Source organism: Hirundo rustica, chromosome Z, assembly GCF_015227805.2.
Source record: "Hirundo rustica isolate bHirRus1 chromosome Z, bHirRus1.pri.v3, whole genome shotgun sequence".
NCBI classification, from domain to species: Eukaryota; Metazoa; Chordata; class Aves; order Passeriformes; family Hirundinidae; genus Hirundo; species Hirundo rustica.
The window spans coordinates 73,118,932-73,189,101 of NC_053488.1; the positions used below are offsets into that span (position 1 = coordinate 73,118,932).

Genomic DNA, 70,170 nt, shown 5'->3' on the forward strand with positions numbered 1-70,170 from the left:
TGTGAACATCAATAAAAACAAAGATACAATCAGCATTTTTACTTACCAGAATGTCCTTCAGCAACAAATTCTGATGGGGGAAAAAAAAAAACCAACAAGTTTTTCTTTTTTTGAACACGTTTTGATGTCTTTAGCAGGTCTGCAGGTGAGAAAGAACCAAAATAACTGGACTACAGAAGAAACACAGGCAGAAGGTGAAGTGGAAAGGTACTGCAAACAGCTGATGTCATTGCTCCTCCCTGTTTGTTCCCCAAAGGTTCAATAGGTAAGCCTGATCTGTGTGGCTTTTACAATGCACTGCTACAGAGACTTCTTTCCTAGGACTCCAGTGTGGGTAACCTCCTAAACCATGCAGAAATGTATCATTATGAAAGAAATGTGAACAGAGCTAATCCAAAGTTCAGTGCTCTTGTAGACTTCCATGTGCCTCTATTCTTACTCTTTATTCTAAGTGCTAACTAAAGAGCATTTTAAGATATTAACACAGAACACAGATTTTATTTGAAATTGTAGGGGTAAATGATGTTTTCAAGTAGGCATAATATCCATATATTTTACTCAGCTGCAGCAGCGAACTGTCCAGTATCTTTTATGTGAGAACAAATGTTCATAACAGCTCCAGGTGGAAGAACTTCTCTCTCCTTCCACAATACTGCGGCTAAGACAGGAGCTGTAGAGCAATAAAACAGCATGCTCTGTAGAAGTAGGGATGAAGACAGTGGGTTTGTTACAAGTTCATTACCTTGAATTCTGAAACTGAAAGCTATAGCCTAGCTCAATAAATTTCTGATTTGTTAAGGGTCAAGCTCTCACAATTCATTTTAAAGACTCATACTTTTTGCCTCACTGGATAGACACTAGTAGGAAGCAGATAGACTGAAGTATCTAAGTTAAGCAAGGAAGTGCTGCCCACTTGGAAGCACTGTTTCTCTTTCCCTTTCAGAACACAGGGCAACAACACACCAGAGCACTTGAATACAGCAATGTCAAAAAACTGCCTAGGAGTTACAACAGTAGTGTATGGTCTTAAAAACCCTTTTCGTTCTGCATCACGAGTGTGGGGTGATCCCTGTGACCCCAGTGCCGGTTTGGCTGGGTTGTATGGGGCTAATAAATGAGATGAGTACGATGGATAGCTCAGAGATGTGGTTTAATGCATCTGACTGCAGGCTGCATCCAAAGACAAGGGGTATGGGTAGCCTGGCATTTAATAGCGTTTTACCTGGGGGTAGGTGTCCAAACTTGGTTACAGGGCAGGGGCTTGATCTTATAAGTCTAACGGGGCTTACTCTATTAGCATCTTCCTAATGTCCCATCTCCCAAGGTCTCAGATTTATTCCCTCCATGTAGGGAACCTGGGCTAAGCTTTGATCTGTCCCAGGCTTCCACATTTTTGAGCAGCTCTACACTGCTGCTATATATCATGATGAGCTCAGCTTCTCTAAATAATTTGTCATTTCTAAACATGTTGCTCCAAAACCAAAGCATGTTAAACAGCAGCAAGAGTGGTACTGAAATGCAGATACAACTTCACTGACAACAGAAGGATTTATAACTTTCTATCATGAGTAAACTACATTCCTTACCAGGCCACCAGCAAACATCTCACAAGAGACGTGTGTTCATTCTGAAGTCTTTAGTGCTACAAAGAGGCACAACTTCACTTCAGGAGATTTCCCAGTATTACATGAGGTAATAAAATCAGTAATGAAGGCAGAGCACTTAAACAAATGAGACAAAGACAATCCTCAAAAAATTATATCTCAGCTGCAATGACTGGAGAAGGTAGAGCCTAACCATGGTAATGTAAGTGATAGCTAGTGAGCTGCCATAGACCAGTCACTAACAGTGAAAACCACCCCTATGGAAAGTGATCTGTGAACAGGACTTAGTCGAAGGAAAAAGACCACCTTTTTTTGTTTTGTCTTGCCTTTTTATTTTTCTTTAAATGCTAGAAAGAAAAGTTTTCAGCACATAACACCAAGAAACACAAGTTCTCCAGAGAACAATGATTGTTTAAGTGTTTGTGGAGAAGAGCAATGAAGAGCAAGACTTCAAATCAAGTTAAAAATTATCACACATGCCCTGAAATCCATTAGCTATTTCACTCTCTTTCTTTTGTTCCAGAATTTATTATGATACAGTAGAAAATATAATAGCTATACAGACATTTGTGTGCCTGGAAATATTTCAATTCAGTGTAAAAAATACGCATTGAGCTCAAGTTACATCTTGACATAAAACACTGCATACAAAGCATGGGAAAATATTCAAATTAATAATTTCAGTCTCCTCCATCAGGAATTCATGTTATGCTGCACTCTAAAATTCTTGTGCTTTACTTTATTCCATGTGAAAAGGTGATGGAATGGCTCATCCTGAAGGATACCTTTATCCTAGTGGATGATATGAAGATGATCAGGAGTAATCAGCATGGATTCACTACAGGAAAATCATGCTTGACCAACCTAATTGCTTCTTACTATAACACAACAACCTGGATGGACGAGAGCAGTAGATACTGTCTACCATGGCTTCAGCAAGAATTTCAACACTCTCTCATGATATGCTCATAAGTAAGCTCAGGAAATGGAAGCTAGATGAATGGAGGGTGAAGTGGATGGTGACCTGGCTGAATGGCAGATCCCATAGGGTTTTTAGTCGGTGGCACAGGGTCTGGTTGGAGGCCTGTCACTGGTGGGGTTCTCCAAGGTTCTATACTGGGCCCAGTGTTACTTAACGTCTTGGTAAGTACTTAACTACTTGTTCACTTGGATAAAAGTGAAGCTGCTTCCTCAGCAAGTTCCCTGATGACACAAAGTTCAGACGAGTGCCCAGTACCCCAGAGGGATGTGCAGCCCTTCAGAAGGACATTGACAAGCTGGAGGAATCAGCAGAGAGGAACTCTCTGAAGTTCAACAAAACTGGATGCAGGGTCCTGCACTTGGGAAGGAAAAACTGGGGTACCAGTTGGGTACCAGTGGGGTACTAGTAGCCAAGCTGGGGCTGAGCTGCCCCAGCAGCTCTGTGGAGAAGGACCTGGGGGTCCTGGTGGACAACAAGCTGTCCATGAGCCAGCAGTGTCTCCTGGGGGCCAAGGAGGCCAGTGGGATCCTGGGGTGCATCAGGAAGAGCATTGCCTGCAGGTGTTCCTGCCCCTCTACTCAGCCCTGGTGAGGCACACCTGGAGTGCTGTGTCCAGTTCTGGGCTGCTCAGGGGAAGAGAGACAGGGAGCTCCTGGATCAGGTTGAGTGGAGGGCGACAGAGATGATGAACTGGAGGACTGGAGCATCTCTCTTAAAAGGAAAGGTTGAGGGACCTTAGCCTGTTCAGCCTGCAGAAGTGAAGAATCAGAGGGGATCTTACCATTGCATAGAAATATCTGAAGGGAACATGTTAGAGGATGGATCCAGTCTCTTCTTCGTGTTGAGCAATAGGACAAGATGCAATGGGCAGAAAGTGATGCACAGAAGATTCCACTTGAACACGATCAAGAACTTCTCTGCTGTGCAGGTAACTGTGCGCTGGAACAGGTTGTACATAGAGCCTGTGAATTCTCCTTCTCTGGAGATATTCACAAGCCATTTGGACACAATTCGGAGTAATGTACTCTAGAGGACCCTGCTGGAGCAGAGAAGTTGGACTAGGTATCCTCCAGTGATCCCTTCCAACCTTACCTATTCTGTGATTGTGTCTTACAAAATATTCTCATTCAACAAATACTCCTTGGTAGAGTATACTCTAATTCCAACCTTGAATGTAAAAGAAAAAAAAAAAAAAAAAAAAAAAAAAAAAAAAAAAAAAAAAAAAAAAAAAGAAGAAGAAGAAGAAGAATATATATATATATATATATATATATATACACACAAAGAAAAGTCATTTTTTCTGAGTACTGCATCAAGATCATAGAAATATGGCAGAAGATGAACCCTTTGGCATTCCAGCTGGTCCTGGGACATCAGAGGGGCTGGATGCATCTGGGCTTCATTTCTGATAGTAAACTACTAGGCACTCTAAGTCTGGTCATGTTCAGTGAGGTCCTGGGTCCAGAGATAGTGGAGTCACAACAGAAATCTGGCCACATTAGATTCACAAATGGTTCATGAATTCAATGTTGGAAGCCTGCTTTGCTCAATAAGAACTTTCACAAACACAGATGAAGCAATACTGTGTTTTATAGAAAAAATGGTGTCCTGGTTCCAGCCCAGATCAGCAGGAGAGGGCATGGCCAAGAACTTGGTACCACCTTAGGTCACAGTGGGGGAAAGGGACTTTCGCATGGATTCCAGGAAGAAGGGCATCTGTTTCTGGTGGAACAAAAAGTGTCACACCTTATTCATTGTTCATGTGGTAAGCATTTTTGCATGTGAATTACCTCTTTTTTTTTATACTTTTGTTTTTACCATTGCTGATGTGAGTATTCATTATCATACCTTATCTTGTTGCTGTTTCCAGCAAATTAGTCTTGTCTCAAATTTTCACCTTTTGTGCCTTCAATTTTCAACTCCATTCCCAGAGGGGGGAAAGGGAGGGAAAGCCAAGCCAACTGCACATGGTTTGGAAGAGTCTAGGTGGGGGAACTGAGTTGGGGGGTGCCATTTCTAGACCACAACAAACAGGTTGTAGATTCCTGTTAGGTTGCTGGTGATAAAGGCAGTAGACCTAGAAAATATAAATGTATAGTGCTACGTACAATTGTTCCAGGTGCACCTGGATACATGCTCCGATGCAGCTGGAGGCAGAAATCTTACTAAAGAGGTGTCCTTGTTTGGGAGAAGAGCCAGCCCATAGATGTGTTTGTGAGGTAGGGGATTTCAAATGCCCATTTCCACTTTTGGGAGAAGTGGAGGTGAGACTGCAGTCAAGCATCCTGTCACTTTCATCTTAAATGTTGGGGGAGGGCAGACACTTTATATGCATATATCAGGGACATTAAGAACTACAAAAAGAAAATCCATGGGGTTTGACCAAAATGGAGCAGAACCAGTAGTGTTACTCCCTCTTCCACTGCTGAGTGCAGTGACAATTGTTGTGCAGCAATAAGGGTCATCCAACCTCTGCCTATGGCTTCCACCAGGTGGCTATCATGCCCATATAATTGATTCACTGAATACCTCCATATCTCATGGTTTTAAGTCTCATTCCTACATTCCTACATTATTTCTACCATAGCTACAGTCAACTCAGTGCCTCCATCACACCTGCACATAATCAAAGTTTTGTGGTAACCCTAGAGGGCAATTCCTTATCTATCTCCTGAACACCTTTAATTTTCATCCATCCAGACATTATGCGTAGCTGATGGATCATTACACTTGTTTTTACATACCTGGCTATTATTAAAGTAAAACAGTCAATATTAAAAGAACAAGAGTGAAACAGTCTACTAAAAATTTCCAGAGGTCTTGGTTTGGAAGACAGGTATCTGCTAGAGAGGGGCGGGGCCTCTCTAGGACTGGGGAATTCCAATCCCCTCCCTCCAAGTTATTATAATTTAGAAGATTAAAGAGGCTTTCCAGGCAGGGCTTTGGGGAAAGAATAACAGTTCTTTACTAGTAAGTATAACAAGGCAAACAAACAACAACAACCACAGCATTAATAATAAACAGAACCAGGAACCTCGAGGGGCTTTGTCTCACAAAGCCTGGGGCAGTCTGATCTCTTGGGACCCTGAGAGCACCAAGGTGGAAGGGTGGAAACTCCCGGGCTGGTGGCTGGGACGGCAGGATGTCCCCGGCAGGCAGGGGGGTGCAGGGCTACAGCGTAGCACCAAGAGCAGCGCTGGAGAGGCCGCAACAGCCGGACAGGACTGGCCCAGCTCCAGCAGGGCAAGCAAAGGAGTTTGGAATTCCTGGGCACACGAAGAGATAGATGATGGTAGATTTCCCAGGACCGGACTTTCTGTTGACAGTGGACTCCTCCCGCAGCAAGCAGCAGCCTGGCCACGCTCTCCGATGCACAGAGCGAGCAGAATGCCCAGCTCCCCCAACCCTGTCCTTTTCCTGCTCCAAAACTTGCATGATCCTCCCCTCCTTTGCGTTAGTCAAGCACCATCTAAGTACCACCACTTTGTCTCTTAGCAACTTATGGGGAAAAAATCTTTAAGACCAAAAGGAACAAACCTAACCCCCAACACCAAAGCAGTGAGTGACCAAAAAGGTGTCCCACATCTGATGCTCTCCATCCTTCTCCACCCATGTCCAAGGCACCATGTACTTCATCTCTATTATGATGGACAGTGATCAGAGCCTTTCATCCATTTTTATGGGTCTGTTTTAACACTTGTTGTAAATCATCATGTCATAACAACTGTAACATGTGACAGGACCTGGATAATTAAAGACACAAATCTAATAAAAATACAAGCACAAATATTCAAGTGATTACTCTTATCTCCAGTAATGTGATCTACAAATACATGATCACAAAGGGTTCACATAGAAAGACATCATTTTCCAATATGTCCAAATGCAGTATCAGAAGTTGTCATAGATGTCCATCAGGACTCTGAGCCTATGACGACTACCTTCTGGATGGTCAATGTCTGAGTCCTGATGGACATCAGTGACATGAGGTGTCCCTCAGGGGTCCATACTGGGACCAGTGTTATTCAATATCTTCATCAGTGACACAGATGAAGGGATTGTATGCATGCTTAGCAAATTTGCTGATCACACCCAGCTGAGTTTCGTGGTTGACACACCTGAAGGACTGGAAGTCTTCCAGAGGGACCTGGCCAGGCCGGAGAAGTGGGCCCATGGGGATCTCAGGAGGTTTAACAAGACCAAGTGCAAGGTGTTGCACCTGGATCATGTGATATATGTTCTAAAGTTAATTCATGTTAATAGTATATAAAATGTAATACAAGCCATATAAATATAAGTTTTGTATAAAGTAGCACGTTATAAGTTAAGTTTTGTTCAAACCAGCATATTGTGAATTAACTCAGGGGAAGGTGGCTCAACAAAATAAAGGAATACCTCTAGCCCGAAAAGGCATGGGAGGGACACGAGGAAAACATGATCGGAATTACCAGAAAGAGGAACGAGAAACTGCCGCTGCCGAGAAACTGCATTGTCCTCCTCCGCCGATCTAATCAGACTCTCGGAACTGAGACCTGCATGATTAATGAAGATGCCTCGGAGGAAGGACCGTCGAAATCCCGAGCCTCCCTCTGCGATCCAGTGTATAAAAAGAGACTGCTGCAAACCGAAATTGTGAACTTGGGGGATAACAGACTGACAGAGTGCGTTATCAATTGTTCACCCAGCGGCAACTCCAGGCTCAACGCTGTCCTTTTAATTGTGGCTGTCCGAGACTGTCATTTTGTCTCTCAATAAAATTCCAAATTTTGATTTATCGAATTTGGTCCATCTCATTTATAACAATCAGAACAGCTGTGGTGGATGAGAGGCTGGACATGACCCAGCCATGTGTACTCCGAGCCCAGAAAGCCCCCATGTCCTGGGCTGCATCCAAAGCAGTGAGGACAGCAGGGAAGGGAGGGGATTCTGCCGCTCTGCTCTGCTGAGACCCCACCTAGAAATACTGCAACCAGCTCTGGGGTCCCAGCAAAGGAAGGACATGGAACCATTGGAGTGAGTCCAGAGAATGGTCACCAAGAAGATCAGAGGGATGGAGCACATCTCCTGTGAGGAAAGGCTGAGGAAATTGGGATGGTTCAGCCTGGAAAAGAGAAGGCGGACTTCCAGTATCTGAAGGGACTACAAGAAAGATGGAGACTTTGGGCAAGAGCACGTAGTGACAGGTCAAGAGTGAATGCCTCTAAGCTGAAGGAGGGGTAGGTTCAGCTTAGATATTAGGAAGAAATTCTTTACTATAGAGGTGATGAGGCATTGGAACAGGTTGCCCAGAGAAGCCGTGGGTGCCACATCCCTGAAGTGTTCAAGACCAGATTGCATGGAGCTTTGAGCAACTGGTCTAATGAGATCTGTCCCTGCCCGCTGCAGGGGGTTTGGAACAGTCAATCTTTAATGTCCCTTCCAACTCAAACCATTGGGCACAAATGCTTTGCACAAGTCCAGGTAGATAATGTAAGCTCTCTTCTCACCCATCACCTCTATAACCCCATTGCAGAAGGCCACCGCATTTGTCAGGCATAATTTGTCCTTAATTACCACATGTCCACATGTGGTAATTAAGCCACATTAGCCACATTAGCCACATGTCACTAACCATCTCCTTATTTTCCATATGCCTTACCACAGTTTTTCTGGGGATTTCACCAGGCACAGAGGTGAGACTAAGTGGCCTGTAGTTCCACAGGCCTTTATTTCACAAGATCGCAGAATCAAAAAATGGCTAAGGTTCGGAGGAATCACAGCAGGTCGTTTGATCCAACCTCTCTCTTCCTGGTAAGAGAGATGCTCCAGTTCCTTAATCATCTTTGTCGCCCTGTACTGGGTTTGCTCCAGGAGCTCCATGTCTCCTCTGTACTGGGGAGCTCAGGTTTGGATACAGCACTCACCAGAGCTGAGCAGAGGGACAAGATCACCTCCCTCAACTGTTGACACGCTCTTCCCACTTTAAAAAGGAAATCTGTTTGAGGAAAATCAATTGCTTCTGTAAGAATCATGCTTTCCTTTGCCTCTTCTGTTGACATTTCCTGGCCGGTGTAGAAGGCACCGTCAGTGTCACTAGATTCAGGATGCTATTACAGAAAACGGAGAGGTGATCCGGAAGACCTTTTAAAGGCGGGATTTATTGCTTCAGCCGCTGGACTCCCAGCGCCCCGACCACTCACGGACATCTCTGCCATTATTTCCGAGAGCAGCGTTCCTCCGCCCCCCAGGGGCAGCGGGCGGCTCCCGCCGCTCTGAGGGCCGGGGGAAGCGCCGCCTCCGAGCGCAGCGGGGCCATGTCGGCTCCGCGGGCCGCGGCGCGGGAGCGCGGCCCGGGGCTGGGGCCGGAGCCGGGCAGCAGCACGCAGACATCGCACCGGCTGCTGGCCTACAGCGACGCGCTGCTGTCCATCATCGCCACCGTGATGGTGAGCGCCCGGCGGCGGGAGGGAGGGAGAAGCCCGGGGCCGCCGCGGCTGGTCCCGGGTTTCCGGGTCGCGCCCGTGCCTGTCCGGCCCGCCCGGCGCCCCCCGGGGCCGCCACCGCCGGGGCCGCCCGGCCCCGCGCCCGCCCCGCTGTCGCGACATGTCGGCGGCCGTCCCGGAGCGGTGTCGGCAGTGCCGGCTGTGGCGGCCGGGCCACGGCCCGAGAGCGGCCGTGACTTCCAGAGCTGCTCGTGGATACGCGATCCGCGGGCACCTGAAGGTTGTGTGGTTTTAGGGAAGTGCTCAACAAGGAAAAGAACGTCATGTGCTATTAAACATTTTGTCGTTTCAGATTTTGCCGGTGGCTCACACAAAAATACATCCTGACCAGGTATCACGTGCCGTTCGTTTTTTCTTGTGTCCTTGCAAGTAGATGTAGCATCCTCGTTTAACATCCACGCTCGCTTCATTTCTAGTTACAGGCTTTCAAAAGCAGAAGCCATTAAGCAATATTAAACCTAACAGAAATTTCGCATAGGGCGAGGAGCTCGTGAACTTCGGGTGTAAAACTTTTACATAAAGATTCGTGTTTATGCAGATGTTGTGACATAAAGCCTGAATGAGCTATGTGTTGTAGGCCATAGATGAGTTACTTTTTGATGAAAAAGGAATTGCCATCAGACCAAAACATCTTTCAGTAAGTATCTGTAATGGTAATAGTAATAAACCATCACTGAGAGAATTCACTTATATAGCACAAGCTGAATGCTAGTTTTAAAGTCAGGTTCATAATAAATATAATTTGAATAAACAAAGGTGGAAAAAGAAGACTACAGAAAATAAATTAATTCTGAGAATACCCAGGAATTTTAGGAAACATTAATAATTGAGAAAGTTTACAGGTTTTTTCTTTTATCATTACTGTTTTTCTGCTCTTATATACATACCTAAACCTTAGTTTAAGAAGCCCAGATAAGATCTGTGACACAGCAAATATACTGTGAGTCTGTTTAAGCCATTGTACTGGTTATTTGCAAAATTTGCTGAGCTTAAGCCCTATCCTTCCTCCTTGTTAACAGTTGTCACATGAAATCTCAGTGATGCTTCTACTACAGAAGTCAGTGCTGTGAAACTAAAGAGTCATATTGTATCCAGTCCTGAAATGCATTGTTATAGTGACACTGATGAGAGAATACATAAATGAATAACAAGGTGAATAGAGCATTGGGAGGCCCTTTTGAGGATTGATGAGGTGTGTTGGTACATCAAATGCTAAATTTCAGCCTGCTTAACAATTTCTAATAAACTTGTTTCTCTGCAAGGTGCTAAAGAGATTGTTGAATGGGAACTGCATGTTTGGGAGCCATTTTCCAAAAATTATGTTACTGTATGTCTCTTTTTCAGATGTTGGTAAAAATTTTGTAACATTTAAATTTTGCTTCCTTGGGTGTCACTTTCTCTTTCAGAAATTTGGTGAAAGTGTTCAGCAGCTTCTCCTAGCAAAAATTGCAGTCTACTTGATGACCTTTTTAATAGTCACAGTGGCATGGGCAGCTCATGTAAGGTAAGAACATGGTGTTTAAATCTAAAGTTAAAAGCTAGAAAGTGCAGGAGATAACCGTATCTCTGATGTATTTCTGTCTTGCTGCCAGACTTCTGAATTGTATGTTGTTGAGTAATATTAGAAAATCATTGTAAAGAAATGCTACCCTTAGCAGTGAATAGCTGCTCTTACACCACTGCCATAGTGATACAGAGAAAAACAAGCATTATATATATCTTTTAGAGTTACTTTTCATTTTATCTTGAAGGCTAGATGGAATTAGACTTCTAATTATGCTGAAAAAACATTAATTTGTAACTTGCATGCTCCACAACAAAGGAACTGATACAGTACAGCTGGTCTAAAACTCATCTCTCTGTCCTCAGCAGTAGCTGTCACAAAATCAGTTGTAGTGTTACAGATTCTGTACTTTATAGAGCTGTGGACACTCCCACCTGTCATGTCTTGGTGGTTAAAAAGAAATCGGCATACAGGCGTTATACTGGAATCAGGGCAGTTTTTGTTTGAATTTTGAAATTTAAAAATGTCCCTATGCAAGTGGATTGTCTGCATTCCAATAAAGGCATGCAAACTATAATTCAGTATTTGAAGCTGATACCTCATATCCATTCCTTTATCACAGTGCTTTTCTTTGCTTGTATAAGTAAATGCTGAGGTACAGTCTCAGGGTTTTGTGGATGGTGATGGGTGCTGTTGATTCTAAGTGACAGTTTTGTGAGTGAGGAGTCTCATTAACAAAATCTGGGGACGTTTGCAAGGAAAGTTTTTTCTGTGTGTGCTGTCTCATCAGGAAGATGACTCTAAAGCTTCAGATTTTGAAAATACTCTTCCATGAAATAGAAGCCAGGTTCTTAATAACTGTTCCATGATTGAACTTGATTGTATCTCGCTTTTAAGAATTTTCTAACAAAGTATTCTTATATTTGAGCTACATGAGTTTTGGTAGCACCTGGAATACTTGTATTGATTCTGGGGCAAAGGAAATTGCATTCCCTATACTATCATAAATGTGCACCTTATATGTAGTGTTGTAAAATGTATTTTGTGAGGTGGCTTGTTCCAAACCTTACTTTGCTGTGCCTTGACAGGTTGTTTCAGGTGATAGAGCATATAGATGATGTCCTGGCTCTTCTAAATCTGGTGAGTCTTGTCAGACAAAGCTGGATGGTTAACTAGCCTATGCAGGTCACTTAAATGTATCTGTGAATATCCAAAAGTTATATGTTAAATAGCATAACTCTGGCGTTTTTCCAAGTCAGGAAAATACAAAGAACCTTAGTTTCAATGTGACCGATTGGTAAATAACTTCCTTTTAACTTGTAAATGTTTTACTATAAACCAAAAGAAGCTCTGCAGCAAGTTAGTCTGAAGTTCCTCTGAGGGAACTGAGTATTTCGCAACGTTGATTTAAATTCTCTTCTCTGAAAGTATACAACCACACAGTTACTCTGATTTTGTTATTATAAGCACTGTTGGAGCTCTATAACACTTGAGGAAATTCTTTTAGAGGAATAGCTTAAGACATCTAATTCTTACTTAATGTAGCTATCAAAGCAGTGCATTTCTTTGAATTTGTTTGTCCAGTTGCATTTTTAAATTTTTATTTTATTTTATTTAGATAAGAAATATTAACTATTAATGTACTTGACAAATCAGAAACACCTGTTTAGAAGGTGTGGTATATTTAGCATTGCTATTTTAGAAATAAATTTCTTAAAAAACAGAGCAAAACTTTTACCTGGGGTATTGGTAACAAACTGTACTGTTTTCTAAAACAAGTTTGTGCAATTTGGATAGATAACATGGAATATGTGTACAAAATCAGCCATTTGTTGTAGTCAAAACTCAGCAATTTCAGAAATGTGGGTGTTTTTCATTATGCAGCACAAGCATTTGATCTTCTTGTAAAATACAAAGCAAGCAATGCCCTCATTGAAGATATGTCCAGAAGATACGTAGTGTTTCAATATGCTTTTTTCTGTTTTAGGCTTGTATGATGATCATAACCTTCTTGCCATATACAGTAAGTAATTTTCTAAAATCTGACATATGTTTAAATTACAGTGTTTGTTTTCTTCATTTATTTGGAAAGACTTTACCAAAATATTCATAAACCCAGGAAAGTTGTTGTTGTAGTATAAACCCTGAATCCATTATTGTAGTTAAATGTTGCTTCTTGAAAATTCATGATGCTATTTTATAACCTTCAAATATTGCCTGTTTTAGACCTGGCAGAAAATGGGTATTTTCTAGAAACAAAAACTAGAGTAATGGAAAGTCATAGTATCATAGAATACTTTGGGTTGGAAGGGGCCATTAAAGGTCCTGTAGTCCAACCCCTGCAAAGATCAGGAACGTCTACAACTGATGAAGCTGCTCAAAGCCCCTCACCTTGCATGTCTGTAAGGACTGGGCAACTGTGCCAGTGTTTCACCACCCTCATGGTAAAAAATCACCCATGATTTGTTAAAAAAAAAAACAAACACAACTGTATTGAAAAAGGTCCATGTTATCTGATAAGAATTTTAGTAAGATAAATAAAACTGTGTTTCAAATTCCTTCTTAAATGGCAAGACATTTTTCCTTTTGGAATTTAGACCGAGTTTGTGGTATCACTTCTGATGTGCTCTGCAAGGTTGATTCTGGCAGCTGATGGTTCATGTTTAAAATCTGCACAATTTTTGGTTACATGACCTCAAAAGAATATTTGCAAATGAATACCATATTAACAGAGCAAAAAAGTTGCTTAAAATGCATCTTGACTGTTTTGTGTGCATCTGTTTCTCTTTGGATATATGTATGTCTTACATTTAGTCTGCAAAAAATAAGGCTGTGGTCAGTAAGATGATCTTTATCAGCAAGAGAGCATACTTTTCATTTTGCCTTGAAGCTGAAATTATTTTTGGAAAGCTGTCAGTGTTACCTTAATACTATACCCTGCTGCTTTTTTTTTTTTTTTTTTTTTTTTTTTTTTTTTTTTTTTTAATCCTCCCATAAAGAAGCTGCAGAAATTAATACAACAGGGAGCCATGGAGGTAGACAAAATAAAATATTCAAAAAGGTATCCTAATATCAAGGATTTTCACAGCTATGACATCATGTCAACCAAAACCAGTTAAACTTTATGCTCAGGTACAAGCCACTCTGTAATTATTATGGAGGTACAGTGCCAGCATGGCTAGGGTTTAGCACTGTCAACATCAGAGCAAAACCATCTCTCCAGATGCATTTGGTTGGGATGCCTGCATGGATTTCTGGCTAGAAATTCCATTTGAAGAAATTAGGCTGAAATGCAAATTAATATTTAGATTTATGTGTTTCAATATTGAATGAAGAGTGCTTCTATTTCTCTACTGTTGTTCCTACATTGCTTCTTAATTAAATATATGACCTTATTGTTTTTTTTCCAGTTTTCCTTAATGGCCTCCTTTCCAGGGGTACCTTTTGGCATCTTCCTATTCAGTGTCTGTGCTGTTGTCATTGGCCTTATACAGGTATCGGAGCTATCCATTTACATTTTCCCTTTTAAAAAGACTTTCTTGTGTAGAACTGAAATTAGGTTTTTTAGTGAGGGGCATAAATTGCTAAATATGTTATTTGTATAGCATTCTTTTTCAAATTGTGCCCATTATGATAATACATTATCTGTATGTAAAAAAAATTCATTGTCCCATGAAGCTGTTTTATGCAATCAAATCAGCTGATCTCAATGTTCATAGAACCTTTCCCACTCTTTGCAAAAATGCCTCGGGGAAAGAACAATTGACTTTACATGGTGATTGATGTATTTTTGAGCTATGCAGTAGTGGGTGAGGGAAAACAGGCTTTCAGCCTCAAGTCCAGCAGCACTCTTCCTCTTGGTGCAGTGCGTTGTTGTTTTCAGTTCTTTATTACAGAGGTCTTCATTCTTCTTCATGAAGAATCAAAGGTCACGGCAGGCTCTGCAGAGGAGACTAAAATCCTCACATGCAGTGTATTGTCAAATCTCAGAGTTTCTAGGACCAACCTTCCATATGGGAGTGAAGAATAAGTTTGAAACTGTTTTGGAATGTGTTGATTTATAGTTTTATGTCTAACATTTGAAATCGTGCATATACTTACATGTAGTAGGTTCAGTAATATTCTTTTCCTTGCAGGCTGTGATAGTAGCGTATGGATTCTATCACCCACACTTACTGAATCAACAGATACAGGAGTCTGAAAATCAGAATTTCTATAAACATCATATCTTAAAGATTATCTTAAGAGGACCAGTTTTATGCTTTCTAGCAGCCATCTTTTCTTTTTTCTTTATTCCTTTGGTAAGTTCTCTCAGTTAACAGAAAACTTTGATGCAGCAGTTTGTATCAGCTGTCTTTAGGACTGTATGAAAATAATGATAGCCATGTTAATTATGCAGACTTTCTCAGTTGCCAGTTCTAGGGTATTGTAATCATGACTGCTATTTTACATTGAATGTATGTAATCAAATGTATCAAACGTGTAACTTGATCCATGAGTTTGTATAGCTTAAGAAGAATATTTTGCTACAATATTTGCTATGCCCTTTTTTTTTTCTTTTTTTTTTCTTTTTTTTTTTTTTTCCTTTTTTTTTTTCTTTTTTTTTCTTGCAGGTCTTCTAAATTCTACTTTAGTCATCTTATCATCAGAAATAGTTGAGGTATAATGTGGAAGCTTACATGAAATAAACACCACACTGCACAAACTGAAGAAGAGTGAATGCAATTGGTGCACTAATTTAGGGTGTAAGAGCAAAGAGTCGGCAGACCAGTTAGCCCACCTGTATCTCAAAACAAATAGTTTTATCTAAGGACTGCTTTTTCTCTTCCATCCTTATTTGATGTCAGTGAGTTACTACTACCTATTGATAGCTTTAACTCTTTTCTGGAACCCCTAGTCAGAACTGAAATCTAATTTTTGAATGTATCCTGAGTTTCCATTCCTCTTGTTCTTTAGGATTTAACTGAATTTTGAGAAAGATTCCCCAGGAATTAGCAGTATTTAGATAATCTCCAAGTTTATGAGAAATCAGGTTGCTCTTGGTGAAAGGAGCTGTTAGTAGTCCCAACATGAAAAGGCGTAGTTTTATCTGAAAATATGTTTTTGTCTACTTCCTCGCTCTATTCACTGTAATTTGGTTGTTTGTTTTATATATTAACAATGGTGAAATTAGTCTCCAAGTTGCTCCTGTGCTTAGACCTGTGCAAAGCCTGTGAACCGCTTTGGGCTTCCAATGTGTTTTTGTGACAGAAATAGTAGAATCTTAGGATATCATGAATTGGAAGGACCCATAAGGATTATTGGGATAATTCTTCAAGTCTCAAAGCAGTTATTCCTGCACTTTTAAATTTAGCAGAATTATTTTCCTGCTTTTTTTTTTAGTTTGCTTCATTACTAAATTAGCTGGGAAAACTTTTGGTTCCACATGCAGTATTCAGGAGGTGCATGAGCATTTCAGCTGAGCCTTTTTCTTTTTGAAAGTAAAGATTTCTTTTTCTCAATGTGATTAGTTCTCAGATTGAGAGTTATAGTTTAATATTAAATCTGGAAGGTAATTTATATTTTGATAACTATATATAAACTATTCATCTTCTTCTCCAACAGTCTTACGTACTTCTTGGACTCGTAATTGTTTTTCCACATCTCTCTCGATTAATTACATGGTGTAAAAACAAAGTTCTTGGTGAGTAACAAAATTGCTAGGCATATGTTCAGATTAGGTTGTCAGCGTGTTATGCAGACAGCCCAGAATGAAGCCATTTCAGTTCTGCTTTCACTTTCGGTCTCAGAACATAGTGATTTTAGGGTTTATTGATGTGCTCCTAAATAGCGTCTCCCTTGCTCCATGATTTCCCGGTACTGAGATTTGTGCAAGGCACAACACATTTAAAGATCATTTCCCAGTGCAAAACCTTTCTAGTTTGCCCTGGTAATTCAAGTGTACACAGACACACGTAGGTATATGAATGATGGCTGCAGGCCATCTATCCCTTTTCCCTCCTCAAGAGGGAGCATGGACATGGAAAAACATAAGGAAGTAAATTCTGTGCCTTTACCACTCTCTTCCCTGCAGTGTTGAATAGTCACATATTTTCAAACAGGCAAGCACTGCGCCTGTAAATCAAACTTTCTCACAGTAGTCAACTGTTCAGTGTACTACATGTCATTAACTGCTGTGATCTAAAGAGGTGCCTTCACACATGTCTCAGGTTAGCCTAAATCCTTCCTTTCCTTCTGTGCTTTCTGCCCTCCTTGTCTCAGGACTAACAATTGCACAACCATAGCAACAACCTGAGCTGCTCTTAAATCCTGCTGAGAAAGAGGTTACCATTGCCGAAATAAAAGGAGAAGGGGATATCATGCAACCTACTTGGCCAAAAGGTGCAGTGTCCCTCTGAGAGGGACCACAAAACCACTGAACAGATAATGTCTTTGGAACTGACGCTCCCAAGCTGGGTTGGAAGAATGACACCTTTGTACTTCTGCTGCTGTTCAGACTAGTACCAGTCTGTCTGTTTACAGTACAAGTGGGAGCATACTCCTCTCTCTCCCATGTGGCAGCAGTAGCAGGGAGGCAGAAATGCTCTGAAAGGATGACGCCAGACTCTCAGAACCTGTGAATAAACACATACAAATATTGTCCATGTTTATTGTGATGTGGTTTGTGGCCAGGTCACATCTCTACCTCTCACCTTGAAATACTGCTGTATTGAATTCCTTGTGATTACACTTGCTTTGCATTCATGTGGAACCTTTACCTTTTTTCTTTGTCCAGTCTCTACACCTGAAGCAGTGGCTAGCTAGGCATTTCTCAGTTCAGTCTGAGTTTAGTTGGAGATGCATTTGAGATTTCCTATAAAAGCTACACCTTTTGACAAAAGGCTTGAATTATTTTAAAAGAGGTCAGTCAGTATTCCAGTTCAACCTCCACGCTCAAGACAGATTTTTTTTCTGCCATGTTCATAAATTCTTCAAGCTCATATCATAAAGGCCCTGTTAGGGGGCTGAGGCATAGCATCTGATTTGTTTTGTCCAGTTACAGCTTTGAGTCATTATTCACTTGGCAGAAATGCATTGCCATACAGTTTAAAAGACAGAGGGGGTTTTTTGTTGTTTTTCCTGAAGCATTTGTCTTGAAAGAAATATAAATTTTAGGGGGAGGCACATATGCAAAAAAAAATAAATGGAGTAACTGGCATGTGTGGATGACTGTCATCCTTTTGTCTAAAGAAAAATTTTGACAGATGGGGACGAGGTCACAGTAGGTTGTTGAATTACCTTATTTTATTCTTCTTTTCATTTTTAAGCCTCTGGATTTGTTTCCAGGTCAGAGAGGTGAAGAGGAGGGACATCATAGCTTAGAAACCTTCACTTTTTACCTCAGTGAGCCTCTGAGTAAGGAACGAGTAGAAGCATTCAGCGATGGAGTCTATGCCATCGTAGCAACCCTGCTCATTTTGGATATATGGTAAGGCTTTGTGCTGTTTCTTACCCTTTGTCTTGTTAAATATATTAACTTTTGTCTGTATGTAATATTTGAGGAAATAAAAATAATCAAACATTGTCATTGACTTCCAGAATCTGCAGTATTTACTTTAAAGTATAATTTTCTGGAAGGACACAGAACACAACGCAAAGATACTTCTTAACACCCACATTCCAGCAGTAATGATCATCGATGTGCGTAATACGTGTTGCGGTGTAGAGTCTTGAAGAACAAAACTTCCTTTTTTGCTTAGTTATGTTTTCAGATGGAAGCCTTTTGTCAATAAAAGCTGTTTTGTCACTTTAGCAACTTCATTAACCTAACGGAATGCCATCCTGCATTCAGATTTCCTTTTATCTATAATTTCTTTGCCGAGCTGTTATTTGAAACACTGTTTGTAGATTATAAATTAGAGAAGTACGGAGTGGGTTCCTGTTGTTCACTACTTGCTCAAAGTAAAGCAGCATAGTTCAGTCTTGCTCCAGATGTGTTTTTATATCAGTAATATGCAAAGTAAAGTAATTTTTCTTTCCACAGTGAAGACAATGTTCCTGATCCCAGAGAAGTTGAGGAGAAGTTCCATGGCAGTCTTCTTGAAGCTTTGAGTGAATATGGGCCAAACTACCTTGCTTACTTTGGCTCATTTGTTACAATTGGTCTCCTGTGGTTTGTCCATCACTCTCTTTTCCTTTATGTAACAAAAGCAACACGATTAATGGGACTGCTGAACATTCTTTCATTGGCTTTCATTGGTGGGCTTCCACTAGCTTACCAGCTGACCAGTGAATTTGCAGAAAAGTCTCATAATGAAATAGAAGCCATTCAGGTCAGCTGCGTTATCACTTTCTTTGCCAGCATATTTCAGTTTGCAATATGGACTACAGCCCTTCTCAATGAAGAAGAAACTTTGCATGCCTTTGCTAGATATGGTGGCAAGGAGCACGCCTTCATGTTTGCCAAGCTGGCTCTCTACCCTTGCATAAGCCTTGGGGCCTTTTTTTTAACTTGCTTGTTGAGTGAATTCAGCACAGAAATTTTCCATCTTATGCAGATTGTAATCCCGTTTGCTTTTCTTGCCTTGCGTATTTTTGTTAGGATTTCTTTAACTGCCGTAAAGTCGGTGATGTCTCTCTCCAGACGGAAGGTTGTACTGCTAGAAGAAGAGGAGGCATGTTTGTCTCCAAATGAAACGCTGTCCTAAATTTCTGCACAGTGCATGTGTACTTATGAGATCAACTTCAGTTCCTCTGACTCTCAGTATATTCATGCGTGGATTATATTGATGTAAACCAAAGCATATATTGGCCATAACTGGGGCATATTTATGTTTAAGCTGGTCATGCTCAAGACCCTTTCTCCAAAATCTGCCATTGAAAATATTGGGTAAACAGGGGATGCAAAGGAAAGCACGTTCCCCTTCTTTTAGGGTTGCCTGGTAGGAAAAAATGCTGCTTGACATGTAACTGCAGCAATGATCAGTTAAGAAGTGTGCAGATACCCAGCAAAATGGCAGCCAAACACAGGCATAGAAGTTGGTTGAGCTTCTGTGTAAGAGAATGTGAGGCACTGAAAACACAGAGACCTCTGGATGGCACATCGTAGTACAACATACGTGCATACAAGTTACTGGTTTCCTTTTTTTTTTTTTTTTTTAAATTTTTCCACTGTCTGTTCTGCATAGTCACAAACAGGGGATAGCAGTTGGAAATCTGTGTCTGAGTGGCTCTGTGTGTGAGTTTAGATGGGAGTTGCAGTTGTGATAGCAGTCTTCCAAGCCATCTGAACACAGGCTCTTTAGGCATGTCTTTTCGTTCTTTAAAAATGATGTAACAAATGAGGATTCATGTGGCTTTGCATCCAAGTTTCTGCTAGCTTTGATACTTTCTGAGGGAAAAGAGCTTTGTGATTAGACGTAAGGTTTTTTGTGTTCTGCAGGAGCTGCTCATCTGAAGTGTTTGAATTTCTCAGGCTTTTTGTGTCTGTTTTGTGTCTGTAAGTGGAACATCCTTCTGTTACTCGGAAGGCATGGTGTCGTATTCAAGGAGAGTATGAGACTGCAATGTGTGAAAGTTCCACATCAGGTAAGGGAGTTGAGTTTTCTCCTGAGTCGTGGACAACTAAGGGATCCCATAGATTTCTGAATCTCAGGAAGACAGCAGAAGAAACTAACCCCTAGAAGTCTAGAAGTCCTGTCCCTGATATGTTGAAATTTTTTTTTTTTTTTTTTTTTTTGGACACTTTTGTGCAGCTGGGTAAGTTTTGTGCTTTTATCTAACTTCTGGCTGCTGTGAAGCCATGACATTCCCTTTGGCAGAGTGATTAATTATTATCTTGAATTGTCTTAGTGCCTGACAACTTTAATGCCATAATTAAAGGCATTTGGGGAATTTCATTGTTCATCATTAATAAAAAAATGTGGCAAAATATGCCTGAAAAAATTATAGGTGAAAACAAATTCAGTTATCTCGTTTCAGTTGACATCAGTCGTGAAAGCACTTGTGCTTTTGTTTTGAAGCACCTTGATACCGAATATGTAATTGTGAATATTACATACTTCTTGTGAAAAGTATGTTCAGCTATTCAAGGGGATTTATACCTAGTTGTGGTTAAATGACTTGTATTGTGTTGTGTATAGTTTTTCTGATACTTAATAAAAGCACTTTTGGTTCTGTATGGCATTGTTTCTAATGTGCAGCAGACACATAGTAAGTAGTGAATGTGTATTTGTAATAAATTTCAATCAGTGAAAAAAGCAAAACTTCAAGTGATTTGTCTTCTTCTCTGCAGGTGAACTCTAGGGTCTGTAATTAAAATGTTAGATGGGTTTTTTCCTGCAAGATCACAAGGTCCCTTCTGGCCTCAGCAGTTTTGTGATTTTTTTGTAAAACACCAGAATGTTTTGATGTGATATAAAGAAATAATTGATTCAACTTCTTATGGTACCTGAAGAAAATGAAGCCCAAAAACTGAATCTGACCAGGGAGTTTCATTTCAGTGTTTATAAGGATACTTTGTATAAAGCAATGTGCAAATATTACAAGGACTGTATTAGCTCAATAATTTTTTTTTTTTTTTTTTTTTTTTTGGTGGGTGTGTGGTGTGTGTGTGGGTGTGTGGTGTTGGTTGGTTGCTTTGGTGGTTTTGTTTTTTGGATTGGTTTGTTTGTATTTTTTTGTTTATCCCACTTACAAATAAGTAATTTGTTCTACAGAAAGATAAATTTTATTTTTCCATGTGGTCAAGATAGCATTATTCAACCCAAATTTGGTAATATCTGAGAGCCTAAACCTGATGACAAACATGATATGAGACCTTGTATAAACAGAGCTCATTTGGCATAATTTTAAGTTCTTGAGAAAGAAACTGCATTAGTTTGAATTGTGTCATTGTAAAGTAGAAAGATCATTCCCAAATATAACTGTAATTAGTTGTTCTTTATAGAATTACTAATGGCCACAGGGTTTTGTATCTATGAAAATTAAAGTTAAATGCAATAATTTTACAATCCCAGGATGGATGTCGTTGGAAGGGGCCTCTGAAGACCATCTAGTCCAGCTCTCCAGTTTAAAGTAGGGTTGGCTAGACTGGTTGGTTGCAGAGGCCTGTGTCCAGTCAGACGGAGTGTCTACAGAGAGACACCATAAACACTCAATAGCTTATAGAATGATGGAACCATTAAGATTGGAAGAGGCCTTTAAGATCATCCAGTCCAGCCATCTACCCAGCAGGGCCACTGCAACCCCTGGACCACCAAACCACATCACCTGTGCCAGATCTTCATGCCTCTTGAACACCTCTAGGGATGGTGACTCCACTGCCAACCTATGCCAACACCTGACCACCCTGACAGTGAAAAAATATTTCCAGTATCTTTTTCAAAGTGCTCAGGAGGTTTTAATGTACAATTAACCCTTACGAGTTTAAAAAAAAAAAAAAAAAAAAGAGGGGGGGGAGGGAGGGAGTGGTAATTTTTTGTTCTATTTAACAGGAATTTTCAGCATTCCAGTCTGTATACATTTATCACTGAAAAAAAGCCGATGAGATTCCCCCTCGGTCCTTCTCACAGGCTGCATAGTCATAGCTCCCTCAGCCCCTCCTTGTGGCGGAGACGCTGCTGCCCCTGCGCCGCCGGAGCTCTTTGAGTGACGGACTCGCCGGGAAGCAGAGCGTTTGGCTTCCCGGTCACGGGTGCTCCCCGCCCCTTCCTCCCGCAGCGCTCAGTTCCGGCCGCCGCCGCCACCACCGCCAGGATGATCCCGCCGGTGCAGGTCTCCCCGCTCATCAAGGTGAGGGCGGTGGGGCGATCTCCCGGGGCTGTTCCGGGGCGCGGGGGCGCGGGGAGGCCCGCCCGGGCCGGCGGGCCGGGTCGCGGGGCGGCGGGGGCCGGCCGTGCCTGGGAGCTGAGCGAAGGGCGCGTCCTTGTCTCTGCCTCCCGCAGTTCACCCGGTACTCGGCGCTGCTCGTGGGGATGATCTACGGCAAGAAGCGATACGGTGAGTGCGGCGTCTCGGGCGGCCGCTTCCCGCTGCCCCGCACCCGCTCCGCAAGGGCACCTTGAAATGGCCCGGCCGCCATTTCCCGGCCCGGCCACGGCCCTGCCAAGGCGGCCCTGCTGGTGTGAAGCCACAGAACCCTATGAAATGTGCCTTTCAGCCAGCAAAGCTGCCTTTTCCTTCTTTTTGAGCGGGCCCGCACGAGCGGAGCTTTCCGCCGGGAGTTCGGGAAGTTATGTTTTAAAGGTATTGTGTTGATGGCAGACTATCTGAAGCCAATTGCTGAAGAAGAGAGAAGAGTAGAGGCGGAGGAGAAAAAGAAACGTGAAGAACTGGAGCGGATTGCAAAAGAGATTGCAGAAGGTAGTTCCTCGGTTTAGTGTATTCATCCCACGCTGTCTTGCAGGTGTTAGGCTGAAGGACTGGTGTTCCACTGCAGTGTTCTTAGGAGAAATTGAGGCCTGCAGCTAATCCCTGGAGGCGGTGGTTAGGGCGCTGTGAGGAGTAAATAGTGCTGCTGTTTATTTATGCCAGCATTTTGGAAAGCTTGTCAGAGCAAGAGTTAACACTCTTGCAATAGTCAGGACTTGTTAAATGGCTGAATTTCCGCTTAGAAAGCAAGCTGCTAAAAGTTGCTGGTTATTCTGTGAGGAATAACAAACCATGTATCAACTGTGGCGGCAAGTCTCTTTTTCATGTGGTGCAAGCCCTTTTCTCTACGTGGTGTAGAAACCTCGCAAATATGACTGAATATAGGGCATAGGCAATGGTATGTAATTGCAACTTGAGACTTCTAAGTGGCGTCACACCTGTATTGTTAGAGGTCAGCTTGATTTTTTTTTTTTTTGTATCTTTCAGTGTTAGAGGTCAGCTTCATTTGTTGTATCTCTCACATGAAGAGGTGTGCTGGAGGGCGCAACTTGCAACTAATACTGCTGCTTTTGTTCTCATTTCCTTCCACCTGTAGTATTCCTGCTGCAGCATTGATTCCCATGTCCTTAGGATTATTTCTTGTGTTCACTGCACATTTTTTACAGGGCATTCCTTCCCTGCTGCCATACAGAGGAATGTGCTCTCTAGCTTTGTTTCACCTAGGGTTTTTAGGTAGACTTAAAACTAAGAAGAATTTTTTAAAAATTTATTAATTACTCAGGCTGTTCTTGGTGCAGATACAAGCTCAGTAACTCTTTCCATGCGAAAGAGTGACATTTGCATTGTTCTAAACAAAACTGGAGCACTAAAACTAGATTAACTGCACATACAGAAATTCAGATATCTTTTGCATATGACTTAGTAGAGATAGAATTATTTTGCCTTCTTAAATACATCGTCTCCTTTGGTCATGGACTAACTAAATGTCTTTAGATGTCTTTTAGATGTTCTCTAGTTAGATGAAACTTTCTGTATTTTGGGGTTTCTGTATTTTTGGAGGTAGAGGCTGTGCTGTAAAGTTGCCAGGCCACCTAGTAAGGAGATTTTCTTGATTATTGCTTTAGAATGTTTAATCTGTTTAAAAGTAGCAAAAGGTGACAGGTCTGTTGTTCCCAACAATGTGTTTGGTCTGGTTTTTTTTTTCAAAAAAAGCAATCGTTAAACTCTCATTATGTGCAGTACAGTTGCTGAAGATTGTTCCTTAAAGACAGACATACCTGTAGTGGTAGCTTTTTCTGGGCTTATTTGACTTATCAGAACACTGTCTTTTCCTACTGAGTAAACTTGAAAGTTTGCCTTCACCCCGGAGCTATGAATTACAATTCTGATTCATAAACAGAAGTGGGAATCATAAATACTAGCGAGAAAGAAATTACATAAAAATAGTCTTTGATTCCACTAATGCTTTGCAGGTTTTAGTTCTGCATGGGAGTGACTAATAGTCCTAACCATATTTGTATTTTTTTCCCTTTTAGCAAGTGAAGATTCCATACTGAAATAAACAACAGATTTCATCTGAATTTAGCACCTGGAAATACATGGCTAGGCTCTGAGCTGTCCAGTGGTGTTTGAATTCTGTGTGATATTCTATCAATAAAGTACTTACTACACTTCAGTTGGTATTTTTTGAGTGAATTGCACAGAACAGCAATAGAAATAGGGACAGAATATGACAGGAAGCAACTGTCACAATCTAGATATGGTGCAACTGAAACACCCCATTGTATTCCTGCAGCAATAGCTGGTCACCCGCATTATCCACAGGTAATGATTGTGATCAGAAAAAAATTTATATATATGGGCAGGTGGGGGAGACTGGCAAGACACTGCCTAAATCTGTTACTTAGATGGCTTGACTGGGGATTTTCATAGAATCTTGGAATGTTGAGGGTTCAGGCCCATCGAGTCCCAACATCCCCCTGCCATGGGCAGAGACAGCTCTCATTTGATCAGCTTGCTCAAGACCTTGTCCAGCCTGGCTTTGAACACTGCCAGCGTTGGGGCATGCACAATTCCCTGGGCAACCTGTTCCAGTGTCTCACCAGCCTCACAGTAAAGAATTTCTTCCCAATATATGATGCTAATTTCCCTTCTTTCAGTTTGTAGCCATTACTTCCTCCTATCACTACAGCTGCTGATGAAGAGTCCCTCTCCAGCTTCCCTGTAGGATCCTTCAGATACTGCAGGGTTGCTAGGAGGTTTCCATACAGCCTTCTCCAGGCTGAGCAGCCCCAGCTCTCTCAGCCTGTCTGGGGGAGGTGCTTCAGTCCTCTTATCAAGGAGTGGCCTCCTCTGCACTTGCTCCAGCAGTTCCTTGTCCTTCTTTTGTTGGCACTGGAACTGTTCTCAGTACTCCAGGTGGGGTCTCACCAGAGCAGAGCAGAGGGGCAGAATCCCCTCCCTTGCCCTGCTGCCCACACTGCTCTGGATGCAGCCCCAGATCCCCTTGCCTTTCAGGGCTGTGAGGGCACATTGCTGGGTCATGTTGAGTTTTTCATCAGCCACCACCCCCAAGTCCTCCTCCAGGCTGCTGTCAATCAGTTCTCCACTCAGCCTGTAACTGTGTCTGGGATTGCCACAACCCAGGCACAGGACGTTGCACTTGGACTGGTTGAACTTCATGGGATTTGCACAGCCCCACCTCTCCAGCCTGTGCAGGCCCCTCTGGATGGCATCCCTTCCCTCCAGCAAGTTGACTGCTCAGTGGAGCTTGATGTTGGTGGCAAACTTGCTGAGAGTGCCCTTGGTCCCACTGTATATGTTGCTGACAAAACTGTTGAGCAGTGTCAGGCCCAGGATAGATCCCAGAGGGACAGCACCTGTCCCTGGTCTGCATGGACAATGAGTGGTTGATCACAATCCTGTCATCTTTTTTTCAGCTTTATTATCACAGTGGATTATTCCTCAATTCTTGCATGTGGCACAGCAGTCAGATTTTATTCTGGCTTGTCGATCTAAGCTGTGATCTGAGGAATTGCTGCTGACTCATTAGATGTTCTAAGCACTATAGATGGACAGATGTTGTTCCTCAAAACTAAGTTACAGCCTGATTGTAGTGTGTCTCATAAGGAGTAACCTGCTATGCATCCTGATTATGAAGTAGAGATCTGCCACGCTTTCCATACAGCCTTCAAAAACCAGCTTCGGGCAAGAAAGCTGTCCTTGCAGTACCTCTAATATTGGGAAGAATCCCTATGTGGGGTGGGAAAGGTACCATGTGTTCCTTTAAAGCCATCACACAGGGACCACACTTCTCTGCCACCCCATTCTGCCCAGATATGATTATCACATTCAAGGGAAAAAAAAAAAAAAAAAAAAAAAAAAAAAAAAAAAAAAAAAAAAAAAAAAAAAAAAAAAAAGAAGGAAGCAACGAAAAAAAGTCTTTTCTCTCTAAGGGTATGAGGGGGAAAAACTTTCATATTTGTTCTGTATTCTGGAAAACACTACACCCACCTGTTCTGCTGCTGGAACTACATTTGTGTGACTCCTGAATACTCTGCTGCTTCTTGAGAGAAAGTTGAATGGTTTTCTACTGAACCTACTGAATGTTTTTTCTAACCCTATAGTTTTGTGGAAGGAATCGAGGGAGAGGTACAGAGGAAAAAGATCTTCCTCTTGCAAGTTTTATGATAGATAGTGCAAACCACACTTAGCCTAGACTTCGTGGATCTAAAATCTTGGATCTAGTACTCTGGGCTTTCATAGAGATTTCCTTACACAGGATCTGGAGATGCTGGTAGGAGAAAGCCCCTTTACTGAGCACCAAGACATGCAACCCATCTGCCTGAAAGGTGGAGCTGGGATCCTTACGCTCCCTGTGGTGTTCAATACCATCTCTTTGAGGAACAGATTGAAAGTTGCATTGTTCCTGTCCCACCTGCCTGGGAGGAGAGGAGCACTTCCCACACATAGTTCAAGTCAAGCTGTGGCCAGATGGGAAAAGATAGTAAGCCTTTCTCTCTGAAGTGGTGGCTGAAGACGACATTCTCCACATCTCCCTGTAAATTTTTCTTTCCCTTTCTGCCAGAACTGCCACCCTCACAGCTTCGCCAACAGCAGAGGCCTTGTACATCCTCCTACATCTCTGACTGTGCCAGGTCAGGCATCTCCACTCACAACCCAGTGCCAGCCTAGGCTCCGGCAGAACAGATGGCTGAAGAGTATACACATGCGCTTTTTTAGTAGCAAAGTGGTCCTGTCTAGTGTCAGCTTGCCCTACCCCTTCCATCAGGGACAGCAGAAGATGGCCAAGATGCAGAATTAAAAATCTCTTGAGTTTCTCACTCAGGCAAGCCTCTTCTCCTGCATGGGTGGAAAATTTACATTCCAGCCCTGAGCATCTCTCTCAGAAACCTCTCCTGCCACTCTCACAGGGATATTCATTTTCCTATCCCCTCAAACACCACATTCATAACCGAGCATTGAAGGTCTGTATGCATTCCCTGCTTCAGTGAGGCACTTACAAAATAGGTCCTCCTGGTTTCCCGTCACACTTGAGAGCTGCATCAAGCCAAAGGTGAAAACACAACTGGCTTGTGGGCAAATATGCAGATTTAAATTCTCTACAGCCCTTGACAGACCTTTCCTGAAACTGCTGCAATGACATACATCTTTTTTCAGGCCTGCTGTTCTGGCCTACCTTTGAAGCAGGGTAACTGATGCAATAAATACGATCAACCAAATTCGATAAATCAAAATTTTGGAATTTTATTGAGAGACAGAATGACAGTCTTGGACAGCCACAATTAAAAGGACAGCGTGGAGCCCGGGGGATCGGTGCTGGGTGAACACTGTAACACACTTAGCTAGTATGTTACCCCCCAAGTTCACATTTCTGGCTTGGAGCAGTCTCTTTTCATACACCGGATTGCTGAGAGAAACTCGGGACTTCGAGGTTCCTCCTTCTGAGGCAGCCTCATTAGACATTCATGTTCCAGTTCTGGGATTCTGAATAGGGCAGCTGGAGAGGACAATGCCGTTAATCGTCGGATCCAGGTGTGGCGTGAAGATGTTAATTTCAGGAGGAGACGGATGAGATATCGATCTGATGTAATCATCTGGTTCTCTGGGCTCTCATCTCCTTTTTCCGTTGTCTTTGTTTTCCCCTTAACAATTCCCGGCAGAGGCATCCTTGTGTCCCGTCTTCTGTTAATTCCAATCATGGTTTCTCGTGTCCCTCCCATGTCTTTTCAGGCAAAAGAAATTCCTGTACCCTTCTCCGGGCTGTTTTCATCTGAGTTAACTCTTAGCATACTGAATTAGAAACAAAACTTATATAGGTTGAATTACATTTTACATCTTTTAACACGAATTAACTTTAGGACATATATCACACTGAGTTCTTGTTAATAGATTCCTTGCATGGAGTAGAATGAAACAACACTGAATGACAAGTATGTATGTGAGGCAGGTTTGTTTTAAAACAATTTGGTCACAGTGGTAAGGAAGTATGTAGCTATTTTGGTTCTTTTCTATTAAAAAAATGTTAAAATATCACAAGGAAAATACATAAGGAAAAGAAAGAAATGGAAGGAAAGGACAAGAGTGGATAGCGAAGAGGAAAGTTCTAGTGACAAGACTTGATTGTTTCAGTTTTGATTCCATGGTCATCACTCTGATGGTCACAGTCTTGATCTGTTGGGGGTGGAGGCCCATGTAGCAAAGACACCCTGACACCTGCCCTGGAGAGGGGTTTTACACTATCTGATTCGACATTGGAAATGAGTCAGGGTGGTTCTTCAGGGACCTTTGATGGCTTATATTGTCTTCTGATGGCAGAACTGCTGTTTGGCCCTGCTTCTGACAGCTGCATAGATTTGTCCTATCAGAAAGGATGAATACCCCCAGGCCTATGTGTGAACACCTCGCTGGAGGGAGAGATTTGCATTGTTAGATGCAGTTGTGCCTCACTAGAAGGAAGGAGACTGACATGATAAAAGGCATTACCCAACTCTGCAGAATATGTTTCTTATGTGCTTTTTCCCTATCTGATGTGAAAGCACTGTTTAAGACTTCAGTCTCGGGTTATCATGGAAACTGGCTCAACCAGCCCACCCAAGTCCATCACACCTGGCAAAACAGCGGACAAATCTGTTTCTTGGCCCTTTTCTTTCTCCGTGTCTAATATATCCAAGCAGCCAGCTCCCAGCTGCAAAGAGAGACCACTGCAGGAGGAACTATGCCAAATTTCACCTGCATCTGACTGGCCAATACCACCAATGAGAAGTGATCACTGCTCCATGGAAAGGATCCACCCCTGAGAAACAGCCTCCTCCACTAGCACCCCACTCTGAGGGTCCCTGGTCACCCCCTGCATGCATAGCCCCCTTTGGAAATAGCTGGCAGGATAACCACCCTGCACTCCCAAGTGCTTGTGGGCAGACAGGGCACATCCACCCACAACTCACCAGAGGACCTCATGCTCCTCGTGTGAGCAGTCCTGCTGAGCACCCTGCAGTGCTATGAGTGCTTCACGCTGGTTACAGGGAGCAGGAAGGTTAGTCTCCAGGTTTTATTTCCCAGAAAACATTTGAGAACATAAGATTTTCTCAGCATTTAAGTGTATGGTGTCTTGTGGCAATCATCAAAAGCCCACTGCTTACCACTGTGCCATACAATAACCTTGTGGTATTGTGATATGTAATGTGATATGTGACCTAAAGTTAATTCGTGTTAGGTATTGTGATATGTAATTAATTCACATTAAATATGGTGATATGTAATATAAAGTTAATCTGCACTTGGTCAGATTTAAGCTCTGTAGAACCTAAAGTGTGTTTAGGGTAAAAAAAAAAAAAAGCTAAACTGTAAGAAGAGGACACGAGGATTGAAAGACAAGGAGGGTCCCTGCCGGGAAAAGCCTCAGGACAACCAACAAAACTAAAAGAATGGGAAAAATGGGGAGATAGGCCGTGTCTCCCCCGGAGATGGGCATGCTAACAACCGAGTGATTAAGAGGAGATTGATATCTTATCTGTTCTGGCCGGATGTAACATTTCCAAACCTTCTCCGGACCCGGCAATCATGGCATTGTTCTACTCCGAGAACCTATTCAACCGACCCGGGACCTGAACATGAATACCTAATGAAGCTACCACGAAGCAAGAGCACTACGGTAGCCGTCCACTCTCAGTGGAAGTCTGTATAAAAACCGGTGGTTCTGGGCACACTTTGTGAAGAGAGTGTATGCGGAGCGATAGAGTCCGTTTCTGCGTTCACCCAGTGCCAAAACCCCGGGGTTCGACGCTGTTCCTTTTAATTGTGGCTGTTGGAGACTGAATTTAAGTCTTGAAATAAAATTCTAAATTTTGATTTATGGAATTGGGTTTGTTCATTTATTACATGTAATATAAAGTTCATTCGTGTTCGGTCTGAATTAAACTTTGTAAAATATAAAATGTACTTGGGATTTGAAAAGTGGAATGTGAGGGGGACACAGAGGATTGAGAAACGGGGGGGGATGGGGGGCGGGGGGAGGTTTCTGCCAGGAAACCATCAGAACACTCGTTTACTCAGTGACTAGAAGGAGTAACCAGATAAGATGTGTCCCCTCCGGAGATGAACCCGCTAGCGATGCAGCGATCAACACCAGATGGGTATCTTATCTGCTCCAGCCGAGTTTAACATCTCTGAACACCTCTCCAGAGAAAGCAATCAAGACATTGTTCCACCCCAGGAAATCTATTCAACTGGCCGGAGACAGGGACATGAATATCTGATGAAGCAGAGGGGACACGAGGAGTGAAGCAACTCCTCATCCTTAGCGAAAGGATGTATAAAAGCCAGTGGCTCGGGACACGCTTCCTGAACAGGGGAGATTCGGAGCCATCAGAGTCCATTTCTGTGTTCACCCAGTGCCAAAACCCGGGGTTAGACGCTGTTCCTTTTAAATGTGGCTGTTAGAGACTGAGTTTAAATCTCGAAATAAAACTATAGTTTGATTCACGAATTTGGGCTTGATCATTTATTACAGTATCTTTCCCACTAAAACAAAACAAAACAACCCCCCCCCCAAAAAAAAACCAAACCAAACCAAAAAAACAAAACAAAACAAAACAAAACAAAACCAAAAAAACCCACACAAACAAACCAAAACCAAACCAAACCAACACAACACACCCCACCAACTTATTTGACTTCTTCTGCTGTTACTGTATGATAAAAACTTCCCACATGGTTCTCTACTCTGGTGAGAACCCATCGTGAGTACTGCGAGCAGTTCCAGTGCCCCCAACATATGAAGGGCATGGAACTGTTGGAGCAAGACCACTCCTCGATGAGAGGACTGAAGCACCTCCCCCAGACAGGCTGAGAGAGCTGGGGCTGTTCAGCCTGGAGAAAAGAAGGCTGTGTGTCTCTCCCCATGGCAGGGGGATGTTGGGACTCGATGGTCCTGAAGGTCCCTTCCAACCTTCAACATTCTAAGATTCTTAATGAAACCAAGACATACAACATGGAGTCACTACCTATTGTGTATTAACTTTCATGCAAGTGGACAAGTTTCTGTATTTTCCTGAAAGACAAATTGCCTCTCACAGAATTGCTGCATAATGATTGAGAATTATATCTTGCTTACTACACTAAGACAGGTAAATGATCACCAGGTACCACCACAGCTCTAGTTTTCCTTTTATTTGCAGTATTTTTAGAGTGAAAAACAACATAATGAAGGGTAAAATCCCTGAAGGTAGCAGGAGTAATAGAAGAAGAAAATCCCCAACAAAACAGATATCCAAACAATTTTAAAAAATAAAGGGGGAGTGGTGGTAAGCAGGACATGAGGGTGTCTCTACTACTACAAGAATGTAATTGAATGTTCTATTTTTGCATGAATAAACATGGAAAGAATCTTTAATCTGAAATAAGGATCACAAGTCTGGAGTATAAGCTAAAAACCAGACATCTCAGAACAGGAGGAGGAGAGGAAGGACAGTTGGACAGTTGATTCTGATCAATTCTGTTAAATAACTGGCATTATGAGGCAAAACAGAAGAAATTTATGAGATATCACAACTCAGGTTGCTTGGTTAATTGTAAGAGGAATTGTAATGGGTAATGATAACACTGTCTTCTTAAAATTACACATGAAAGAATGAAGCTTCAATTAGCACACAGTGCAAATCCTGCTCCTGGAGAAAGCAGCTACTGTGTGTTGCATGAATGGTACCATGCTTTGGGAGAGCAACCTATCCAGGTTCTTGAAGTGAATGCAGATCTGTTACCTGCCAGAGTGTTTCTTGGATTTACATGGAATCATCACATTTTAGACCAGTTCAAAGGCTTACTATTGTCAGTTCGTGCTTCATCCTTACCCTCAGGTTTCTTTCTTATATCCTGACAAATACAGACCTAGATATGATAACTTTATCTCGTCTTCATTTTTCCCACTGTGCAGGCTATGGTTACATTCACTGTCAGTCTCATGAGGTTGTATGGAGCACGACTATCCCCATCAGCTTTGGTGTAAGGAGAGTTTAAGTTCAGGAAAACTACTCTTCCATAATCTTGCAACCTGATTTATGGGGCTAAATGTTGTTTTGACTTTTCACATGCCATCTGACATCAGGTGCATTAAATGAAGGACAGGAGACAGGACAGAACTGACTCCCTATTATCAGGAAGAGATGCAATTAAGGCAAACAAGATCTAGCCCTTCCCTGGTTGGTCACAAGCCTAATAAATTATCAGAATAGTCCAATCAGCAATGTATTTGTATGACATGTTGTTTGTTTTTTGTTTTTTTTTTTTTTTTCCAGTTATAGGTGTTCTAATTTTGGGTGACATATATTGCAGTGAGAATAGCTCTAAAGTATACTACAGGTTTTGGAAGCTGGAGCTGTTCCTCCATTACAGGTTATTTCACCTGCCATATGAAAAAGAAACAGAATTAGAGGCACAGTCATAAATTTCCTTCTCGGTCATTGCAGTAGTTTTTTAGAATTTTTATGTTATCAGTGATCAGCATAGGTCATACCTATAGCACTGTATCTAGAGCTGTCTAGCATGCAAAGTAATTGTGCATGTAAGGCTGCTTGGAATTTTAGTGGAAATTTTCCTTGCTTGAATATTAATTACTTATTGAGGAAATAATTCTTCAGTGATTTTCTAAATCATAGTTAAAACACATACTTTCGATATTTTAAGTTAACTACTGTGAATTAAACTGAGATAAAACATCTAGACAGCTCTAATAATTTCTAAACTGTATCATTTGAGCAATGTCCACATCATTAGAATGTTAGAATTTTGGTCCAGTTTGGAACAAAAGAAGAGTGCAGATACAGTCTCTGTGGAGTGAAGGCACCCACTCGTGGCAGATATTTGATCAGACATTTTGGAGAGGGCAGGAGAACCTTCTGCCTCTGCCTTTTTGAGAGTCAAACAACTCCTCAGGCTATCAGAAAAGCTTTCAACCCGTGCCCACTGCCACTGATGGTATTCACTACTACACAGGCTGGGCCCACAGAAGAAGAAAACCATACTCAACCAAAATAAATTTCTACTGCCACTATTGCTTGCTTCTAGGTAGTACCTAATCTGGACTAGAAATAGGATGAACCATTATTTCCTAAACGTTCTCCTAGGACTTTGTTTTAACTTTTCTTAGCTTCTGCTTCATAACCTGTGGGACAGCAGATCAGCCAGAGGGATCCTTACCTGCTGTTTTCCAGGGACAGAACATGATATTGTGCTGTCCCCAGCTGCACAGGAATTCATGCAGAATGCATTCTCACTAGTTTCTTAGAAAATAGTGTTTGGAATTTTAAGCTGATGGCCTTTTTGACAGCCTGTCGTGGTGTCAGGTTTGAAGGCAAGGTGTCTTCAGCCTTGCCAATGGAGCCAAATTTTTGCAACTTTTTCTGAACATCTTACTCTGCTGTGTCAGCAAAGCTTGCTGTAATCTGTGAGAGTATTCATAAGCATGTTTTTGAGTTAAGAATGCAAAGCTAGTTACTTTTGCTGACCTCTCTTTGCAGCCATTCTCTCTTCCTCTTTTTTCTTCTCTTCCTCCAGAGCTTTAATTTTTGCATCATACTCATCAGCACGGGTCTTCCATTCATTTCTGTTGTTCAGCAGCCCATCAAGCATAGGCTGAATTTCCTCATGGAAGCGGGAAAATTCCTAATCAAAACACACCTCTCAGCACAATGCAGTGCAGAGGGAATGCTTGTCCATCATACCCCAGGATAGACTCTGACACCTCACATCCAAATATGATGCTTTGCAGAAAGTATCAATGGCAGAAGGAGGCACCATATTGCAATGCCCCAGAAAAGGGCAGATTGTCACTTGTCTACCTGTCCCTCTGCCCAGGGGTGGTGCTGCTGCACCAGGACTCAGTCAGCTGGGATTTCAACCCGTGTTGATAAGGGTGGGGTGTGTAAGAGTGCACTTTGCTTACCTTATAGACAAATGTGCACACAAAGTCAATGAAACCCACTTGAAGCTTTGGAAGCTCAGCAGCTTTCCTTCGGTCCATCATGGGCTGTGGGAGGACACAAATTCACCATGATTTATGAGAACACTTAATTGAAAAACACACCTCTATTTTCTCCCCAAAACTACCTTGTTGTGTCAGCCTGGCAGTTCTGTCATGCTCTCCTAAAGACCGTCTCTCTCAGCCCTCTCCCTCAGCTGCAGAGAATTGAAGTGGACTCATTTCCGTTGCCATTTTAGCACAAGTTTCAGACAATATTTCAAGTGTCTATGGATGGCGAGGAGAACCAGTTTTGCCTCTCAAACAGATACCAGAAAAGTGTTGTAAAGTGTTGAAGAGGTTTTAAATTGTCTAAAACTGAACAAGAAATTATATTCTTACAAGAACTTGTTGATTACTATATAATTTGTGATGCCACTGTCGGTAGAGGGGGTGCATGAAAGTCTACTTCAAAAATCCCCAAACCACACAGATGGAGGCCACTTAAGGAATGAATCCTGTCTCTTTCAATGTCAAATTTATCTATTAAAAAAATGTTAGAAATGCCCTTCCATTCACCAATAATTCCTTGATTCTATGAAGTCTATGTTTGCAGTTTTTCTCTTTATTAGAAACTCTTCTTTCTTCTGTGACTTATCTGTTTAATTTTTCGTATTTTCTGTAAGGGACCTGCACAAAATCTCCTGGGGGAATCACCCCTTGATGGTTCACAGCTGCTGAACCCATCTAACTATATGGACAGCTGGACAAGAGGCACTGGTCACTGTCAGGGATGCTCTTCACTATCTCAAAACACAGTTTTCTAAAGGATTTTGGCAAGCACTGTGGTTTCATGCAGACACAGAGCACTCAGGGCACTGCTTGTAGTATGTCTCTGCAGAGACTTGCTGTCTGAACTGAATTGCCTAGTTCTTGCATGATACTTACAATGGGCTGCTGCTGAAGGACGCTTATTTCCAAATCTCCTTGCTCCCAGAACTCAGCAGCTACCAGTAGAGCTACCTACATTGACACAGAGGGAAAAAGAAAAGTTAGCATCAACTTCAGCCCCATAACTTGATGCGCTTCACATCTGCATTCTGAAGCAAATCACACTTATCCTTCTGTTTCTTCTTGGCCACCCATAGCCTCACTATTTTTCCCAGGAAGGGCAGCTGTGGCAATAGGATTGCACCTGCCTAGTGACAGCTCAACAGTCGTATTGCACTGAATCTCATTAGGCCACTGCTCATCTATTAAGAAACATTTCCAATTTATGCTCCTCAAGGATTTGCCTACTGGTCACCTTGTGGGTGTCTCTTTTTTTTTTCTTTTTTCTTTTTTTTTTTTTTTCTTTTCTGTTGTCCTTTCTTCATGCTGAACAGGAAGATAGGTTTCATTTCTTTTACTCTCCTTTAGATTTTAGTGTTGATTATTCAGCAACTGCTCAAGAATGAACTCCTAAAGGAAATCAATTCAGCAAACTGTAGGCAGGCTGTGGGAGCTGGCCAAGCGGAAACAACTCTAAACCTAAGGCCATGGGAAACCCCTTTGTAGTTCTGATGTGTAGTAAAGGTTCATGGGAATTTGCATGTTAATGAAGTTTTTCCATATAAGGTTATGTTTTTTATGATTTTTATGATGTTGTACAAACGTGGTTATGTTCCCAGTTCAAGTTTCTGATTGGACCCTTACCCTCAGATCTACCTTATATATTGTCATTTTTTCCTCAGTTCTAGGTCGTTGGTTGGTTACTCCCATGCCGGGGTGGTTTTTTTGTTTGTTTTGGGGCACCGTCCTTTTTTTTTTAATCCATCATTAAAGTGTTCTTTTTCTAATGCCAACTGTTATTCCCTTCCTAATTATTTTCTTGCCACCCTCTGCCCTGATGTCAGGGGATGTAAAAGTTTGTTGTAGCTACCCTCACTACAGCAGTAGGTATTGCTGTAATAAAGCCAATGCATACGTTACAGGTAAAAAAATCTCACTGTGACCAAAAAATCTGTGTAACTGGGGGGGTTGTTTTGTGGTTTTTTTTGTTTGTTTTGTTGGTTTGGGTGTTTTTTTTTGTTGTTGTTTGGTTGTGGTTTTTTGGGGGGGGTTGTGGTTTTGGGTTTTTTTTTTTGTAAACATGAATTTTGGACTCACAACTACATTCTGCAAGATTGGTTAATACATCAAAACCACAGCTATTCATTTTGGTAATTTTGGCAGGAGGCTTTGATTTATCCTCTAGGCAGCTTAGAAATTGCATTACTTTGAAGTATAAGCTACAGAAATCCATCAGAATATCAAGCACCTGACCTTACTCTGGACTTCCCAAGGCTTTGTGATAGCTGACAAGTCACAGGCAGTCATCATCATGGCCCTAAAAACAGGAAAGAAATTAATTTATTCCCTATTTTTTCAGGCTCAGGACCCTCATACCTCAGTTCTGTATCAAATACCCCCTGGCCCCTTCTGAATTGATAGATGTGTTACTGTAACAGCCTTGGTTCTGACTGTTACACTCATCAAAGGCTGCTCTCTTGATTGAAATTGAATTATGATGGGAACTTGCTTCTTGGTACTAAGATGTTTGCTGCTTTAGTCATTGCTGGGCTGAATTCCTTGACTTTGGAGTAACACCTTTGGCTCCCTCATGGGTGTGTAGCAGTGCAGTCTGCAGTGAGGTGGTGAGAGCACTCCCATCACCAGAAGTACGTCTGGTCACAACAGCAGCGTTGTGCAACTCGGATTAGTTGCCACTGGGGAGAGCAGCTAATGGATTGGATGTCCCTGTTTGTGGCCTACAGGGTCGTCTGGTAAGAGTATATAACCAGAAGGCATCTTGCATTTCCTTAGGAATGTATGACCAACAGGACACACTTATCTGAATGAAGAACCACTTACAGCTTTTTCCCCCCTGGGTTTTTTTCCTTGCTTCTCCAGAAGATCAAATCAGAGAGGCCAGTAATGTATCATTTGTTGACTTTGCACTAAGTGCAGCACAAAGCTTATCCTGGAGCTCTTATCAGGTGTCCGTATCACTCGCCCTTCCCCAGAGCCAGTTACTCACATGACAACCTCTTTCTTTGTTGTCTCCAGAGACAGATACTCAGTCCAGGCAGTCACATTGTCGTAGGTCTTTGACTCATCAACAATCTTTTGAAACATTGTTCTCTTTCTTTTGGGGGTGGGAGGGAGGTTAAAAAAAAAAGAAAAAAAAAAAAAAATCTATGAAACAAGCAAACAAATATGTCAAAACCGGGTGGCTGATCCTGGTATTGGAACTCTGCCAGAACGGTTTCCCGTAGTTGCTGTCCTGACACTTAAGTCCCCAAAAAACCAAGCACCATCATCTGCTCCCTTAACTATTGTAAATGCCTTAAAAATAAGTATCGTGGTGAGATATGAGCATGTCCTTGGAAGTACAAGCTACTGCTAGTTGTGTCAGCTGAGAAATGCTTCCACCTTTGTTGGCAATACAAGAAGTCTATTTCCTTAAATGTTAAGCAAACTGCAGAAACCTAGAGCTAGCTGGAGTATTTTTAAAGAGACCTGACTTTATATACTTAGTCGGGCATTGTTAACCTTGTTTATATAATCTAAATATATATAGGGAATTCTAATGCGTGGTTTATACACAATACACTCTTGTCTGGAGTGAGATCCAGAGAGATCTGAGGTTTCAATAATAGCAGAGAAAAGAGGCCATGTCATAAAGTGATTTGTGTATGTGTTCTATCATCAATAATCCCGTGTTTTAGCTCAGCCAAGCCTTTCCTTGGAGTTTATGGACCAAGGAGGACAGGACCAATTTGTTCCTAACTGGTGAGGAAGTGGTGGTATATAGATAGATTCTGCCATATAGATATTGTATCTCCAGGGTAAGTGTTCGCGGTATTCCAACCTCCCTCAAATTCCTCTTTTTTGGACTGTTTGAATTTTGTGTCATTATACTGCAGTGCAAGACACAGAAGCAGTCTCTGGTCTTGACACAGTATTTTGAAAGCACATTTTAAAAGTTCCTTGCTAATTAGGAAGTTATAAGTCACTGAGTTTCCGCCTCACGTCCCAGAAAGTTAGCAGGCACTGCTCTGAGATTTTGAGTTTTTTGGCCCTTGGGTGTGAAATAGACTATGAGCTGGACATTCACCTATGATGAACTACTTGTTACTTGTGTCAGGCTGCTCTCACAGAGAAGTTACTATAGTCCTGGCCAGCCCATTTGCCATTTATGCATATTTTTACAGCTGACATGCTATGTAAAAACAAACAAACAAAAACCACAACAAACAAACAAACAAAAAAAAACCCCACAAACCAAAGAAACAAAAATCCCCAAAACCACAAAAAAACCCCAAACCCCAAACAAAACAAATTATGAAATGTCTTCATATTGGGGATAACATAGCCCTGCTTTGTTGGCAATAGAGTGATAAAAAGTCTTGCATATGATTTAATTGACTATAAGTTCAAAATTCTTTTGAACGATTTCAGTTGTCCCACCAGGTCTGAGGTCAGTATTAAAGGCAGCCTCCCAGAGCCAGTGAAGAGAACTGCTCGATGGGTGGGGGGCTTTCAGGGCAAAGCATCACATTTGGCCTTTGTAAAGTAACGGCTGCTTTCACATGTGGTGTATGTGACCAGCTTACTTGAAGTAGAGTGCCAGGTCTGTTGCTATAATAGCAATTTCCATCAGGTGAATCACATGCTCATGCTGTCTGCGGTTGAGGTTCTGACATATATTCAGTGACTGAAAAGCAAAGGAAAAGGCATTGAAAAATCCAAGCTCTATGTTGTTATGAGTTCCTGGCCGCTTCCGTTTCCCAAATGTGTTCACTTTTTTTTTCTTTCAATAGTTCAGCTTGCTCCTCTCAGGTGCAAGGGATGTGAGCCCATTCACTGCATGTGGTGCTGTTTCCTCTGTAATTCACTGAACAGGAGAAGGTTCTTACACAGTGCCTACACGAACTCCATCCCCCGATTCCAGTGCAAATTTGCCCAAAATTAAAAGTTAGTTGCTGGAATGTGTTAGCTTTGGCCCTGTTAGAGGGACCACAGGAGAGCAACCCTGTGTTTAACATATTCCTATGGAGATAATAATGTGGCTTCTGAAGAAACCAAGACATGCATTTAGGCAGCCTATGTGCTTTGGTCCTGGGTGAGCATAGAGTCCTCTGGAAATGAGGGAGCTGCAGTTTCTAGGCATCCAAGCCAGAGAAAGGTCTCTGTTGTTAATTAAAAAGTTCCCTAAAAGGAAATTATTAATACCCTTATACTACAGTTCATTACCGACCTCCTCAGAGAGCAAGAATTTTCCAAATTCCAGGTGATGTCTCTCTAAAATAGAGGATCCATGAAGCTTAGCTAAAGGATTTTGAGATCTGTTTGTATAAAGGAAAAATTGAAGACATTAGTGCAACACTTAAAAATGAAAATAAATAAATAATTATGTATTTCATTTCTGTCACATACATAAGTTCAATTCTTTTTAAATGGCTTAGGAGTAGAAGTTTTTAACAGGTAATAACTTCAGTCTAATAAAAGACTCCTGTGACATTGCTTATAATTCTTTGGACACCGTGTAAAACAGTCTTCCAGCTACAAATTTCACTCCAAATATTGTTTAAGACTACAGTGTAATTACTCTGCTTAGTAAGTTTGTTTAATTACTGAATAACTGCATGTTGATATGTGGTAATAGGAACAGAAAAACCTGCAATCCTTGGTCGCCTTCTGAAAAGCAAGGCCCTCTTGTATCAAAAACACAAACCAACTTCTCTTAACATTTTTCCAAAGCTCCAGGAAATATAGGACAATATTGCCAGCAAGCATTGCAGAAGAGCTGTGATGTCACTATTTTAAGTGAGCAACAGAGCCTTGACTAGGTAACGAAATTATGCAGTTGTTTATCTGTAGCTGACGAGAGCAACATTCTCATGGGTGCTTTTTTTCTGTAGGTAGTGAGGGCAATACCAAGCATGGTGCTCTCTCCATAGGTAGAGCAAAAATTGGTCATCCCACATCCAGTATGCTTCTGTTGGCATCCTACGTCTCCTGTAATGCTCAGAATACTGAGTGCCTGCTCTGCCCCTGTTCCACACTGTAATGGTAGTGTAGAGTTCTGCTTTAACCAAGGGAGGTTTGCTAGGAGGTAAAGAAAGTCCCAGAGAGCACCAAAATTTTTCCCCACTGACCAAGGCATAAACCCAAACAGTGCAGCAAGCTGAAAAGCAAGGTAACTTGTAAAAGAAGATTGTCACTCTTGTGTATTAAAGAGAGCTGTACTGGAGTTTGGTGTGATCATAGCGAGATTCCACTCCAAGCAGGAGCAACAGAAAATGGTTTGAAGTGGTAAGAAAATACTTACTTCATTTGGTAGAGGTTGTTGGTTCCCCTGTGGTCAATATCATGGCATAGAGCAGCAGTTACCATTGCAAGGGCTTCGAGGTCGGTGTAGTAACGCTTCAGTTTGCCAGTCTGGAGGGAAGAGAATTTATATGCCACACGTTAACATCTCTGACAGGAAAAGGTATGGAGCGGTGACTGCTCTGTGGTGGGGATGCCCTGGGACAGTCCAGGAGAACTGAAACACAGTACACAGTTGACTTAGGTTAAAATGGGGAATCAGCTGGACACAAAACATTTCCAGCCCAGGCAGATGCATCTGTGGTGTTTATGTGTTTGATGCACATGTGCAGGGTTGGCTACCCGCTGCTGTTAGAAGCCTTAGCCCTAGGATTCACCCAGGCTGTCATAAGCAACCCTCCCGGTCACTGGACACAAAGTAGTCTGTGAAAAGGCTCTGAGCCATTCTGGGTAATGTGGCTGTCAAGCTGAATCACCGGAAGGATTGTCCAGGGGTAGTAGGCATAAGTCTGCTGCCAGATGTGTGGGCAGATGTGTGACAGATGTGTGGAACCGTCCTCATTGGTTCCTGGCTGGTCAATCCCTGGTGTGGAGCAGCAGTCTGGCCCCTTTTCTTGTTGAGGTACCTGTTGCCCGGAGGACCTGTGAGAAATTATGTGTGCCACGTTACTCTAGCAATAGACTTACACCTGTGTCTGTTCTGGATGGAAATGGAAAGCATGAGCTTGTGTCCATCCCAGCCAGCTGACTTCAGTCTGGCTGTTATTGTCAGAAGCTACTGGAAGAGTGGAAGTCCTGTAGTCTCTCTCCTCTACTCTGCAGAAATATTTAATCTGTAATCTATTCAACCCCATACACATCTGTATTTATGAGAATTAAAGCTTTCCATTCATTGGCCAATATTGACCAAAGCTTTCTTCGCGTGTAATGCAGTGACTGTCACTTCAGGCAAATGGAGACCTCATTTAGGAGGACCTATGCTAGGAGTGACAAATCTTTTTCCTGCACCAGGGTTTGAAGGGAGCCCTGTGTAATTTCTCAGGTGTGATGGGAGACCTGCTGTAAATAAAGCTGTGCCACAGAATTAACCAGGGTGGTGCTTCCTTACCATCAGGAGTGTGAACATGGTCTGTGCAACATTGAAGCCGTGACGCCAGTTGTGGTAAGTTATCTTCCGGTAGCCTTTGCTGACAGAGTACACAAACCTTACCAGAACCTGCCAGTGGGGAAGAGGATGTTAGTGTGCATGATGAAGCTGCTGCCTGTTCATCTTGCAGTAAAGGTCATGTATAGAAATCATGGATGAGGTTCAAACCAGCTCTACAGAGAAGGCCCCAGAAAAGGAATCACAAGAGGTGCTATCATCAGGCTACCCTGACAATGGTGATAGAGTAAAGCCTAGTAGAGAGCCAAAGTGGACACTAAAATATAGTTGTTTCCTAATATCTCTCTTTTAAAATTTCTTTTTTTAAGAAAAATAAAACCACAGAGATGCCTCTGGGGTAAACAAGAACCAGCACTGCCTAGAGAAAAAGCAATTCCATCTTACTGGTTTTGAATTAATTGAATTTTTGTGTTTCTCTGGCTTGTCACTTATGAGACATGTCCCTTTGTCTTGTGATTTATCAATACTGATGTCGCTATCTCTCTCTTCAAGAGATATGGATCCATAAATGTAAAGATGAGTGATCTTTATATCACCTAAAAAATTACAATATAGGACATTAAATAGAAAACTGTGGTTTTTTCCTTCTCCAGTCTACTTCTCCATGTGTACTTCCTCTTATAGTTTTGCAGGTTTTCTCATTAATGAGCAAATTATTTATGAATGAGTATTCATTTCTTAAAATCTCAACTATTAAGAATCACTGTTTTTCACACCTCTTCCAGGGCTTAGTTGTTTCGCAGTTGACATTTTGAATAGTTTGGACACTGGCATGTTAGAAGCAGAGAGGCAATTCCCCTTCACTTCCCTCCCGACAGCCATCCTGCCTTTCCCGGGTGAAACCTCTTCCTGCAGTTACCGCCAGATCCCTCTAGATGGAAATCGACTTCACATGACGTGCAGAGAAATCCCTTCAGGAGCAGCAGAGCTGATGAAATGCCACTTTCACAATTCCTATAGGGGTTTGAATTGCTAAAGTCGTGAGTTCGCATGTCAGGGTTTATGGGGTCCTTGTTCCCACAGGGTCACCCCTTTCCTGTCCACAGGTTGGTGCTCACTGCGCCAAATGAAGGCACATCCATGCTTACATGGGGAAGAAAAGCAAAGGGGCTTGCCAGAGCGGGTTTCAGCATATCTTGGCTGAAAGCTGCAGGGTACATACTTCAGCAAGGGAAACAGGCACACAGGCAGGCACACTCCTTTGGGAACTGTGTTTTTACACTTCAGCTGTGAGTGGCATTGAATATAGAATGTGCAAGCAACATTTAGCAGAGTGCACCGCTCATCCATATAGACCTCACAGCAGACCCACACCTGTGGCAGGCAGTGAGGAGCAGAAGAGCAGAAGGGGCCAACTTTATGCTCCAGTCCCACACGAGAGACTGTTCCCTGCTGTCAGTGGGGTGAGGGGACTCAGGACACACGACTCCCTCACTGCAAGCCCCCGTGAACCCAGTCCTGTGGCTGTTCTGTGAGCTGTGCTGGGCATGCACGGGGACCTCAGTGCCAACCGCAGCATGGACGAGTCTGCTGTACATCCAAGTCACCCGATCCTAGCTTTTGCCAGCTCATACCTCCTGTGGGATCTGGAACTTTTTCACCACGCCAAGCTCGTAGTACATCTGAATGCCACACTTCACCAGCTCTAGCTCAGTGCAGTCAAAGTCAGAGAACCTGAACTCATAGATTTCGAACTTAGTGGGCCCCGGGAGTTCTTCTTTCTGTAAGAGAGGTGGGCTGGTTTGTTGCTGTGCTGCTTATGTCATTCCTAAGCTTTGCTAAACAAAAAAGTATCAGTCTGATGCTGCTTTTGTTTTAGAATGTAGCACGTAAATAGACTGAAATTAACATTTTTGTGATAACCCCATTAGTGGAGGAAGAGGGAGGGCAGTTTTGTGCAGGAAATATTGTTTGTTTCCTGTTAAGCATTTGATTTGACATAGTTGGAAGACTCAAAATGGGAGAAGAATTACAGCCCTGCTTAATTGCTCTGAAAAACAAAATGCATGACGAGCCAAGGTGGCTGATGTGTTTCCAGATGGACTTTGAACCCCTTGAGATAAAGAGGCAGAGAGCAGGGACTCCCTAGGAGCTGCGGAAGGCACTTGCTGACACATGCTACTGATAATCTCAAACTCAGGCAGCAAAGGAGGGTGGGGTATGCTTTGCCTTCACCCTTCACCAGGTAACATCATGCCAACACTAGGAGCTCTTCCCTACATCTATGTGGGCAGTATTTGCTTGCCAGGGCTGTTCTTTCCAGTGTACTGTTCTTACCAGAATTCTTGCCAGCTCCTCTTCGTCACACTCACTTGGCTCCTTCCCCAGCTTTTCTCGTGTTGGCTGCAAAAAGCATGGGTGTGTTAAGGAGACAACTGAACCTCACTGGACTTTGCACTGGGCAGATTTGGGGCAGTCTAGGGCAGCTCTCATATGCATATCGTGCTTCTTTCCTGGAACTCACTTCAATTTCTTGTCCTTTAATGCATTTTTCCTGATAGTGTTCTCCCTCTCCTTCATTTTGTTTTGTGCTTCCCTCACTTGGAAATGTCCTCCGAGAGCCAGTGTTGCAGCTGGGTCCTCTAACTTTACAACCTCAGCACTAGAGAGATTTTGAGGAATAAATCAGTTTCTGCTCCACCCCTACAGCCCTGCCCTGAGTAGCACCTCCAAGGCTGGCTTTGCTGAGGAAGTTAGAAAGAGTGTAGTGACCACAGAACCAAAAGAAGGACCCATTCTGCCCCTGTGCTGGGGACCAGGTGCTGCCACCACATCATGGTGGCTGGAAGCATCTATGTGAAGTGGGAGATCTGTGCCTGTGCCATAAGTCGTGGGCCAGGCCAGTACACTTGTGTGTGAGCTTCGCGTCGTGAGGCATTACCAGAATTTCCTGGATTTCATCCTTGTCACATTTCACGTGGTAGAGCACCATGTCCTGAGCAATGTCCTTACGGTTCTCCAACTTGTTCATCTTGTCATATGTGTCTGTGTTGAGTACAGACCAACCCAGGAACTGTGTCAAAGACTTGGTAAGAGGAAGAGAAGGAAACAGTGAAACAGCCATAACATCTGTTCCTCAAAGACACAGAAGTTTAAAATTTCTTTAAATATGTATGGTACATTTTTAAAGAAACACAAGCTTGAGTCTGGCCAAAATTCTAGCAATGAGCAACTACTTTTTGCTCCCAACTGTGACTTGCTTCTCAGCAAAGCAGCTCCCTTGCTGTTGAATCTGCCCCAGCCTTGAAAGCATCCATGCTTGGTTGAAGGATCCTCTGTCCAGTTCAGGGTACAGAAAACTATTTCTGTGTTGCTGTGGGTGTCTCCACACCTATGGAAATGTTTTTGTCACAACGGTGGCAGTAGGTCAAGAGCTCTCACATCAGAGGAGAGCAAGGTGGTCTCATCACGTTTCATGTGTATTCACTCACTTCCTGTGCTTACTTTCGACTTGTTTGTGGCCAATTCACACTGATTTTTTTCCCCGTGGTCTTTCTGTTTGATAAGAAAAGTCTATTCCAGGAAATGTCCTGATTGATAACAGGTGCCAAGAGCCAAATAGGTGTATTTCATTGAAACTAGCATAGGAGCATTTCTAAGGAGTGAGTTCTTTAATCACAGCCATAGTTGGTAGATTTTTATCCTAGCTACATAGATAATTTCTGTGTAACTTTTCAAGGGACTTGCCCAGCCAGTGAGAGCCAGCTGTCACATATGTGAACACAGGTCAGAACTGTTGTTTTGGGACAGAGTAGCTGCTCATGGCTAGGTGTACAATCCCAGAATGCTGAAAAAAGTCACAAGAACATAGCTGGGTTTCACATACCAAACTCCCCCAGTATTTCAAATGGTTGCTTTCAAGACTTTCAAGCTGATGTATAATACCTCTCTAAGCAACAAAGATACCCACTTAGCTTCAAAACACTTGGGATGCTTTGCAGGTGTACATGGAACAATGGTGACTTCTTCAATTATAGTAATTTCTTCCAGCAAGAAACTATACCTCCATGAGGGTTTCATCCTGTTCATCAAATGGTTTCCCATCTTTTCTGTTATAAAATGTGACAACACCAACAATCTCTTCCCTTTTATTCACTATTGGCATGGAGAGAACATTCTTGATAGTCCATCCTGATTCATCTAGAGGACCTTCCTTGAAAAAACAGCAAGCAGAAAGACATCATGCAGTTAATATGTTTTCTAAATACATGAGCACTCAGACTACAGGCAAAAGTAGTATTTACATGCCTAATATTGACTCTACATTACATTTCTGCAAAAAATAAAGTTGAATCCTTGATAGAATTGGAAGTTTTCACAATACCTGAAAGTTAAACATCTCATCTGCAGCAGCATTCATAATGTTGCAAATCTAGGGGATCATACAGAAGAAAAATTATTACAATATGGGCAATGAGAAATCTAACTGCCAAAGCAAAGGACTGAATTTCTGAGAAAGCAGTATGAGTATTATTCATCTCAGAAAGACTTGAGGAATACCAGGTTAGATACTTACAAATCCACTTTCAGCCACATAGGCTGGCAGTCCAGTAACTAGTGCCCAATGATCCGGGGTCGGATTTCTAATAAAAGAAAAATGTATAAGTGAAATTAAAGGTATATGTTTACAGAAGAAAGATCATGGAGCTGAAATGCATTCAGCTGATTGTACAATCCAGGTTTAGACCTGGAACCCCCAATTCATAAATAATCCTGTTACTTTCAAAGGATCCATGTGCATAAGCAAAAATTTTCCACATAAGTATGTATTTTCCCTTCAAGAATTCAGAACAAAGTAAGTGATAAAATATCAGTTTGCAGAGACTTTATAAAAAGTCATTCCTGGGAGTGAAGGCCGTGTTTCAGATCTTCAGTGCAGAGAAAGACAAAAAGAGATTCCTGGCTAAGGAGGTCTGCAGCCTGAACTTGGAACAGTGCTGTACCCAAGAAATGGGAGCCTTTTTTGCAGCACATACACTACTGTAAAGCAGAGTTACCAGAACTGGAAGAAACCTCTTTTGGGTCAGGTTTGCCTAAGCTGCCCATGGCTCCTCTGTAAAATTCAGTGGCGAGAAGAGAGGACAGAAAGAGGGAGTCCCAGTGTGTCAGAGAACAGGCCAGAGGTAGCCTTAAGATGGGGTCAGTGGTAGAAGGATTGGAGAGAAACAAGGAAAGCTGAGCACAAAGGCATCCTGGATGAGGCTCAGTCACTGACACAGGGAAAGCATGGAAGAGAGTGATGCCTCTGCCTGGCAAAAAGAGCCAAAAACTGCAGGCAATCAAGGCAGGTCGCTTACACATCTAAAAAGAGTCACTAGTTGCAGTGAATTTTGGAGCCTGATTTTCAAGTCAGGATCCCAATGCCCTTGAGGAAATCTTTATCCTGCAGAAATGTGAGTTGAAGCACCAACTTACATTCTGACTCTCGATCCTCTATCAGTCCTTTATATTTCTCCACATGGATGTCTTTAAAAGGTGGGGAACCTTGTGTCAGTACCTAGCAGTACCTAGCATTCAGGGACTGGGCACTTACGGGATGACTTTAATGTCTTCTTTTCCATGTAATATATAATCAATGACCTTGTAAAAGACTATTTCCTACAAGTGAAAGAAAGAATAGTGTTAAAATGAATGGCGAGGCAATCCATTCAGAGAGGAAAGAGTTAAAGAAATCTTGTTTTCACGTACCCTGCCATCTGGGGTTCGAGGTCCTGAGTAGGGAGGTACTTCTCCCAACAGGACTGGCCACAGGTCAAAAAATTCCTGGTTTTAAAATTAAAAAAGTATTTTTAAAGTAGAAAAGTGCATTCTATCTCAAGCCTCAAAATAACCATTGCTCTACCATGCTTTTTTTTGTGTTGTGTAAACAAAGGATGAAATAATAAAACTAATTCAATACTAGACAGCAGAATGATACCCAAATATGCAAATCTGGAAGTGTCAGGTGCATCTATATGGCTGCATATTACCATATACTTCCTATACACAGAGTGCTGATTCATTCAGTGGACAGCGAGCACTGGCTGTGCTCAGAGCAAACAGCTATGACAATGGTTTTGTGTTCTCCATTTTCCAAAGTGTGACTATTGCCTGACCTACTATTGCCAGATCGAAGAACTGAAACACTCATTTTGCTTTTTTAAAAATTATGTTACATTATAATGTTGATCAAAGTGTCTTTAGCTTACACTTATGATCTTTTAATATACCTCTTCACAAGACAGTGTGTTACAAGAGTTCTGTCAACAAGGCAGTCAGCCTGACCATGGGGCAAAGACGGCTCCACTGGCCAGGATGCTGTGTAAACCCCACATAAAATTTGCCAGAGGTGCAAACCAACAGACAAATCAGATGTAACTTTGATGCTGTCAGCTTTTTCTGATGTAGCCAAATTTAATCGAAAAACCTGGACAATCTTATCCTGCGTGTATCACCCCTCAGTGGATAAGAGCAATCAAAAAGATGCGTGGCACACATGTGAACACTCACCTTCTGCTTTGTCATGTCCAGGAGACCGACCGAGTACCGGTCACAGTTCAGGTATGCCCTCACTGTGTAAAAAGCCTTGTGGAACTGCCTCTCAATGTCCGTCAGCTCCTCGAAAACCTTATTAGCTGACCACAACAGCACCTGCAGGATAAAATCAAAATGTAAGCACAGCTTTTCTCAGAGCGGTTTGGGCTTCCCAAATGTTGGGTTACAGCTCCTGAAAAGTACAGGAAATCTACACCACTTGTTCACACTGGGAATTACTAGGGAGAAAGAGTCAGGTCATCAAAGTATTATGTAGGAGTCAAATGTTACCAATATAGCACAGAAAAAGTGGTAGTGTCAGGCAAAGAGCTGTCACCACTTAAATTTTATACGCATTAGCAAAATGTTGCACCCAAAACCAGTTAACACCAAAAGCATTGCAAATTCCAGAGGTTGGTGTTTGAAACTTTCCTCAAAGGGTTTGAGCAGCTGTTTTGTGTGTGCACCAGCTTATGATCCCTTTCCCAATCTTCTGGTACATTCTACAGATGTACCTTTAAGAAAGCTGTTGCTATTAGGCTCTTTCATGTGTAAAAGCAGAGGTTAAGCAAATACTGCTCTGAAATGGTTACACAAATACCGCTCTGCATCTACACTCTTGCTTAGCTTAGTTAATGCATGTATGCCTGTATCCCAGGTGTGTGTCTGGCTTCCTGAACCCAGGAGGCATGAGGAGCACTGAGCTGCAACCTGAAGCAGACTGGACCTCTGCTTGGAACAAGAAACACTGTTACGCGGTCACAGCCAGAAAAAGTGTTTCTCACCTCTTCACTGGGCACTAGTAGACGTTTTTGAGCAATTCTTAGCTGCACTGGTCTCTGTTTCTAATCCATAAACTGGGACAACTCTGCCACTTGTATGAAGTCGGAGTAGTTTGCTATCAGCATCCCTCAAATAGCATAATGGTGTTGTCATACAAACCATTAGATGAAAATGAGCAGCGGTCTAGCTTTTTGGTACTTTACAGCATGCAGTAAGTACTGAAATCCACAAGCCCAGTGAGAAGGATTGAGACAAATAGCTGAAAAACATCTAAGTCAAGGAATAATATAAAGAAGTTGGTAAAATGCATTATATTGTCTTCTAATAAGACTTCTACACAATATCTGAGCACAAGCAGGCTGACCTGTCTTTGCACAAGCCAGTTTACCCACAGTATCACCCAGTCTTTGCTGTTGGGATTTGCAATATTAAAATCCTAGACCACTTTTGAGAATATCATTTGCCCACTCTGTACTTCAGTACTTTAAATTTTAACACAATAAACTATAGTAACTTTCACACAGCCTTTAAGACCTATATCAGTCAGAGGTTTGACAATTGGCAGAACTAGAGCAGTGTGTCCTGCATCTCTTTCTTGCTTTCCTCTTCTTATGTGGGAACTGCTCAGACAGCAGCAATATACGAACACAGGACTCCTGGGTTCAGTCCCAGACCAGAAGCATTAGGCCTTCCACCTTACGGGTCTCCACTTTGTCTTCTAGCCCCTTTCTTACCCTGGCCAGTCCTACTGCTAAGCTCTCAACAGGAATAAACCTTTGCTGGTTCTGCTTTAGTTAACTATTCATCATTGCTGTGTCTGTATCACTGGACCATCATTCATGTTTTGGATTAATGAAAAAAATTAGGCAAAGCAAAATAAATTAATTAAAAGGTATAAGTGCTGTCCCAAAGCTTCAAAATAGACATTCATTCTGCATCTGTTTAGCCAAGATAAGTGTTTATTCTCCATGGCGATCCCATTGGAGAATAGAGTGTGGCTGCCATGAAGCACAGATGCAATTCCATGCCCTTTTGAGTGACAGCTATTGCCTGCTTGCACAAAGTGATTGCAAGGATTCACATTCACCCCAATAAATCTGAGATTCCTACTGCAAACCAATTAATGGAAAAGAATGGTACCTGAATTTCAATCCAGAGTATCCTAAACCCCTAATGTATGTTCCTTTATACTGATGGAGGCCAACACTACATGCATTATGACAATTTCACTGGCTCTAAGAGGAAATTCAATAGCACTTTTAAATTAGCAGATAGGGGGAAAACACTACATTCTTAAGTGTTTCAGAAAATCTCTTGATGATGCTGTCTGAAATGATGAAATGATCCAAGAGTGCTTCACAGCCCCAAGTCAAGAAAACACCTAGTGGTCAGTCCTGCTGAAACTGGTGCCACTGCATCACATCCTTGCCAATAGCAGAAGAAAGAGAGTAATGAAGGACTCTGGGAAAGAAGCAGTATCTGAAAGCAGTTCAGAGCATCTCTTTCTTTCTGCTCGTCAGGAACAAATCTTACAAATTTATACATTCTTCTGATTTAAAGATTCACCCTTTAAATCAGAAGGACACATTAATTTGATTTTGAGTTAACCAGTCTTCATTTTCACTCTTACCTGGCCTCTTCGAGTCTCACAGTTGTGAAGATAACTCAAGTGATAAATTTTCAAGTTCAAGGATGCAAAATTCAGATACTTCAGAAAAAGCTGAAAAGGCAAATGGTGAGATTCAATTGAATGCCGTAGAAATTTCATGTGTACTGTAGTTCACAGTACCGCTTTAAAAGCGTCAATGTTAACTTCCCAGGATAAATGCTTTGTTTTGTTTTGCACTGCCATGACATGAGGCTTATCCCACTGTATCTTCCCTGAAAGATCTGAGATAAGCATCCTCATTATAAGCCTCTTCTCTGAGAGTGTGAGTGCTCTTTAGGGAAACTCACACCATTCACTACAGCAGGCATCACTAGCTTAAAAGGATCTCTGTTGCCTGAGAAAAGTAGCAGCCCTGTGATAGGAATTCAGCTACTGACCACTTACTGTTTCATCAGAGCTGGTGAAATGTGGGCCGTTCAGCTTATTTATAGCCACAATGACAGCGACCAAATCTTTGCCATTCAAGATGGGTGTCGCAAGGATGTTTTTTGTAGTGTAGTCGGTGAGCTCATCCACAAACGGGCTGAACTGGGCACACTGTTTAAAAGAGAATTTACAAATAGACATTTTTCACAACATATCTTGAAGCAAAGTCGAAGCACAACCCCCCAAAGTAAGCTGCCTAAAGAAAGTTTTGGTTAAAAATTTACTGAGGAGAAGAAATTAGCAGAAAATTGCACCACATATGGATGATAAACCTAATATCAAGATTAGAAGGGGCAGGTTTTGACTGCAACACGTGCGTTTTTAACTTTCTGTGAAGACCTTGCCAATCATAAGCTTTAACATGTCAAGCTCTCTCGGAACAAGGGGACTCTTCACTGGTTATTCTCAGATCACTTATATTCTTCATGGTACCTCCTCCATCCTTTCCTCTGACTTCCTGTTAGCACTGCAGAGTGGGTCGAGCCAGGTAGCACTGCATAGCCACAGGGTATAAACCAGTGCAGCACTGGCACGTTCACTCACCCTCATTTTTCTTCTCCTTTTATCATGAAGCTTCTTGTCCGCTTGCAGCATCTATCCCTACTTTCTCTGGAAAAGCAGAGAAAGGATAGTCCAGGGAAAGCAGATAGCCAATCACTTCGCCTGCACAGAGCCATATTGATACCATCATCACCTGCCACGGGGAGTGCTGGGATGGTCTTGCTGACCAAAGATATTCTCCTTGCTCTGGTGAATAAATTGTCATCTCTCAGCCGTTCTATTTGGGTTAGGGCCGCACAACTCTGATCATATTCAGAAGGTTGCTCCAGGAGGAATGATCATGCCCTAATGTATCTTCTCCCCATACCTTCCCCCCTGTTGGCCTTTTCTGCCAAATGGAGTAGATCAAGCATTTAATCCCTGGGTCTTGTACAAAGGAATTTTATCATGGCAATGTCTAAAAGCACTTGAGTTACAGCGCAGCACTTAGCCCACAGATCTAAAACCCTCCATTGTATTTGGAAAAATACCAGAAACCAAAAACTTTAAAATTTAAGTCACATTCTGATGCTTTCCCCAACACCAACAATAGCCCCAGCAAAAAAACCACAAACCAAAACAAACCAAAAAACTACCAGGTTGCAGAACCGGAACAATGTTTCAGTGCATTCTGTGGAAGACAAGAAAGGTTTTGCTGAAGAGATATGCCTGCGCTGAGCAACAAATGAATGAATAAACAGGTGGTCTCTTTGTAACTAGCAAACAATAGATGGAGTAATCCCAAATGCCATATTTGGGTCACATGGATTTTAGTTTTATACCTATGATTAGAACAAGCAGATTGTTATTCCTGCTATCCAGGTTTACATGACTGAACCAGAAGTACGGGGAATAAATACTGTCATGAAGGCATAAACATAAAACATTAAAATTCCTCAGATCCCTCCTGATATTGCAGTTGCAATTTCTGCTAAAAGAGTTTTTTTTAGTCGAAGATTGTCTCTTGCTGCTTCTGATGAAGATTGCCCATACACAGATTGCAGTTAACATCCCAGCTCTGCTTGATAATAATGCCTGTAAATGCCCTAAGCTAAACCTTCATCACAGCAACATTTTCAAAGTTATTTTGTGGTGGAAAACCCTCTTGGGACTCACTGTAAAGAATTTCTATGACTTTGCAACTTACCCATAGACTATAAAATTGTGTGGAAAATTCCATATGCATTCAGTGCAGATCTGATTATTTCACTCTGAGGGACTAGATATGATTTTTTTTGTTTGTTTTAGTTTGACAGGCAAGGTGTAGTAGTGCGCTATTTGCAGTCATTAAGACCTGGTGTAATCAACGTGCTTACAAGAGTTTCACCTCACCCCATAAATGAAATTGGAAGGAACTCTCAGACTTGCTACTTGTTCCCAGTACATAGGGAGTACATCACAAAAGCTTTAACCAAGCACTGTGGTGTGCTGCTGCCTCTTGATCCCTGTGAGCCCCTCTTCTACCCAGAAAATAAATAACTGGCAAACATACCTCACGGACATCTTTGATGTTCATGGTTTTCTTGGTCTGAGCGACGTGGCCCACAATGCCTATGTCCAGTGGATAGACAATCTCACAGTCTGGAGAGACCAGGCATTCCTCCAGAGTACTTCCCTCCTGGATGTTGAAAAGCCTTGTTGCCAGTTCAGGAGTGCCATTCCTCTGCCTATACATGAAGAGACTACAGCGGTCAGCATGAATAAGGGACCTGATTCTTCTCAAGGTCTTGAAAACTACTTTCTCCATGTTGATGCTTTCTTGCATGTCTTGGATCAACTCAAACAGTATTTCAGTCTCATTGTTATCCTGGGACTCTGTTTTTAGTTTCTTCTCAAAATACTGCTTGGCAAAAGCAGGGTTGCCATCAAGAAACTTCTCCACGTCGTCTTCACTAATGCTCATTGTGAATGCCCTGGATCTTGTGGGTAAGTAGCAGTCCAAAGATATGCAGGCAGCACTCTAATTTCTCATGTGTCTCTTAAATTTTTGTAACAGAAGATGCCGCTTCTGCATTGAACAAGTTTGAGGTATCCCTGCAAAGAGAGCTTGTCATCAGGAAGATGTATTCCTTTATAATGCTGAAGGTGAGTCTGCAGTAGGACAGATCTTCTCAACCAAAGAGATTAGATGACCTCTTCAAGAGCTTTGGGTCAACTTTATTCTTCTTAATCTAACTACAAACAGAAACTGAGTACTCGCAATGTCTGAAAACACTCTCCTTTCTCTTGATAAACAGAACACTAACTGAAACAATTCTATTGAGGGAGCAGCAACAGAGAAGGAGTGCATCTCCTAACATTGAAATAAGCTCTTTAAAGTCTAATTAAATATATACTGCTTGGGCCTAATCCTTGGCTAACAAGGTGACCATCTTATTATTTCTGCTCTCCCAGCTCCCAGCAGTAGTAAGTTCATGCTTCACAAAAGAACTCAGTGGCCAAAACAAAAATGGTGAAGTAATGCTGCCCTTTTAGGACTCTCTACTATTGCATGGTTCTGGAGCAGCTCCTGTAAGGGCTGTCCTCTAAGAGAAAAGAATCCATTCTCTCTGAATGCTTTAGTCCAGGGTTTGAACTGAATTGGCAAGGTCCATGGCCTTTGTTTCTTGCTAGTAATAGTCATGACAGGAAAACACACCTCTTAGTGGCATCAATATAGGAAGGAATCTGGAGAGCTTCTCTTTGGGATTGCTGACTTGAAGCACTCTGAGGAATCATGGGAAGCCCTGCAGAAAAAATTGAAAACACACACCAAACAAAACCCAAGCACACTGGGAAGGTAGAAAAGTCTCCCTCATCACTACCAGTGGAGAAAAGGGGAGAATTATGTCTGTGAGGAGCAGGAGTAGTTCCACATCAATGAAGCCACAACACTGCAAAGAGCAGGTTTGGCTCAGTGTGATGCTGGGAGGCAAAGTGCTACAGGTCATTACACTTCAGAAGAGTTAAACAATGCACAGGAGAATTTATTACTGGAGAACAAGGGTGAATCCCATCTACTATTTTTGTGGGAAAAAAGGCAAGGCTCTCCTGCTCAAGGAGTAAGGGTCTAGCTTCTTGTGGCAATTCTCAGTCAGGATATTAAAATAGAATTATTGCTCAAGGATATTAAAATAGAATTATTATAGGCTTGGAGGTGATAAGTGCCACACTGCCTTCCACAACAATGTTCTAGCAGAGGAGCAAGGACCTACACAGATCTGGTGTGGTGGGGAGCTGCTCCAGGCCTCCGGAATGGGGTGCATGAAGCCTTTTTGTGAGCAACAAGCAGGATTGTCCCAAGCACGGGGCTTGGTGGCAACAGGGAATTTTAGCAGAATGGCAGTACTTCAGGTTGCAGGCTGTTCAAAAAGATTTCACGTGTTGCAGGAGTTTTCTGGGTGTCAGAAAGAGCAAGAAGCATTTTTCTTTGATTTCAACTGGATGCAACAGCAAGAGCTAGCTGAGAAATGAGGGTGGAAGAGAGTTCAGGTGAGTGAGACCACGAAATGAAATTTTCCAACTGGAAAAAACAGGCCATTTTGTAAATTTTTTGTTCCTGTAAATTTTAAACCAGAGAAAAATGGCAGAAAATGTGTAGGTGTGCTGAAATTATTGAAGATATGTATAAAAATACCATGAACAAGTGAAAATAGAAAGTCAGAAAACTCAAGATCAAATGTGAGGTTAAATTAGGGCCATGAAAAGCAATGAACATTTTCTGTTTATCATATAGGGAAGAGCAAGAATATCAAGTAAAGTACTGAAGAAATGAAAATTTTAAAACGTTGTATAAAGTAACCTTTAAACTCTTAATGATTTTTTCTGACAAATAATGGAGGATTACTGAGTTTTTTAAAGTCTGGGAAAAAAAGTAGATGTAACTATCCTTCCAGCAAAATAGGAAAAAGGAAGAACTGGAGAATTCTACAACAGATCATATTTAAAGTTTGCCTTCTAAGAAAATACAGATACAAACCTGTTCATGTACTCTTGACTGATGATGAAATAACACAATAGATATTTTGTGTCTTGCAGTGGGGACTTAGATGAGATAGTTAGAAGGTGGTGGCAAATGTATTTCAAAGATTAAGAGTTTGTTTTAGTAGCCTGCTTATGAAATTTCTTGAGTAAGAGTCTCTGTGGAGGCTATAACAGATGTGGAACACCTCAGTATTTCCACTGATGGGTGGAAAAATATTAAGCCGGTGGGTAAGCCAAGGTCAGGTGTCTGTAAATGTGTTTGAGCACCATCTTAAAACTAAATTGTAGACAGGGGGGTTCAGGAGCAGAGGACTAGAATTTACCAAGAAGGCATGGAAAGTCCTACTTACGTGGAGAACAGTCACCTGGTGAATTCATGGGGATGAGCCACTACCTCAGCTTAACAAAGGCTGCACAATGTGTGAATACTTCCAAGCAGAAAGAGGTGTACATCCATTAGGATGAACCTTCTCTTGCATAACAGGTTATGCCACGTTGTTCTAAAGAGATGTCTCACCTGGAACACAGTGGGATAATGTGACCTTGAGGAAAGACTGAGGTTTCCTATGTCTCTTTCTGAGTCATCTCATTTCTAACAAAACAGTCCCCAGTTATATAAAGGGCTATGGCTAAAAAAAAAGAACAATCTGTTCTCCATAATCGTATATGACAGTAGATTTTAGGCCTGAGGAGAAATGGCTTCCAAAACAGTGGGAAGAGATTGTTCCCACCTTATCTTAGATACCTGTAGAAACAGAGGCGTCATCCTTTTTCCTGGGGATCATTTCTAGTCAGAAGAGATGCACATGTAATGACACCAGCCAGCTGGAACTGATATGGACAAACAACTCCTTAGAATTTGAGGGAAACATATTTTTCTGCGAGTCCCAGTCTTCTTGCCCATGGCCTGTCAGGCTAGTTATATTGCTTGTACATCAGTAAAAACTCCATTTGCGGCTGTGTAAACCCCCCAGATGGGAGTAATTTTATTTATGATTAACACAAGGGAAGCTGGAAGCTGCCTTCTGCCTTTCAATCTCTCTACTCCAGTTGCAATCTGGGCCATTCCAGCGCATGGTAAAATACAAGCCTTGTTTCATCCCACAGTGACAGGGAGGAAAAAGGGTAAAGTAAAACCAATTAAATGTCTTTCAAGGGAACTAGCAAATTTTGAATTCTGGTATCCCAAATGAAGTTTCCTCTCACCAGGTCTTTGAAGAAAGGCTGCAATAAGTTTAGCTTTTCTTACAGTCCAGCATACTGTTGCCTGGCAATTTTTACGATCCATTGGATCCTCCTTGTGGCGGATCAAATTTGTGGAAGGAGAGAAAGTCTCCTGGGATCTCATAGCCACTTAGCAGAAATGTTTAAGCATCCGGGAATCATATGAATGATCAAATGTCCAGGATTGATATGAAGTGGGCATCAGAGGACAGAGCTATGCAGTTAGAGGATGTATTCAGGATGCCCTGCATCTGAACAGAAGGTCCTTTGGGCTTGCTACCAAGTGGAGTTTTCCTGACCAAAAAAAAAAAAGGTTTTGTGGAAGTATGAACAGTTATGGAAGTTGTTGTATGTGCTTTTCAGCTGTGATTTGGGAGCTGAAAAATAGAAAAAGCATGTACTATTCAATCATATAGAATCAAAATTGGCACTCTTTTGGATCCAAACCTTCCAGATATTCTTACTTTGTTTGGTATGAAAGGTTACATTCAGTTCAAGATAAATGCTTTTGATTCAAAACATTCATAAGAAAAACAGTGTCTAGCAGTGATACTCCGGGCTCCAAATATGCAGGATCTGAGTTCAGTTCCTGCTTCTGCACTCAGAGTTTGAAGTTGAGCAAGAAAATTTCCTCTTAACAAGGAGGAAGAATGAAGGTCCTAATGTGCTGGTATTTATAGCTGCAGAAGTGGAGAAACTAAGGCAGTATTTCTGGAAGCAGACCAAGGCGGTCTAATTGCCAGGCTATCGAAACCATATAGGAATGGCAGGTGGAAATCTAAATCTCCTTCGCAAACGGAGCCACCAGGGCCAGAGCAGCCCCTTTGGTGGGCTGATGTACTCAGAACTAACAGCATGATGCAAAAAGGCATAAATGTTCCTGTGCCTTCAGGGGTTTTCAGGTGGCACCATGACAGCGCATAACAATGATAACTGAGGTGGATACAGTCTAAGCTTGCAATAGGATAATGCTCTTTGAATGGCCTTAGGCAGACAATAGAGGATTTTGGAGGAGGATGAGGCTGCTATTTTAGGAGACTTGCACTAGACTGTCACACAGCATAATAACATCTGAACACGTGTGGTTGCACAAACTTGTTTCCAATAGCTTTAAAGCCAAATTGCAGAATTGGCATAAGACCCCTGCTTTGTTGCATGTTGGTAGATGTCATTGAAACAGTGTTCCAGTTGGAAACCTCAGATATTTAAACTGTCCCGGAGGCTTGGCTGGTAACTGGGAAAACAAGGCGGAGTTTCTGAGACTAAAATTCCTCTCCTCCCAATGACCCATATGGCAGTCTTTTCCTAGTCTTACCATGAAAACTACTGAAAATTCGTGGAGTAAAACCATCTGGCTAATGTGGTGCAAAACATACTGCCCAGAAAAAGCTGTAATGTGTTAGGGCCATTTATGGCACTGTGTCCAGAGCAGTGGGTGCAGACACTGCCTGGAAAGCAGTAAGAGGGATGGGACGTGCTGGAGGTGCTCAAGGCTGCTGAGATGCTTTGTGCTCCTCCTTCATGGGAACATTGTTTTTCCCCCAACCAAAGAGCTGCAAGTATTTAATCTAATTTGATTAGGCATTATCCTTGCAGGGTGCTGTATTGACAGCTACACTCAAACCTTTCTGACCCACTCATCTGTTGGCATAACGAGATTGCAGCTTATCTGATTTACCACGTAATATTCTCATGCCACCTGCTTGTACACAAGAATAAGCTTTCCTGCCTGTGGCCAGGGGAGCCCAGTGAGGATCAGAGCCATATCCCCCTCCCCCCTGGGCCAGGGTCTTCTTCTCTCCCCCAAAGTCTGGCCCCCTCCTTCAGCTGCACATGGATTGTCACTTGTCACATGGAGGGCTAACATGCAAAACCTTATGGTTCTTGCTCAGCATCCTCCCCCTGTCCTTCCCCTCTGTGGCTCTACCAGGGACTTTTAGATGCCACCACAGCAGAGCTTTGCCACCTGGGATCTCACTCCAGACTCTGCTGGGCCCTAGTCCTGGCCTGTGGTCCCAGCTAGTGCAGCCACCAGCGGGTGGGATACTGCTGCAACTTCCCTGTCTACATATGTGGTCAAGCTGGATGGAAAGCACCTGGGGATGGCACCAGGCTGGGTCTACAGAGGTCAGGGCTACCCTTCATCACAAGTTCAGGGGCTGGAGAACCTCCTCCAGCCTGGGCAAGCACCAAGTCCTGCCCCTGGAGCTGATTGTAGCCCAACAGAGGTGCAGGGTGGCAGCCATGGGGACAAGTGTCAGCTGGGGCATGTGCATTGAGCACAGCTTGAGATGTATTTGTTTTAGTGCAGTCTGACTATCACACAGAAATACAGCAATCTGACTTACACACGAGAGCACAGCAGCAGACCCTAGGTCTTCAGAAAATGCAGTTGAGCAGTAGCTGGTTATGCTAGTGCTGTATTTGCTTGCTGGCAAGACAGTTGATAGCTGAGTTGTAGCCAGATCGTTCAATGTTTTCAGTCATGTATGAATCCCTTGCCCTTTTGGGAACAGGAGAAAGTGTGCTGCTGGCAATGCAGTCGCAAAGGGGAAGCACTTTATCATATGCTTGCATTTTGGCCAGAATATTGACTCCTGCTTGTCATGACAAAGGAGCATCAGCCCTCAATTTATTAATTCCTCTGGATTTTAATTTTAATAAATTAAAAGTAGCATGCAGCTTTTTGTATTGCATTGGGGAATTGCAGGAATCAGTCAGGGATTTCCATCTGAATTGCTCTTGTAGAAGGGAGGTGGGTTTCTGAAAGCACACTGGTCAGTTTGATGTGTGTCAAGTCTGATTGTTACTGTTTTGAGAGATATTTCTCTACCTCTGCCATGCCAGAAGACTGGAAATGTGCCTGAGCCTGTAAGTCACCACAGGCTGGATATGCCTTCTTTAATTCCTCCGCCTTCTGCATATTGTAAATACGCACAGATCCTCTTATTCTTAATTTCATGGAGAGATGGCTCTGTTAAAAAAATATCATAATACTGTAGCAGTGGCAATCTCTTCCCCAAGTCGACATGAGTTTATTGTGTTTCGATTGATAGATTGTATCCAAAATTCTCAGTGCAAATCACTGGACCTTGAATAAGATTACTTCATTCATCAAATGTTCTATGAAGCTGAAACACTAAAAATATCTTTAAACTCTTCTCAAACTAAGCTATGTGCACAAAACACTTCCTTTCTAAGCTTCTTCCCAAAATGCTCTGGGCATGGAATTAAGGAAAGCAGTGGTGTAGGACTTAGGAAAACTCTTAGAAGGAACATAATTAAAATATGTGCTCAGATGTACACCAAAGTAATTTTGCTTATGCAGTGTCATGAAAAAAACAATGAAGAAAAGAGAAGACTCTCTAAGGAAGGATTTGCAGAAGTTTCCAGAACAAGAGGACTATATGACAGGTGAGGGAAGTGATTTGTGGAAAACAGGGCCGCTGTGGGAGGAAAAAGACAGACTGGAGGGTGGTTACCAGAAAAGAAAGGGAGCAGAGAGTATGTCTCTAACTCCAAGAGCAGTGGAAGAGCGAGTAATGAGGAATTAAAAAGGGCTACTGAGTCCATAAAATGCTGTGGAACCAGAAGGGTGGGACCAAGCATAGCCACCATGTGTAAGAAGAATTCAAGCCAAAAAATCACAAGAAGAATCTGGAAGTGTCTGTGTGCACCTGTCAGAACAGTATTAAGAGGTCTGCAGCATTGGCAAACACTAGGCTGCAGCAGAGAGGATGCAGGTACTCCAGAGGCCAGCAGCAGGAGTGGTCAGTCATACAGGAGTTTCGCTGGTCCTGACAGCAGTGGCCATAGCTCCCCATGCTGGGCCCGCAGTCACAGAAGTGCAGTAAGTCCTGCAGAGGTTCTGGTGATCTTGGGCCACGCTGTGGCCTGCTTCCGCTTTCCTTCTCCTCTTGTGGGCGGAGGGATGTTTAGTCCAGTTCCAACAGCAGCGGTGGCTACAGTGGTGGTATTTTTAATGGGTTTCTCTCTTTGAGGCAACCCTGTAATTTTCAGTGTTTCCAGCTTGTTGCACAGTCTGAAGCAGATGTAAGCTTGATATTCAGGTTCTGGTCCAGTTGTAAATTTACAGACTTGGTTACACTGTGGGACTCTGGGATTTGGTTGGAACTTCTGGGCTTGTCTGTAAAATAAATTTTTTTTCTGAGCAAGTGATGAGAAGTGTGCCATGGCAAAAAATGCCCATGGAAGACTTAGGCTATCTGAGGTCTTGCAGCTTTAAACATCAACTGCTTAAAACATAAAACAAGCCAAAAAATCCTCCATGAAAAAAAAAAAAAATCATTCTATAATTTCTAACAGTTTAGAAAACTCCTCTCATTCCCCACACTACATACCTCCATCCATGTCTCCTGCAGAACAAGCAGCTATAGAAATCTGAAGTGCAGTTGTATGTGGAATCCTTGGTTTATTCACTTAGCTCTGTGCCTCACTAATCAGCCTTGTGTTCACAGCTGCCCTCCCTTTGAAGTGCAGAAAGGTGCCCTGACCTAAACCTTCCCTCCTTGCACCTTCTGTTGCATATGGAAACTGTGTCCTCTAGCACCTACTAAGGCCAGGTGCCCGGCTAATGGCTTTTGACTGCATGCACATACAGATTTCCTTGGCTTTTGTAATTTGTGCTTCTGGTTTTAGCTTTTAAATCCATCATCAGGGCTGGCATGGACATCCTGGCTTACCCATCCACTCAAGCTCTGTGCCAGCAGTATCCCTTTTGTAAAGCACCTTGAGATGCATGCTACGTAAGTATATATCCCATTGGAGTAATCTGGTGCAATAATCTGGAGGCAGAATTTACTGTCTGAAACGTGTGGACATCTGGTCTCCTGTTATATCATGCTTTGCAACCAGTTAGAACCTATAGATTTATTCCCACGTTTTTTGTGTGATGCTGTTTCTGTTGCATGAACAGAAAAGAAAAGACACTTAGAATGCTACATGCATGGTTTATACCTTCAGGGGTATTCACATGACCTCTGTGCCTCCTGCTTTTTGGAAGGCATCCTGGGAATAACACCAGGGATTAAATTAACTCTGTGTTATCTCATTTTGAAATGTGGGAGAGGCTACCACTGCCCAAAGGAAACAATCTTCTTCCTCTCGCCTTCTCCCAAGAGAATAAAAGGATCAGGCCATAAAGACATATCAGAGATCTTTTCAAGTGTAAAGACCTTATGTCCAGAGAACTGAGCTCCTTTCCCGTTTGCAGATGCCTCTCTCCTTGTCCACAATGAAATAACAGACTCTCCAGCCTTCTTGTGCTGCAAAGGCTGGTGTTTGCCCTCCAGGACCTGACACGAGGCATGAGAAAGACAAATATTCTATCTTTAAACAAATGCTGCAACTAAAACGAATAAACCTGCCAATGTCTGGAAATTGATCAGTTCAGTAGTAGTAAATACTAGATACATACAGAGACATATCAACAGTATGCCTCATAGTAAGTACTGGAAAATGACAAAAGAAAGTTCATCTTTTTATCTGGTGGCCCCAAATAGTCTCTTTTTCATGAGGTTGCTTCAGACCTGAATATTCTTTTGGTAGAGATTAGGCCATTTGGGAAACTGCCATGGCTGGGGAGGAAATCCAGCATCTCAGTGATCAAACTGCAACCACCATCCACACATTTGTGCAGAAACCAGCAGATGGTACAAAACTTTAAATTTGCTTCTTTGGCCGGCTGATTATTGTGTGGTAAATTCCACTGAAGGAAAGATTTTAGCCAGCTCTGCATTCACCCTGTTCTATCAAGGCAGCAAGATATGGAAGTGTTTGGAAGAGAGGCTGGAACTTAATTTTTCTGGTGAGTTCTTGTCAATGGCTCTCTGAAAACCGTTCCCCCCAGACTGACTGCCTATCATGACAAAGAGGCTGAGGCTTCTTGACTTCTCCTGCTTTGAGCAGCCCTCAGTTCCACTTGAAAACAGGGTGACAAGTGTGTGCCATTTTCTGGGAGGTGTTGTGTGCACAAGAGCATGTGAGACCTTGCTCTGCCAATTGTCAGTCAATACATTCAGCAAGAATTGCACTATCATTTTTCAGAAGGGAAAGGCATCTCTCAGTTCCTGTCATTTAAAGCTGTGAGGCATTTGAGTATTGCCTTGAACGTCCTAAAACAGTGATTTATGATGCTTTTTAACCTAATTATATAACACACCCAAGAATCTTAACCTTTGCACCACAGAAGAACAAACTTCAAACAATTTCCTCTTCATCTGTATTGCACCACTCACTTTCTTGGAAAAGACCCACATTTCTGAGTAGATATCACAGAAACTGAAAACTTCTACGTCCACAGCCTAAATGTGCTGTCCCAATGTGGGGAAGCATTACTTCTCCTGCGTCCTGCCCTGACAAAGGAGTGGAGCAGGCTATCATTGCCCTCTCAGCCCTTGACAAACCTGGGACTGGGATGTGCAGGCACTGCTGTGTGACATCCCCAAAAAATAGCCCAGCATCAACAGCCCGAATTAAAATCTAAAGCTAGAGGAGCAAGTGCACATGACTCCTGGTGCAATAATCACTGCAGAAACTGTCAGGGGTGACTCAGAATGCATGTATGTGTAGCTGTTCTCCAGTGCCCTGGCAAACAAACCCACAACTTGATCGCCCGCTGGACAGCAGGGAACTTAATGCCTGATGCAGGAGCATATTTAGAGCCCTCATCCTGTGCCATTGGCTGCTGAGCTAGCAGCACGGGTTACTAAATCTGAAATGGCAGTGCAATTGCAGTAATTCCCACAGCAGTTTACCCAATGCTTATTCCAATAATAAGGCAAAAGGAGGACCTGCTAGGGGCAGAAAATCTGAAACTGCTGGTGCTGTGTTTCACATGATAGGGAAGAAGATAAGATTAACCATCTCAACTGCATAACTGTTTGGCTGCAAGTCATTAAAACTAGCAATTTTGCATTGTGCTGAGTTCAGTACACTGAATGGTCAGGCCACCTCTTCTACTAAAAACCAGCCAGTTTTGCTGAGCAAGTCTGGAACAGACTTGGGTATCTTCTTTGGGTATCTTCTTTGACAACCGAACCCGGTAGGGCATCTTTGTTTTTATAAAATCTGTTTCATGTTACTTCAAATTCAACAAGCCCAGGAATATGTTTCAGTGCTGTGATTTGCCCCTCTTTTTTTCCCTGTGCCCAGAACAAATGTCTGTAAGACTACAAAATTGAAGGCAAATTTGATTTTTTTTTCCTCTTGCTCTAAACAGCAAATAATGCAGTGACAGATGTTATGCTCACCAAGCAAATCTTGTGCTGTGATTAGCTATTATTAGCATGTGTCTAATCTCCAGGGGGATTAAGTGGCTCATCTAAGCATGGCTTCGAGTATCAGCTGTGTCTCACATGGACATAAACTAATCTCTTTTGTTGGAAACAGATGAAGTGATAAGTGTTTGGAAGCCTTCTAATTTACAGAAAACACTGCAGTTTGTTCTCTATCAAATCCCCATGTCAAGGTGAATGAGAACATTTCATATTCCGTGTCAGTCCCTTTAAAATCTAATGGGCATCTAGCCCTGAAGTGCAGTTTAAGGAGTTACTTTTTATGCAACTCTTTTAGTGGCCAAGCAGTCCTAGTTACCATGAGGTCATTCCTGTGTGGACTTGCCCAGGTTGCAGGAACAGGACAGGTTCAGTCACGACTCTGCGTGCAAAGTACCACTGCCTCCCTCTGAAGTGTAAATGGAAGCTGCACAGAGGCCAAATCGAAGTTGCCTCTGGCAGCAAGGATAGCTTTTTCCAGGCAATGGGCAGCCCTAAACAAGTTGCCGGGAAAACAACAGAGTTCAGGGAAACAACCAGCTACAGGGCAAAATTGTGTGATTCTTTTCAGGAAGTCCTGGGCAAGAGATGGTAAGTGGTCACAGAAGAAATCCCAAAATATCCAGAAGGCTTTAGTCTCACTCTGGAAGTCCAGACTGTTGGATCAGAATCAAAAGCTTCTGGAATTCCTGGGCTGACTCCAAAGGAGTTACAGGGTTGTCCCAGGTGGTTATGTCCAAGGCTTCCCAGCACATAGCACCCAGTGTGAGGAATAACTGCTTGTACTGCCAACTCCTTTTTGAATGTCTGAAGTCTTAGATATCTCAGATAAGCCTGGGCAAAAGAGTTCAGGAACAGCCTTTGCAGATAGGGAAATTCTTTGGGCACTTGAGAACAGCGGGCATGGTTTGCTGCCAAAAGTACTCTTCTAGTGATTTCTGCCTTCTTGTCTTCTTCTGATGTATTGTATTCCCATGAACGGCTACTAGAAGGAACATTTTGGGAAGGAGAGAGCTCTAGTATTTATGTAACTGGAAATGTTGACAAAATTAGCTAAGAAGAACATACATAAAAATGTTTAATTGCACAGAGAACTGAGGACTCCCAAGAATTTGATGTGAACATGATGCAAGCTAAACTGCATTTTTGCACCTTTTTGTCCCCTCCTCCATGTAGGTAATGCATAATGTCTTCCTACTCTTGAAAGGATCACCTTAATTTGATGATGCAGGTATGAGAAGACCTAATTATGTACCTGCTCCATGCAAGTTGTCAAACTTGAACACGTGCCTATGCAGATGCGTGTGTATAGTCCAAGTGTTTCTCTAATTAATGCTCTGTGCTTATTCTCCTAGCATGTTAGAAGCAGGAAGACTTCAATGAGACAAAGCAGTGGTACAATCAAATCATCAGATTTATTAGCTTTCTGGGCAGCTTTTTCCATTATGTAAAAGATGTGTTTGTATTAGTATAGCAGTCAGACCCACTCGTGTGAGGATTACAGTTGGTTTTTACATAATGGATTATCCAAGATTAAGTGTTTTATTCAGGCACACAAGCAAAAATAACCAATTAGTGACTTTGCACATTCCTTATTTAAAGGGAGCTGGAGGGCAATTGACACAAAAGTCTCCTGCTACCTGCAGCCCAAAGACTGAAGCAGAGGATTCTCAAGGATCTCCAGCATCTCTACTCAGAAGGTAAGTGTCTCTTCAGCAGAGGTGGGATCAGACTGGCATCACTTGCAGCAGAGAAATGCAGCTTGCTAGACAGCAGCTAGGAACAGCCTAGTGTAGCTGCATGGGTGTTTGGGCTCTGGGTTGGTAGCTCAGCTTGGATGGTGCTGAGAGGTGTTAGATAACTGTTCTATCTTGGCGTCAGGGCAGGTATTCAGTGTCAAATACTCTGCAAGAATGTATCATACAAGTTCTCTCTTCTCAAAGTCTGAGAAACAAATATACTGGGATATAGATGAGCTGCGATACCCGAGGAGAAAAACAGCCATGGGCGCCTAGTGGTTGTGCGGCAATGACAGATCAAGCCTCTAGAAAATTAATATTATTTGTCATGTTTGTTGAAGGAATAGTCAGAGGGCAGCCAATACTAAGGTGTATTATGCCATCAAAGTAGGTACCTAGGAAAGGCCTATTTTAGTGAGGAGAACTGGTGATAAATAACACAACTTTGCTGGCTTGAAAGCAAAGTGGACACTCACTGTGAAACAGTTAGAAACAACATCTTTAAAATGTACAGTGCTCATCAGAACATTTTTATTCCAGTAAAAACAAAATTCAAAACTTTTCAATTTTTTACCACTTCTTACTCACCTTATCTGTAGTCGGGCTTGATATATAATACAAAAATTGAATTAACTGCATTACTACCACTGGCAAGCACAATGTTCTTCCAAAGTAATTGCCATTGATGTCCAGTTTGGGCTGAGTTTAGGCATCACACTAACTCAGAATCAGTGGAAGGGTTGGTTGTCTACTTAGTATGGAAAGAAACTAGTTTTAAAGTTATGGAAATGCATCTGTAGCACTAGCTATCTCCATCTACTGCATGAAATAAATCCCCATGTTTGCTTTTGTCTTGCAGAATGAAATACGCACAGTATGTTTTCCTGGCCTCGGTCTTCTACACTGTTAAATACAGCCTAGCTCAGACCTGTGCAGTGGAGTCTTTCTCTGTGAAAGACAATTTTGATCCAAAAAGGGTAATTATGGTTACTTCAATAGCACATGTGAAGAAGTTATACATATAAACTGTTTTTCCAGGTTATGAGTTTTGTTCATCTAAAAGGGTTTCTTCACCAAAAAGTTAACTTCTTTCATATTCTGTCTTGTTTTTGCTGTTCCTGTATTTTTCTTTTCTCGGTACTTTCTGAAGATCATGGTAAAACTGGCCTTGAAAGCCAGGGATGTTACTAGAATTCATCTTCTGTTAGCTTGGCACAACTTTGAGCTTTGAGCAGTTCTGTGAAAGGAACAGTTTAGTTCCAAACAGAGAGGAAACTCAAGCACAAGCCATAGGGTACTTGCATCCACCACTAGTCCTTCCTGGGAATCATAGCATACAGATATCTTACCTAGTCTGGTATGCTGAACACTGACTCCTGTTTAAGCACATCACCTGTGCTTCTGAGGAGAAAACGAGGGCTAACTCGCTGTTGGACTTGTGTCAGTACCTATTGTAACTAATGGTCAGGAAACATCACAATTCCAGGAACAACTGGGATGTGGTGAGCATTTTCTCTATACAAGACTGCCTTTGCTGGAAACAAATCATGTCCATGGAGAGCTTTGGGAATATCCCAATTTTAAAAAGTCAAAGTTTTCACTCCGGTTCCTGTATTTGGGAATTATGGCCTTGCAGGCTTGAGCACAAAACTTGCCTAACACATGTCATTAGTTTCACTGAAGAATCAAATTTAACATGGCTAGCTCCTGCTCTTCTCAGCATTCCTACTGATAGTGTTAACTTTTAAGGGTCTTCCTCTGGTCACCTGTTAAGACCTTGTTTTCATTTCACTAGGTACTTCCTGTTATGTTTTCAGGGCCCATTTTGCATGGGTATATTCTTTCCCTTGATCTCATTCCATTTCTCTCTGCTGTTACTCTCCCCAACACACCCTCTCTTTGTTTGGAGTATGTAGTCATCACTTTCTGCTTTGCTGGGTAGACCCTTTTTGCCATCAGAGATCAACTGTGGCCTCTGGCAGCCACAAGAGGCAGAGATTGTCTCCAGCCAGCTTGCTACAGTCTTGGTACCTGTGATTTGATATTGTTGAATTTGGTATGGTATTCCATTGAAGAGAAGGGTCTTGAATAGGAACAGGGAAGAACCAGTCTGATTCTCAGAAGACGTCTTATGATGGGACATGCTTTTGGTGTGGGGTCAACTGTGTCAGCAATGTCTCCCTTGACAAGGACAACACACATAGAGCAGTGCAGAGCTGCTAGACCCACTGCTTCTGGCACAGAGGCAAGGGTTCATCAGGCAGCACTGCAGGATCCCTGTGCTACATTCCCACCCAAACTCAGACTGGCACTTATCAGGCAGTGGGGAGTTAGAAAGGCACACTGATCACAAAATCAGTTTGTGCTAATCTTATCACGGTGGCTAATCCAGATATTAATACACTTTCATGACAGTATGCAGGGAAATGGTATGCCCTGGCCAAGAAGGATCCAGAAGGCCTTTTCCTTCAGGACAACATCTCTGCTGAATACACTGTGGACGAGGATGGCACAATGACAGCGTCCTCCAAAGGCCGAGTGAAGCTTTTTGGGTGAGCTCTCTTGACTTTCAATTCTAGCTGCTGTCACGACATACTGGATGAGGGGGGACATGAATGATGATCTATCCTGAACACACAACATGGCTGAGTTTTCTTCATTGAAAAGGGAAGTTTAGCCAAAGTATTAGATTAGAAGCTAGAGGTCAGATACTCTTGGGTCTTGAATTTCCTCACAGCCTGGCTTAGGTTTGGGTCCATCACACAACTACTGCATAAAGTCAATTATTAAGTCAAATCTTGATTGATGGGATGCTTAGATAAATTAATTGTAATCAAGTAAAAAAGCAAATGAAGGCTTGTGGGGCTGTGAGGGCAGGAGAATTCTCATTTCACTGAGAGGTTCAGGGGAAGGAGAGGAGCATTACTTTCACAGGCGTCACAACACAGATTTCTGAGGAAAACCTGTGGTTAACTCTTAGATGTAATGGCCTGAATGGACAGATGGCAGGAAGCTTAGAGTTTTGCCTGTTGGTCATGATTACTACAGGGAATTACAGCATGTAAAGAGATTAAATAGCTTTCTGAGCGCAGAAGAGAAAACCTGTGGCTTCCAATACGCTAGCCCTAGCAGGTGGCTACCTATGAACCTTGTACATTTTCATAGTGCAGCACTCCAAGATATTTTGGGAATGGGAAAATGAGGTTTTGCAGGCATGCCATATTGTGCAAGGCAGAAGACACCTGAAAGGACTCTTCAGAAAACAAGCGGGGTCTCAAGGCTCCTGCAAATTTTATTTCTGCAAAGGCAGGATAGGGGGAAATACAGCCTGAGCAAGGAAGGGAACGAACCCCCTTCCACTGTTTCACAAGTCCAGGTAATGCCTGACAATTGTGTTGAAATGTGGATGGCATTTAAAACAAACAGATACCAAACAGAGAAGGGCATTGGAACAAATGGACACCCAGAGGGTTCTCAAAGGCTGTGTGACAGCTTTTCACCAGCCTGGTAGAGGTGCTTAACTATTACTGTGCTTGTAACAGACATTCCTGTGCCTATATTGCTGGGAAGGGATAGACGGGAGATCCAACTCCCTGCTTCTTCCTGGGACACAGCTACTGACCCCAAAAGAGCTCAAATGTAGGTGAGCTTGCCCTGCAGACTGCTAGATGGGAGCCAAGAAACAGCGCTCATTATTGTGCTTGATAGCTGTCTGCTGGTACAGAAATGGGTGGCAAAAGCTTACTGCAGTGAAGGCGGGTCAGGGCACTGCCCCATGCCACAGCGCAGCTGCACAGCAGAGTTGGGGACCAGAGAGCAGCAGCAGTGATTGGGGGGTGTCACAGATTTGCGTTACTTAATGGCAGTGGCTTTACATTAAGAAAGCCCATGCCCAGGGCCTGAGGCAGTTGTGCCCAAGTCCTGAGTGAAGGACAGCCATTTGAAGCTCTCGTGCTGCCAGGTCTTACCTTGAGTCTTATGGATCTCATTGCAGTTTCTGGGTGATCTGTGCTGACATGGCTGCTCAGTACACGGTACCTGACCCAACCACTCCAGCAAAAATGTATATGACCTACCAGGGACTGGCCAGCTACCTCTCC

At 42.4% G+C, this 70,170-nt stretch overlaps 4 protein-coding genes across 5 annotated transcripts in view; 3 read left to right on the top strand and 1 right to left on the bottom strand.

Annotated features, from left to right (window-relative positions):
• Nucleotides 1-8,868: 8,868 nt before the first annotated feature.
• TMEM175 (transmembrane protein 175) lies at nucleotides 8,869-20,810 on the top strand. Of its 2 annotated transcripts, XM_040090931.2 has the most exons (10): nucleotides 8,869-9,011; nucleotides 9,361-9,399; nucleotides 10,475-10,572; nucleotides 11,661-11,712; nucleotides 12,560-12,595; nucleotides 13,983-14,066; nucleotides 14,709-14,873; nucleotides 16,177-16,255; nucleotides 17,899-18,040; nucleotides 18,596-20,810. In XM_040090931.2, exons 1-10 carry the CDS (start codon nucleotides 8,880-8,882, stop codon nucleotides 19,257-19,259), a joined length of 1,491 nt encoding a protein of 496 aa, XP_039946865.1. In that variant the 5' UTR covers nucleotides 8,869-8,879; the 3' UTR covers nucleotides 19,260-20,810. The 2 variants fall into 2 exon arrangements, with proteins under 2 accessions (XP_039946865.1, XP_039946866.1); XM_040090932.2 differs by lacking the exons at nucleotides 8,869-9,011; nucleotides 9,361-9,399 and adding an exon at nucleotides 9,446-9,705.
• Nucleotides 20,811-22,187: 1,377 nt separating this feature from the next.
• Nucleotides 22,188-24,598, top strand: ATP5ME (ATP synthase membrane subunit e). The gene is made up of 4 exons (XM_040091084.1): nucleotides 22,188-22,344; nucleotides 22,497-22,551; nucleotides 22,816-22,914; nucleotides 24,459-24,598. Exons 1-4 carry the CDS (start codon nucleotides 22,309-22,311, stop codon nucleotides 24,482-24,484), a joined length of 216 nt encoding a protein of 71 aa, XP_039947018.1. The 5' UTR covers nucleotides 22,188-22,308; the 3' UTR covers nucleotides 24,485-24,598.
• Nucleotides 24,599-32,712: 8,114 nt separating this feature from the next.
• PDE6B (phosphodiesterase 6B) lies at nucleotides 32,713-53,752 on the bottom strand. Its single transcript, XM_040091083.2, has 22 exons — nucleotides 53,342-53,752; nucleotides 51,268-51,420; nucleotides 50,845-50,934; nucleotides 48,408-48,548; nucleotides 47,607-47,681; nucleotides 47,452-47,516; nucleotides 46,435-46,501; nucleotides 46,243-46,290; nucleotides 45,922-46,071; nucleotides 44,800-44,943; nucleotides 44,196-44,261; nucleotides 43,493-43,639; nucleotides 41,862-41,969; nucleotides 40,755-40,864; nucleotides 39,681-39,768; nucleotides 39,037-39,137; nucleotides 37,458-37,565; nucleotides 36,704-36,767; nucleotides 35,348-35,422; nucleotides 34,385-34,468; nucleotides 33,948-34,104; nucleotides 32,713-32,845 (listed from the first exon to the last, which is right to left on the bottom strand). The coding sequence occupies exons 1-22, from the start codon at nucleotides 53,750-53,752 to the stop codon at nucleotides 32,787-32,789; spliced, it is 2,511 nt and encodes an 836-aa protein (XP_039947017.1). The 3' UTR covers nucleotides 32,713-32,786.
• A 7,990-nt stretch (nucleotides 53,753-61,742) lies between these two features.
• The window catches only part of LOC120765457 (purpurin), an 11,118-nt gene continuing 2,690 nt past the window's right edge, over nucleotides 61,743-70,170 (top strand). Inside the window, exons 1-5 of the mRNA XM_040090345.1 lie at nucleotides 61,743-61,802; nucleotides 65,934-66,031; nucleotides 66,930-67,047; nucleotides 68,486-68,622; nucleotides 70,065-70,170. The exon at nucleotides 70,065-70,170 is cut by the window's right edge and continues 7 nt beyond it. Coding sequence (XP_039946279.1) covers nucleotides 66,931-67,047; nucleotides 68,486-68,622; nucleotides 70,065-70,170 — 360 coding nt within the window. The 5' untranslated portion in view covers nucleotides 61,743-61,802; nucleotides 65,934-66,031; nucleotide 66,930. The remainder of the gene's footprint in view (nucleotides 61,803-65,933; nucleotides 66,032-66,929; nucleotides 67,048-68,485; nucleotides 68,623-70,064) is intronic.

Bases quoted from the DNA above. Each gene is read 5' to 3' on its own strand.
- TMEM175 (XM_040090931.2), top strand. From the start codon at position 8,880: ATGTCGGCTCCGCGGGCCGCGGCGCGGGAGCGCGGCCCGGGGCTGGGG. The intron at 14,067-14,708 runs GTATCGGAGCTA...TTTTCCTTGCAG, and splicing joins TTGTCATTGGCCTTATACAG to GCTGTGATAGTAGCGTATGG. The intron at 18,041-18,595 runs GTAAGGCTTTGT...TTCTTTCCACAG, and splicing joins CTGCTCATTTTGGATATATG to TGAAGACAATGTTCCTGATC.
- ATP5ME (XM_040091084.1), top strand. From the start codon at position 22,309: ATGATCCCGCCGGTGCAGGTCTCCCCGCTCATCAAG. The intron at 22,552-22,815 runs GTGAGTGCGGCG...TGTTGATGGCAG, and splicing joins CTACGGCAAGAAGCGATACG to ACTATCTGAAGCCAATTGCT. The intron at 22,915-24,458 runs GTAGTTCCTCGG...TTTCCCTTTTAG, and splicing joins TGCAAAAGAGATTGCAGAAG to CAAGTGAAGATTCCATACTG.
- PDE6B (XM_040091083.2), bottom strand. From the start codon at position 53,752: ATGAGCATTAGTGAAGACGACGTGGAGAAGTTTCTTGATGGCAACCCT. The intron at 37,566-39,036 runs GTAAGCTGGTCA...CACCCCCAAAAG, and splicing joins GACCTGGCACTCTACTTCAA to AAAGAGAACAATGTTTCAAA. The intron at 36,768-37,457 runs GTGAGTAACTGG...TCCTGTTTTTAG, and splicing joins ACAAAGAAAGAGGTTGTCAT to GGCCATGATGATGACTGCCT.